Raw genomic sequence first — 72,089 nt, 5'->3', positions numbered from 1 at the left:
ACATCCCGAGACACTCCGGCGCTCCCAGCTCTATTGATAGCCGGTGACCCTTCGAATGACCTCACAGCGAGCGCAACTCTTCCGACAACAACGCACCCACGCCCCGCACGCACTAATGCGGTAATTACCCCTGACAATATACAGCTACGGTGGTTTCACAAGGCACCCGCAGCGCCGCTCGGACTTAGGTAACCTTTCCCCGGCAGGGAACAATTCTATCGGCCAGACACGCATCCTAGCTTCCCCAGGCGAACGGGGATAGGTGAAAAGCATTCTCGCGGCTGCGCTATTCACCCGTCGAACGCCGCGTAAGCTCAACCGGCATGAAAGCAAGCAGAAGCAGCGGCCCGCTGCTTGGTTAATCTTCTGCTATTGACCTTAGATGAAGTACGTTCCGCTGAAGGGCGGGTCAATTGGCGAGCTTATAGGAAGAGAAACACAGTAGCGACTAGTGGATTTTAGATGCAAAGCATTCCTTGCTCGGGGGGATGTCCCGCGTCCGTGCCCGTCCGCAGCGCCTCTGATGATGATTGTGGCAGGATGCCCCTAGGGATTGGCCAACCAAAGAATCCATCACGAGATAGCTTCGCGTTCAACCACCGTCGTCATCTTCCCGCAGGGGAACCGCTGAAGAAGTAGGAGGAGGAGAAGACAAAGCTGAGAAGAGGAGGGCGTGTACGTTGCTCTCGCCCCGTCCGCAGCGCCTCTGGTGATGATTGTGGCAGGATGCCCCTAGGGATTGGCCAACCAAAGAATCCATCACGAGATGGCTTGGCGGGCGTTCAACCACCGTCGTGGTTGAAGAAAACCGCTGAAGAAAAAGAAGAAGAAGAAGAAGAAGACAAAGCTGCGGAGAGGAGGGCGTGTACGTTGCTCTCAGCCGGTGCACCAACGTCAACAACCTTTACCTCACCAACGCTGACGGAGACTATCGATTCTACCACAGAGACGACATCGACAAGAACATTATGGACGAGTTTCGGCGCCTCGAGAACCACCGCCTACTCACCGTAACACAACATTACTTGCGTGCCTTTGCCACCGGCGTGGACGTGGGCACGGAATTCCCTCTGGCGCAACTGCACACCAGATCACTCAACATAACGGCAACACAATGGAACCGCACGGAACCCCCATGATGCTTCGCATCCTCATCGGGGTTCCCCACGGGAAGATGGTGTAATTTTTTTGTACTCGAGCCTTGGCATCGAAAACAGCCAAATCCTAGCGATGTAACGTTTGCTGAAGGAACGCCGCTCCTTCCGTTCCTTCATAAACCTAGCGAGTTCCCGTTAGAGTTCCACCGACTTTAATGGAACGATGGCGTTACTTCGTTCCTCCAAAAAGGAACTAGTTCCAGGAACGCCGTTCCTTGGAACGCCGTTCCGTACAAGTTGGACTTTCCCAAAATTTCACATACCTTTAGTTATTCGTGTACATTTTTTCGCTGCAACGGTTAAACCTATTCTGATATTTCCTCACGATGAATAAAACTTAGGAATTCAAGCAATGCCCAGAGGGCTCGGTTAATATCTTAAAGTTCGAACTTGGTTCGAACCCGTTCATTCGAGTCATACGGTCATACGGCAGCCTCTCCAAGGCTGCCGTATGACCGTATGACTCGAATGAACGGGTGATCAGACGACCCCGTATTTTTTCTTTGTATTTTTGCGTGCTCCTCACGTGAAACAAGCCCACGCGCAAGCCTGGACGACGTCGGGCGTTCCTCAACAGGCGCGCCCTCACGTTCGCTGGGAATGTTTTCTTGGTATTTTTTAAGAAGTCCACAAGACCAAGCTCAAGCTTAAATAGCTCTCTTGTTGATAAACTGAAGCTGAAACTAAGGTGACTTCATTTAGCATACGGGAGGAGGAGCGTGACGTGTCTATAAGGGGAAGGCCGATCACTGATTCCAAGGTATAAACTGTAATGCCCAAGCAGGAGGCAGTTCGCACAGCCATGCCAGGAGGGCTTTCCTGTCTGCAGCACTATGCAGTCGCTCGACGTGGTTGAGGACTCGCTGTAGAACATGGGGTGCCAGGGGCCAAGCCCCTCCTTCAGCTAGGGTTTTTGCGCATTGCGATGAGCCAAGCCAAAATAGCATTATGGCAAGGACTGCGAGGTCCGGAATTCTTGGTCTCCTGTTTCCTCTGCCGAGTTGGTTTGATGGTGACCAGGGGCTTAGCGTACATTCGCGACGCCGCAGGTTTGGCTGAAATGTCTTCGCCCATCCCATGCACGTCACTTGAGTTCATACTCGTGGCTGTACAAAGAGTGAAACCACAGACTTATAAAAGCATTTAACCACACCTTTTATTACTTCAAAGAGGTATTTTCGCTCGGGTTAAAACAATGCATGATTCATGAACGGTCATTGGTTGAGTTGTATTGGTGAAAGACATAAGTGGAAAACGTTTTTAATATAAATTAAAGGAAGCTCAAACCAGGTGTCAGACAATCTCATTTATCCTTCGTCTCTGCCGTCACCAAAGGAGGCGACGAGATCGGCGGCAGAGATAGAGAAGTGAGATGTCATGCGTTGGTATGAGCTTCATTTAATTTCGATATATCCTAACGCGTGCGCAAGGCACGCACACGGCTGCTACACGTACCATGGGAGGATTGCACAGCGGCGTGAGAGGTCGCGTGACGCTATCACGCGGCATTCAGCGGGACCGCAAGTGGTAAACACGCAGAAGTGCTAGGTGAGTGCACCGTCTGTCCCCCCGTCTCCGCGTAGGCTCGTACATCAATCGGTAACACAACGCGCTCTCCGTTTCTCTATTTGCTCCAGGTTTGATTCCTGGCTTTGCCGGTAACTTCCTTTGTTTTTTGCGGGAGTTTTCTGTTGACACCAACGGTCGCAACAGAACCCTTGGGGGAAGACATAAAAGTCTTCGCTCTAAAACAAGGTCTAACAATTGTAAAAGGTGGTGACGACTGCTCGAATGAACAAGTACAACAATGCTGATAGCTAAACAACAGATCTACGCCAGCCTGAAGGGAACAATCGCGGTGGTCATAAGAATTGCGCACGCAGTTTAGGCGCAAACCAAACCGCAAAGGGTGGAGGACATGAGTGGAGGAGGATGAAAAAAGGGTGTTGAGCTCAACACTCTTAAAAAAGGGTGTTGAGGATTCTCACCACCCTAAAAAAAGGGTGTTGAGCATCCTCACACCCGTTTTTGAGGTGATGGCATGCGCAGTGGCAATGTGAATCGGCGGAGCGCGCAGCATTTAACACAAACAGTCAACACGCACGAGTTACAGTTAGAACATCAATAAATTAAGCAAGAAAGGCAACGGGATGCAAGCGGTACAGGAAGTGCATACTTATTTTTTTTTCTTTATTGCCTGCTTGGCGACAACACAACACGCACTGTTCAGTACACACATTACTAGCTCCAGCCACCAATCGGCTGAAGGGAGTGGGTTAAAAACATCTTAAATTGCGCTAGAACATCCAGAATGGGTAACCACTCAGGCTCTTCCGGCATCACTCGATAAACTTCTCTTATATAAGCTACGCTTTCAAAGTAGTACTCTCGCACTGTGCGAGCATCCTCTTCGGCATTTTGAACCGCCATGCGAGTTTTCCACATAGAATGCAGACTAAGTGCCATGAACATATCATAGGGCACGCCTCCATCCTTGTTTACGGGCAAAAAGCGAATGCCATAAGGCGTTAATGGTAAGTCTTTTTTCAGGGTTCGTTGAAGGATGTCCCAGTGAAACACCGCATCCAAACAGTCCAGAAAGATGTGCTCAATTGTTTCCAGCTTTTGGCATAGTCTACAGTTAAGTGTCCATGGGTGTACATATAGTCCTTTTTCCTGCATCCAGGGTTTTACCGGAAGCGTGCCGCTATGAAGTTTAAAGAAGAAAGATTTAACAGATGAACGTACTGGCATTCGTTTCACTCTTTTTAGAACATCTTTTCCTGAACCCACTGCATATAACTGACGATAAACCGGAACAGGCAGACACACATCAATCATATCTTTGTACAAACGTTTCCGCGGCACATTACTCAAATACTCCGAGGAAAACCTAACCGTTAAAATCCTAAAAGCATCCACAACTTCGCGCAAGAACCCACGCACACGTACACATCGCATTTCAGTAGTTGAAACTACGTAGTCTGGAATGGCATCACGTAGTCGGACTTGTACCACAGTACGTAGAAAGCAATCTCTCTGATCTCTCAGAAACATAAACCTAGAAATTATTTGTCGGATAAACAAATGTGCCAGTCCCAATCCACCACTTTTCACCGAGCGAAACAAATTAGTTCGACTCATGCGCTCTTAACTTGAGCCCCACAAAAACACCGCAAACACTCTGTGCAGCTTTTGTATGTTCCTTCTTGACATACAAATCGCCTGTAGGACGTACCATACCTTGGCAACAGCAAACACATTACATACTGATGCACGGGCAAACATTGACAGATCCCTTCACCCCCATTGTGTTAATTTCTCTCTAACTCTATCAGTTTCTCCGTCCCAGTACTCTCTAGCATCCTGGTAGTTTTCAAGGGGGATGCCCAGATACCTGGCCGGAGTTGTCGTCCAAGGCATGTTCTCAAAAAATACTGGCTTACTTTGCCAGTCACCGTGCCAAAATCCTATGCACTTGTTCCAATTAACTGCACTGGCAGACAACTCGCAAAATCGCTTTAGATCGTTCACCACCTCCCTCACACTTTTCCTATCACTACAAAAAACAGCGATGTCATCGGCATATGACAAAATTTTAACTTCACTGCAGTGCAAACGGAATCCCTGTATATTTTCATTTTGAAGAATCTTTAAACAAAAGGGTTCAAGATAAATCGCAAACAACAAGGGACTCAAGGGGCACCCCTGCTTCACCGACGACAGTATATCAAAACTTCGTCCCACTTTTTTGTTTACAATAACACGAGCTGAGCACTGAGTGTACGACATCTTTACACCTTCGAGGATGACGGATCCTACGTTAACGTGTTCTAACACTGAGAAAAGAATGTTATGCGCAACACGGTCAAAGGCCTTCTGCAAATCAATTTGGATCATCGCCACGTGGCCCCCTAGAGCGTCGCAACACTCTAATACACTTCTTGCGACATGAATATTGGTAAAAATAGATCGTCCCTGAATTCCACATGTTTGATGGGTTCCAACAATTGTTTTTATTACTCCTTGCAATCTTCTAGCCAAAACCTTCATGAAAATTTTGTAATCAACATTCGTTAAGCTGATTGGCCGATACGACTCTACCGCCAACAGCTTTTCAGGATCATCAGTTTTAGAAATTAACACAATATGACTATTCCGGAACGAAGGCGGTGTTCTCTTGGATTCATACGCTTCCGTTATGACCCTGTACAAAATTACTGCTATATCTTCTTTGAAGAACTTGTAAAACTCGGTTCCCAATCCATCTGGCCCCGGTGACTTCCCTATGGATAATTCGTCGATGGCGTTATTTATCTCTTGCAAACTGATCGGCGCCTCCATGCTTGCTCTGTCATCATCCCTTAACTTTGGCATTGACGGCAAGAAAGTTAGCTCGTAATCTTTACTGCCTTGCTTTTCAGTTCCCAGCAGTTTCTTATAATGTTCAAAAAACGCGCGCTCCCCGACTTTAGGGTCCCTAGAAACCACATTATTGTATCGAATAGCTTTAATCTCATTCTTTTGCGCATAACCCTTTTCGTCACTAAGGGAACGTTTGGTCGGCGTTTCGCCCAACCAGAGTCGCTCTGCGCGCGCGCGCACTATGGCACCCCTGTACTTCTCGATGTCAGTGACCTCCAACTTATTTTTAACTTCTCTTATTTCTTTTGTAAAAGTTCCAGGCTGTTGAGCCTCAATGCCTAGCAAGAAGTGCAACTGGCTTTGTAGTTGTGTTTCCTTCTCCTTTTCTTTATGACGTATGACGGACGATCTTTCTATTGCACTTATCTTAACGTCACTTTTTAGCTGTTCCCAGACAGTGATAAGTGACCCACTTTCTGTTCCGATTGCCTGCTCTAATTTTTTCTTTACACCAGTTGTGAATGGTTCATCATTCAGTAGTTTTACATTGAATTTCCAGGTATCCCAGCTAAAACGAGTTTTTCTTTGCTTCTGACCTATTGTAAACGTCACCATGCTGTGGTCGCTGAAGGACAGCGGTTTCACGTTGTAGGCCTCGCACAGAGGCATAAGACCCAGTGATACGTAAACTCTGTCCAATCTTGCGTGACTTTCGCCTTGAAAATGTGTGTACTGTGGTGCATTCATGTTCGACAGAACACACGCGACGTCCTCCAGGCCAAACTCATGCACTGGGCTATTTAAAACCATCGCACTCAAATCATGTGTCAGCGGTTTTTTTGCTCTATCAGCGCTCGAACAGACGCAGTTGAAATCGTCAAGAAATATTACGTGCCTTTCGCAGTTTAAATACACTTTCAAACTTTCAAAAAAAGGCGGCGATCCACTTCCTTATTTGGCGCATATACACAAATCACTCTCTATGCCATTTCCGAGTACAAAAAATCTTACTTAGTAATACATGTGGTTTTCTTGCTTTTATATGCAGCAGAGGAAAGCTCCCTGATCGAGGCGGTGGGCTCTTCGCAAAAAACAGATATTTTAGCGCTAATTTTGGAAGTATGGATTTTACTACGAGAGTATAAAAATCGACACGTGGATTTGCAAAAACCTTTTAATCACGACGTAGTTGTTTGTGTTCCATAACTTATAGAATTTTTGTAAAATACCAAACAAACCTTGTCCGCCACCTCAACACCCTTTAAAAAGGGTATTCATTATTTCATCACCCTTTTTCCCAGAAGGGTGTCAAGCTAAAATTTAGGGTGTTCGAACCTAAGAAAAGGGGCGTAAAGAAAAAGAGCGTAAGAAAAGACTGCCCACTAAGAAAAAAAGGTGAAGAGACCTGCAACTTTGGAGGCATTTTGTACCTGGCTACACCGGTGGACTGAACCTTTTCTACAAGGGAGGTGTTTTGTACGTCACGATGTTTAAAGCAATATGAATGGGCATATCAAATATTTGAGTCTTCGAAACTTTGATGGCGCGAGTGGCCAATGATACAAATCTAAGTATATTATCACACGTTCAGATTCCAATGGCGGCCTGTCCAGCTTTAGGTATTTTTAGCACCCTCTGCTGCGTCACAGGTCTGACCGCCACCGTGGTCAATTGCTTCGCAGCCACTGTAGACTGAGGGCCATGGGTTAATTAGCGTATTCAGCAGCGGTGGCGTAGAGGTAGAGCATCCACCTCGCGTGCAGAAGGACCGTGGTTCCTATCCCTGTGCCGGACAATTCCCACCGGATTTTGTTAAAATCCGCGTATTGATGGAATTGCAGAATGGGGGTTGGGGTGCGGCCTGACCCCGGCGACCATTGCCGACAACGCACTCCCTCACCAGAGCAGTACTGGCCACCCTGGTGTAGTAACGGCCACAACCTCTCCTGGATACACCAATTAACAGTGGCTGCGAAGCAACTGACCACGGCGGCGGTCAGACCTGTGACGCAGCAGAGGGTGCTAAGAATACCTAGACCCGGACAGGCCGCCATTGTAATCTCAACCTGGCAACGTTTAACACGAGAACCTTATCTAGCGAAGCGAGTCTAGAGGTGTTGTTCTTCTAATTAAAGGACATTAAATGGGGTTTCATAGGGCAGAGTGAGGTTAGGAGTAGAGGTGAAGCCTTTATGGTGCTGAAAATTGGACACGTCCTGTGTTACCGTAGTCTACTGGACAGAATAGAACTGGGAGTGGGATTTCTAGTCAACAAAAGCATAGCTGGCAATATAGAAGAATACTATAGTATTAACGAAAGGGCAGCAGGTCTTGTAATTAGGCACAATAAGAGGTACAAGATCAAGGTGGTACAGGGCTACGCGCCCACATCCAGCCACGACGACCAGGCAGTGGAACGCTTCTTTGAAGATGTGGAATCGGCAATGGCTAAGGTAAAAACACTATACCGTAGTTACGGGAGACCTCAATTCTAAAGTAGGCAAGAATCAGGCTGGAGACATGGCAGTCGGGAACTATGGTCTAGGCTGTAGAAATAGCAGGGGGGGGGGGGGGGGGCTACTAGTTGAGTTCGCAGAACGGAATGACCTACGCCTAATGAATGCCTTCTTCTGCAAACGGGACAGCCGGAAGTGGACGTGGAGGAGTCCGAATGGGGAGCATAAGAATGAAATAGACCTTATATTATGCGATAACCCTGGCGTCGTGAAGGATGTGGAAGTGCTCGGAAGGGTAAGGTGTAGTGACCACCCTATGGTAAAATCTCGAATTAGGCTAGATTTGAGGAGGGACCCTAACAAGCTAGCACGAAAGAAGCCGATTAATGAGCTAACAGTAAGACGTAAAGTAGAATTCAGGATCGCGCTGCAGAACCGAACTCTTACCGAGGAAGCAGAGCTTACGACACAGGAAGCCAGCGATAACCTTACACGCATTATCACGGAGTGTGCAGTAGACGTCGGGGGCACGATGGCTAGACAGGATACTGGTAAACTTTCTAAGGAGACAAAAGATCTAATTAGGAAACGGCAAACCACGACAATCTTCACTCCAGCTGACAGAATAGAAGTAGCGGAGCTTTCGAATTTAATCAATAAGCGTAAGACAGCTGACATACGGAAGTATAATATTGAGAGGATCGAATACGCTGTAAAGAACGGAGGTAGCCTGAAAGCAGCAAAGAGGCGTCTTGGCGTGGAGAAAAATCAAATGTATGCGCTTAAAGACAAGCAAGACAATGTCATCCCAAATAGGGATAAATAGTCACAATAGCCGAGGAGTTCTATAGGGATCTGTACAGTAGCCGGGACATCCAGGGAAATACCGAACTAGCAAGTAGTTCAGAGGAGATAGACATCCCACCAGTAACGACCGAAGAAGAAAGGAAGACTTTGAAACAAATGAAAGGGGGCAAAGCACCTGGTGAGGGTCAGATAACAGCAGACCTCTTGAAGGATGGTGGAGAAATTGTACTTGAAAATTGGCAAACCTGTATACGCAATGCCTAATGACCGCAAGTGTACCAGGATCTTAGAAGAACGCGAACACCATCCTAACCCATTAGAAAGGTGACATGAAGGACTTGACAAGTTACAGGCCGATCAGCTTACTGTCAGTCGTCTACAAGGTTCTTACCAGGGTAATCGCTAACAGAATTTAAGCAACCTTAGATTTCAGTCAACCTAAAGAATAAGCAGTGTTCCGTAAAGGCTATTCAACAATGGACCATATCCACACGATCAATAAGGTGATAAAGAAGTGCGCTGAGTATCCTGAACCCCTATATATAGCCTTCATAGATTATGAGAAAGCATTTGACTCGGTCGAAACCTCAGCAGTCATTCAGGCATTACGAAACCAGGTGGTAGATGAGCAATATGTAAGAATACTAGAGGATATCTACAATGGGTCCACAGCTACCATCATCCTTCATAAGTACAGAAGTAAAACACCTATAAGGAAGGGTGTCAGACAAGGAGACACAATCTCTCCCATGTTATTCACAGCATGTTTACTAGAAGTATTCAGAACGTTGGATCGGAAACAGGTGGGAGTAAAGTTTAATGGAAAATACCTCAGTAACCTCAGATTTTCTGATGACGTTGACTTGCTAGTTAACTCGTGCGACGAACTGCAAAGCATGCTTTCCGCACTGAACAAACAGAGTAGAACCCAGGGCCTGAAAATTATTATGCAGAAAACCAAAGTAATGATCAATACCCTCGGGACAGCACAGCGGTTTGAGATAGGTGGCGAGGCAGTAGAAGTGGTAAGCGAATATATCCACTTAGGCCAAGTTGTGACCCCGGGCCCCAACCATGAGGCAGAGATAATTAGAAGGATAAGAATGTGTGGAGTGCATACGGCAGACATTCTCAGGTAATGAATAGCAGCCTACCATTGTCCCTGAAGAAGAAAGTGTATGACAGCTGCATTTTACCGGTACTCACCTACGGGGCAGAAACTTGGAGGCTCACTAAAAGAGTTCAACCTAAATTGAGAACGACTCAGCGGGCAATGGAGCGGAAGATGATAGGTGTAATATTAAGGGACAAGAAGAGAGCGGAGTGGGTGAGGGAACAAACGCGTGTTAAGGACATCTTAGTAGAAATTAAGAAGAAGAAATGGACGTGGACAGGGCATGTAATGCGAAGGCAAGATAACCGTTGGTCATTAAGGGTAACAGAGTGGATCCCTAGAGAAGGCAAGCGTTGCAGGGGGCGGCAGATGGGCAGATGAGATCAAGAAGTTTGCGGGGAATGATTGAACGCAGTTAGCACAGGACCGGGGTAGTTGGAGAATAATGGGAGAGGCATTTGCCCTGCAGTGGGCGTAGATAGGCTGTGATGATTATAATGATAAATTGGCATAATTTATTACCAGTGAAGCTCTTTAAGCCTGAGCTAGTTTCGGTGGCGTTAGCAAAAAAATACAAAGAAAAAGAACTGCAGCACCGGTAAAGGGTGCACAACCGCAGATAGGGTATTATAACAGTGAAGTCCGCTTTCGAGCTTGTTAGAGTGTCAGCACAAGGGGAGTATGCGTATGCGCACTACTTACTATACCATTTCAAAGGTACTAGTCTTTTTTGGATTCTAAAAGGCAAAAAAATTGGCGCAAATTGTAATAGTGATGCAAGGCTGAAGAAATAGCCTAGCTGGTGGCCGACCTAGCTTGTTTCCCCCTTAGATCCCCTGGCAGTAAGGGGGGCACACAATGCAACAGCCTTGTGAAATCCGGTTGAACTTGGCCTCTCCCCTCAGCGGTCATCCTAGCTTAGCAAGAACATTGCAAAGCTTCGCAAACATAACAAAACTTAGCAACACCGGAAGAAACTAGGTCGTCCCCCAGCTCCGCTGTTCTTTTTTTTGCAACTGAGTACCTCTTTCACACCGTTTCAACACCCTACAGAAAGCCAAGCGTGTTGCAGTCGCTAAACACCTTTTTCGTTACACGACTATAGTCTTTTTTTTTAATTTTGAAGGTACAATTTGGTGTTTCACGTGCCAAAGCTAAACTTGGGGCTTGAGGTGCACCGCATATGGAAACGAACGATCTTTGCATAGGAGCAATTATTTTTTTGCGTTTGAAAATTTTTTGCGAGAAGAGGAGTATATGAGGGGATGTCTTCTTCTTTACAATGCTATTATGCATTCAAGCATGGCCTAATTCAATGAACAGCTGAACACCTTTTCCACACTTTTCCAACAGCCTAAGGAAAACCAAGGGTGTTGAAGTTGATCAACACCCTTTTTTTATACAAAAAGGGTGTAGAGCTAGGAAAAGGGTGTTGAGATTCAAGGAAAAGGGCTTATGGGGCTCCTAAAACCCTTTTTTCACTTATGTTATACCCTTTTTGGATAAAAAGGTGTAAAAAAGTTTAGTGTGTTGTCAACCGCGCACATGGGGCCGTAACAGCTTAGTGACACCTCGGTCAGGGAGCCCTCCCACGGTCCGGCGACTATCAATAAGACAATACCTGTATAAGTCCGGCCCAAATAAAGTTTACTTATTCTCCTCCTTATCCGAAAAAGCAGTTTCTCCCATGAAGTACCCACACGACCCGGCTATGTTGCTTATGAGGTTCACTCAATTTCGTAAAGACGTGGCATATCGCTGGCACCCCTGCTGGCGCTAGTGAATGCTGCGAGTTCATTGACTCGTTACGTGTGCACAAAACAGCACATGTTGTCAAGGCTGGGTTCGCAGAGCTTTCATCGCCTCACAAGTGGTTCTGCCGGCTTTGCAGTAACTGTAAATAGGACACAGCAACTCACTATTCAAAACAAAACGTTTATACTGGGGTTCCGCATCAAACAGGAAAGAAGGACGCTTTATCTCGATTTCCTGGTTTGAGGCGGACCCAAACAAGTGCGTTCAATGACCCTGACTATGGATCCATTTGTATAAAAGCCGCTGGGAATGCCATTGCCGTCACCTAGCTTGGACAGTTGTCGATGCGCTTTTAGGTCTTCAGAAAACCTCCTGTACGTATTCTTTCCTTTTTAACTGAACATTTTAAAGGATTAAATTTGCAAGAAACCATTTACGCGCCTCTATTTTCGTCGCGTTTCATGCTATATATGCTTTAAAAAATTTGAATGAAGCCAAAAATGTTACTGAAATCAAACTTATGATGCAGGCATCCAGTGTAAATTCATTTAAACTATCTCAGTAGGCGTTGTCGCAAACTTCACAGAGCGCGGACAAAACATAGCCATTCAGCCCCAATCAAGCGCTCCGTTCGAGAAATATCCACACAGCAAAAGAGTGCTGGGATCTCCTTGGTTTGCAACGCAGAAAGGTATAAAATGAAATTAGTTCTTTGAAGAATTACCTTTAAACAACGTTTCCAGAGTCAGCTTAGCTCCGTAAGTACTCAGTGTTAATTATTTTAAGTTCCTTTTTTTTGATAGAGTTCTTACTGGGATTAGTATTGAGAATGTTTGCCAACGTTGATGTCAAACGTGTGATTCTTTACTACATGACAATGCTTCATTATCCTTCAAGCACTTCAGAGAAAGAAGTTTTAGCGGTCCACTGAAAAACTGCATTTAATCTTTGTCTAGGTACTTCCGTTGCACAGACCCCAGTCACTGACGGCAGGATGAAGCTTACCGTCACTCTCCTCCTGGCTGTCTTTAGCGTTGGATGTAAGTATTGCTAAGGCCTTACACCTGGTTGAAACGAATGACCAGAAGTGAGAGGGCTATATCTATCAATAGTTATTTTTATTGGCAGTACTCGTAAAGGTGCCATGAAGCTAAAACACAACTTTGTTTGATTTGAATGAACTCGCCTTTGGTAACTTATTCAACTCCCCTCCAACCCCGAAAGACGTTTTTTTTTTAACCAAAACACGCGAGAAATATTGAATCACTTTCAATTCTTGCAGTAGTGACGTATATGGACAGGAGTGACGTAATATGGACAAGCGCTAGAAACATAGTTATCGACGTTATTCGCTTCACACAGAACACAAATAAGCCGGAATGGGAGTAAATGGCTTGTGTCATAACTCAGTAGCAATTCGGAGTTTTCAAAATTCCTTCCAATGGGAGTTTCGCCTTACTCCCATTATTTCGGCAGTTTTTTCAGTAGCATATGGGAGTTTCATTTTACTGCCACTACAATGGGAGTTTACAGGGGTACCATTGGGAGTGTATTGTTTCCTCCAACTGGGAGTTTTCAGGGGGCGCATTCGAGGTTTTTTTTTGTGTGTGTTTTTGTGCGCTTCATATATATGCGCTGCAGTTGAATGTATTACTGCATTTGGGAGTTCTTAATAAGGGCACAGGCCGCATTTTTATTTTTCGTTGGGGATCACGTAATGTCTAGTCTTTTTCCGCTTCAAACGTTGAATGGCGGAACGTGAAAAGTTTGTTTTCTGCACAGTCAATTTATTGCATAAAAATTACATGAATACGATACACGTGTGAACACGTTAATAAGACAATAAAAACACTGAATCAACAGAACACCTACATAGAGAACACAAGGTATCTTGGTAAGAACTTTATCTACTACAACACTCCTCAACGAAAAAAATTTAAGCCATTTGCAAACAATGAGGTCAGCATGTCGTCGGTGCGCTGTTTGCTTGCACCTGCCTCCCAAACGCTGACGTTGCCGCACCCCCTGGCACGTTCTTCTGGAAGCCACAACAGCACATTGATTAGGGGGATAGCAAAACGCTTTAAATCTGCGGTAACAAATACATAAGCATATTGTGCATCTGACCTGAAAAAAAAAGAAAAAAAGAAACGGCACTGTAAAGACGCTGAACTTGTCACTCTTGTGTCCAACTTTCCGTAATGTCTGAATGTTTGTTTAAAGCTACGCAAAATTGCACTTCTGTCCGAGACACCTGCGCTCACTAGTTCGTCAAAACGAAGTGTTCTGCTGTTCAAAAAGGTGCGCGACCCTTGTGGTGACCAACTTCTCAAAATGCTTCCTTTCCCTCTTTTCCTTGCCTGTAGTGTTCTGGGAACGAGCTTCAGGTTTTACCCCCCGCACTGCCCCTCTCTCCCCTCACCGAAAGTTAGGGAAAAATTTCGGTCGGTGTGACACCTGCGCGTGCCCCCCTTCAAAAAAAAAAAAAATAAAATAAGCAGTCGTCTGTCGACTCTACAGAATGCTCCCTCGAATGGAGTTTGCAGGTTATAGTTACACGCGCCTAGCGTACGGAGAGCTCCCACGGGGCCCCGACCTTCTCCCTTTCCAGTGAAAGCAATTAATCGCCGGCGGCACGCGGCAGTCACCCTCCTCGTAGCAGGCGCGGCTGGCACCACACCTACTTCTCAATAAAAGCGGCCGCCCTGCGACGTTTGACCGGGCAACTTCACCCTCGCTTGCCAGTAAGCCACAGACACAGCCTAACAAAAACACCTAACAGCCGTCCACAGTTCGGACAGTTTTCATTCTGCTTGCGAGTGTGAATGAGTGAGTGTTCCGCTCGAGACCCGCGCAAATACGCATTGCTTTCACACCGTTCGGCCTCCCCAATGACGTTCCCGGCATGGTGCCGTCTTTCACGCACAACGCTCACCTCCAGTGGCGGAGAATCGCCCGTGCAGTGGCGCGGGAAACACGTTGAGTTTATTTGACGCTAGAAGGGGCACAAGTCTCCCAAAATGTTGCGTACAATAAAAAACGTGAAAATCTTACCTTCAACCACCTCGCAGAGGCACAACCGCGTTGTTTTTAACGAGCCACTCTCAGCGATCACTGCATTTAGGCCTCGCGTCGGCTCGCTGGCGTATTCCGTCGGCTCGAAAGTCGGTGACACGGAGGCGACGTTGCAGTCCGTCGCACGTCAGTCCAGGCTGGTTCCACAATGTTCGCAACGAGCTTCGGTTGTTGGGAAGCACTTCACATCCGTTCGTCCGGCCGCAAGTTCACACTGGCAAGAAATTTTCGGGGACGCTGGAGCTCACACGACACCAAGTGGCAGCCATTTTGTAAGGACGCGTAGAGGAGGAAGGGGTGAAGGAGGAGGAGAAGGAAATGGAGGCGGCGTGGGAGTTTTTAATACTCCCATTAGGACAAACGTAGTAATCACAGCCAGATACTGCGTTTTGTGAAGAGGTACAACCGTGGTAAATGCGCTTATTTACGACGGCTTGTGGCCCCCGGTGTAAACTGGCAGTTTTTCCACCATCATACTACCACACGTGGGAGCAGGCCGCCTGTCGTGAGGAGTTTAAAAGACGTATTCCAGCCAAGAAACTCCCATTCAGGCTAACTTGTGTTTTGTGTGTTGAAACGAACAAACGGAACTAGAGGCGCGGCTACAATCGCCCAGTCCTGTTGCTTGGTGCTGCCTTATGTCAGCGGCCGATAATCGCACAACTGACGTCATAGAGAAATGGCCGAGAGTTCCTAGGAAGAAGCCACTGCTTCGTCCGTTTTTCTCAGTATCGCAATTATTTGTTCGAAGTTCTCAATGAAATGTGTGTCATTGCAATCGGGGCAAAGCAATCTTCTTAACGAACCAAGTTTCTATTTTGTCTTTATGGCCCCAAGCTTCACCTATACAGCGTACAACGCAATAGCGCTATCATACTCGAGGATGAGGAAGTCCCTGCAGTGCGCCCGCCGCAAATATATGGACGCATTCATCCCACGTGTAGCAAAGAGAGTTCGCGCTATGGCACATGACACCGTAGCGCTGATTGATTGATTGATTGATTGATTGATTGATTGATTGATTGATTGATTGATTGATTGATTGATTGATTGATTGATTGATTGATTGATTGATTGATTGATAATGGGATTCACTTTGTAACAGGGTAACGACATGTCCATAGGAATGACCGCGAGTGGTGTGAAATGTCCTCTCCTGCTCGCATGCCATCCCTTCTCGCAGCGCTTTACGAACAATCCCGGGGGTTTCAGTGGTGGCCGCAAGGTAGCGCTGCGGTTATTTTGACTCACGGTCAAAGCCACCAACGACATCGGCATTTCGACCGCACGGGGCCCTAATAATACGCGTTAAAATTGCGAACACTTCCCAGATCATCATATTTGACACGTTGCCACTGACCACTTCATTTTTTTTATTTTTGAGCATTTCTGGTCAGGAACTCCGCTTCCCTAGTTTGATGTGTCCACCGTCATTGGCGAAGAGTGAGACCTACGTGATTCCGACGCGCTGAGAACATATTACTGCACTTATTGCGCTTGACCTAGTGGGTGAGTAAGTAGAACTAAGTACCTGTAAGGGTTTAGTGGGGAAGCTCCACTTGCTCCCCTCCTGTTTCGGTCCTCCAATGATAAACGCAGTCGAGGTTTGCTGAATTCAATTTATGTTTCCCGCGTTCCAACTGCTGGCCCGGCATCTGTTGGGACCTTTTGTAACTTAACTGACCTTGGATCTCGAGACGCGACCTAGAGGCTGAAGCGCGAGCGCTTATTTTATTTTGTTGTTAAAATATTGTTTTTCATTATTAAACGAGTTGCAATAAAAACGGCGATCATGCGGGGCTTCTTATATTAAATTGTTTCACCAGCCATCGGGGCCGGCAGTTAGGTGACAAGAGCTGCCCGTTTGTTTCGTAGACTCAATAAGCAAAACGGAAACAAACAAACGCGGGAAAAGTAAGCAGATGTGGTGGTGCCTTGGTGCTTGTTTTCTTCGTTTGCTTTTTTTTACTCGCCTTTTCACTTTTTACTCGCTTTTTTTTACTTTTTACTTGCCTTTTTTTATTTTTTACTCGCCTTTACTAAGCTATTTTACTCACCGATTACTCGCATTTGGCATTACTCGTAGCTGAGGTTACATTACCACTGTTCTATTCACTTGCGTACTTGCGAAAAGTTCGTAAACTCCCAGCATGTGTTACTGATCGCCATTACATGGCAGCTATGAGGGCTTATGCACTCACTGGCAGACCGAAATCATCAGAAATGTTACGTACATTTCCAATAGTGTCTATGAATTAAAACAGACTGAAAAAAAGACAGGCCATGGTCGGAACTTCCCAAATGTTCCAGTCTGTTATGTTACGAATGCATCAGTGCTCTTCAGACGCAACATGGGCAATATACGTCTGCTCTGGTTTCTTTCAGGCTATGGCTACATTTTGGGTAAGCAGATGAGAAGCATTTAGTGCACTTTATTTGCTGTGCTGGTTTTTCGCTAACCTGGTGCAGCGACATAATTCCTGGTGGAAGCAAAAATTTGCATACGAAGCAATGTTTAGTGCAAAAATGGCTAATCCCACACAGAGGTGGTAATCGACGTAACGCGAAGCTTTAATCGTACCATGCATGTGTTGAAATAAACTGACGTGTGGCCTTCTCTCTTGTGTTATCGCGCTTGGCGCAGTTTATCATTTTTCAGAGCGGTAAACTGTGGCGAGTGGGTCGAGAAATGCGAGGCGTTAGCAGAAACGTTCAAAGTTTCAATCTCCCTGGCGAAGGCGACACAATCTCCAAGAGTAGAGAACGTAATACACGCAGGAACCGAGGCTTCCCCAGGCGCCCCCTTCCGCAAGTAGCTTCCCCGGTGGACTCATTGGGCGGGCACCGATGAAGCGAGGGTTTTCTCGTCTAACTTCGCCACGCTACCCAGCTAAATGCTCCGCGGCGGACCTACCGGGTGCTGTCCGAGAAAGCGAGCGTTATCCCGTGTAACCTTCCCACGTCCCCCCGAAAGTCGCTTCACAGCGGACCCATCGGACGTGGTCCGAAAAGGTAAGTAAGCCTTATAGTGTAACTCCTCCAGACGCCCCACTGCAAGTCGCTTCCCCGGCAGACCTATCGGGCGCGGTCCAAGGAAACGATCGTTATCACGTGTAACTTTCACATTTCCCCATCAGAAAGTCGCTTCCCGGCGGACCCGTCGCGCGTGGTCCGAGGAAGCGAGGCTTATGTTTTGTAACTCCCCTACGCCCAGCCCCGAAGGCACTTACCCGGCGGACCCATCAGGCGTGGTCCGAGGAAGCGGCCACAATTTCATGTAACTCCGCCACGCCCCCCAGCAAGTCGCTTCCCTGACGGACCCATCGGGCGCCGTCCAAGAAAGCGAGCGTAATCTCGTGCCACTTTCGCATGCCCCCACTCACAAATCGCTTGCCGGCGGACCCGTCACGCGTGGTTCGAGGAAGCAAATGTTATCTCGTGTAACCCCTCACCCCCAAGTCGCTTCTCCAGCGGACCCATCGGGCGCCTTCCGAGAAAGCGAGCATTATCTCGTGCAACTTTCCCATGCCCCCACCTCGCAAGTCACTTCCCCGCAAACCCGTCATGCGTAGTTCGAGAAAGCGAGCGTTATCTCGTGCAACTTCCCCATTCCCCCACCTCACAAGTCGCTTCCCCCGCGGGCCCATTGGGCACCGTCCGAGAAAGCGAGCGTTATCTCGTGCAACTTTTTAAAGTGCGATGCACTTTATAAGCGATCCCGAACCTTCCGCCGTCCGCATTGCTCCTCCTCCTCTCCCCTAGCAATGGCGCGAGGAGCGGAGAGGAGCGTTCGTAGCAACGGCGCAGCGACGTCACGCCCCACGTGACCCGCGCGCGCTCCGCCTCCCGCGCCGTGGCTGCGCGCGCACGCGCCGGCTCCCGCACCGCTCCTCGCGCCGTGACGTCACACTCCTACGTGACCGCGCGCTGGCGCCTTTGCGTCTGCTCCCTCTCTCCTCGCGCCGTGACTTCACATGCTCTGCAGCTGGCGCGCCTCTCCCCCCGTTAGGTTTGCACTCACCCTCGGCGCGCGCCTCTCCCCTCGCCTGACAGCTCCCCCTCGCCGGTACTGCGCCTCTCAAGGCGATGGCAGAATTACTACGCCGTGTACTCTCGGCGCAAGAAATGCATTCGCACTTCCTCACGATTCCCTTCGGGGAGGTGGGGGCAATTTTTCATGCCCCCAACTCACAAGTCGATTCCCTAGCGGACCCATCAGGCGACGTCCGAGGAAGCGAACGTTATCTCCTGTAACTCCCCCACGCACCGAACCCATCAGGCACAGTCCGAGAAAGCGAGCGTTATCTCGTGCAACTTTCCTATGCCCCCCCCCCCCCAACAGGTCGCTTCCCAACGGACCCTTCACGCGTGGTTCGAGGAAGCGAGCGTCATCTCGTGTAACTCCCCCACGCACTCCCCCCTCGCAGGTCGCTTCACCTGCACACCCATCGGGTGCTGTCCGAGAAAGCGAGCGTTACCTCGTGCAACTTTCCTATGCCCCCACCTCACAAGTCGCTTCCCGGCGGACCCATCGGGCGCCATCCGAGAAAGTGAGCATTATCTCGTGCAACTTTCCCATGCCCCCACCTCACAAGTCGCTTCTCGGCGGCCCATCGGACGCCATCCGAGAAAGTGAGGATTATCTCGTGCAACTTTCCCATGTCCCCACCTCACAAGTCGCGTCTCGGCAGACCCATTGGGCGCCATCCGAGAAAGTGAGGATTATCTTATCTCGTGCAACTTTCCCATGCCCCCACCTCACAAGTCGCTTCTCGGCAGACCCATTGGGCGCCATCCGAGAAAGTGAGGATTATCTCGTGCAACTTTCCCATGCCCCCACCTCGCAAGACATTTCCTGTCGGACCCATCGGGCGCCATCCGAGAAAGTGAGGATTATCTCCTGAAACTTTCCCATGCCCCCACCTCGCAAGACATTTCCTGTCGGACCCACGGGGCGCCGTCCGAGAAATCGAGCGTTATCTCCTGCAACTTTCCCATGCCCCCACCTCGCAAGACATTTCATGTCGGACCCGTCACGCGTGGTTCGAGAAAGCGAGCGTTATTTCGTGAAACTATTTCACGCACTCCCCTCCGCTGCACGTCGCTTCCCCGGCGGACCCATCGGGCGTCATCCGAGAAAGCAAGCGTCATCTTGTGACACTTAAAGGAGCCATGAAGAGAAAACAAAAGTTTGTTTTATTCGAAAAATTAGGTGTTTCATAGTACCCCAAGCGCTTTCCCGAAAGCAAATGATGCTTTATTCACTGAGAAATAAGGCAATTTAAGCCAAAATTTTAAATCTCCCGCTAAAATTGCACATTCCGTGACATGAACAATGGCGTCATACGAGCCGGTCCATGAAACAGATACTTAGTATGTCGACTCCATATAGCACCCACACGCGGGAGTCGACCGAGACGGCGGCCATTTTAAAAATACTAGTAAAACCTAGTGCACCCGCAGCCCTAGTCATGGAATCGCCTGATCCGGAGAACAAAACTCTCGCCGAGGAGCTCGGGCTTGCATTTAACAACCTCACACCACTTGAACGCTCAATGCTTCTGAGTGCACGAGCGGCAAGAGTTGTGGGATACGCGGTGGACGGGAAAGCGACCATTCCGCAATAGCCACAACAGACGAACGCCCAGCCGTCGGCACCGCTGCCTCGTCAGCCCCGTCGCGACGGGCGAATACAGACTGGTACGTATGTGCCGCATTTTTATTACGGTTAATAATAGTTCAATTTCAGTAGCAGTATCACTTATGCCACTTGGCCGGTGTCGTGTATGGAAAGCCGTTCGCGCGAGCTCTCTGCTTCGACCAGAGAGATACGAGCGTCAATGCGCGGTGTTTACAGCATTTTTTCCCCTAGGTCAGAGTGGCGCCAGCATGTCCCAGGAGGGAGCTAACGTAAGGGTCCCTGCCGTAATCACTTCCTCGGAAATGAAGAGAGCACACTCGTACTTCCTTTAGCTCTCTTTCTCCTCCGTTTGCAAAGTTGACAAAACGTAGCCCCTTGCTTCGCCGAGGTTCGTCGTTGGGCAGCACATGAAAGGAGATCTGCTCACCGGCGGGGCTGTCGCACTCCCTCGACGATTTGCCCGTACTACATGGGCATTTCAAAACGCAGCAACGAAATTTCATAGTTAAGTACTCGAACAAACTGAAGTTTTCAGTGGTTGTAAACTGGAAACGAGCTCGTAACGACAGCAGCAAGCCAACACCATTCGAAACTTCTGCGACGACTGGCACTATCTCGTCGCTTCTTGCTATTCCTAACTCCCCTCGTTTCTATTTTTACCTTTGCTGGTTGGCGATATGACGGCCAACCTCCGCGACCAAGCAAGGTCGCGGCTGTACGTGCTGGAACGGTTCGTTGGCCCCTAAGAGCCTCGAACCCGAAAATTCGTCTGCGCGACGGTGGCGACGGCGAGATGTCGAGTTCGGCCGGCGGTAGTTTCGTACGCATTGGCGCACACGCTTGCGTGTTCGTTCGGAACTTCAACCGTTTACTCCACCGTTCTTTGTCATAAAAAGAATATGCAGTATGTTTCACGGGCATTTAGCTCGCCATGCAAACTGTAAGCCCTGCCTAACATGCGTTTGCTTTTGCCGGCCTCCGCCAATTGCAGAGCATTCTCGAGTGACATCATAGGTTCTGTTGTGGAAAATGAGCTGGTGGGTCGCATGGTCAATTCCCTTTTTCCTAATTATGTAGCTTATTTGACCGAAGTTTGCGTTATAAGTGGTGTCGTTATGGTTCTAACGAGGCCATCTTTCGAATGAACCAAACTTGTGTTTTCTCTTCATGGCTCCTTTAATCCCATTCCCCCACCCCGCAAGTCCCTTCCCGGCGGACCCGTCACGCGTGGTTCGAGGAAGCGAGCGTTATCTCGTAAGTACCCCCGCAAGTCGCTTCCCCGGCGGACCCATCGGGCGCCGTCAGAGAAACCGAGCGGTATCTCGTGCAACTTTCCTATGCCCCCACCTCGCAAGACCCTTCCCGGCGGACCCGTCACGCGTGGTTCGAGAAAGCGAGCGTTGTCGTGTAACTCCCCCATGCACTCCCTCCCCCGCAAGTCGCTTCCCTGGCGGACCCATCAGGTGCCGTCCGAGAAAGCGGGTGTTATCTCGTGCAACTTTCCCATTCCCCACTTCGCAATTCCCTTCCCGGCGGAACCGTCACGCGTGGTTCGAGAAAGCGAGCGTTATCTCGTGTAACTCCCCACGCACTCCTCCCTGCAAGTAGCTTCCCTGGTGAACCCATCGGGCGCGGACCTAGAAACAAGCGTTATTTCGTGCAATTTTCCTATGTCCCCACCTCCCAAGTCCCTTCCCGGCGGACCCGTCACGCGTGGTTCGAGGAAGCGAGTGTTATTTCGTGTAACTTCACCAGGCGCCCCCTCCCGCAAGCCGCTTCCCTGATGGACCCATTGGGAGGAGTCCGGAGAAGTGAGCATTATCTCGTATAAATACACCACGCACCCTTCAAGCAGAAGTGGCAACCCTTGAAGGTAAAGAAAACAAGTTCACAGAGATACGTACATTTAGAAATAGTTGGTACAAGCTTTCCTTCTGCATTAGAAAAACCAGCTTAGAACTGCTTTCAAGCCTCTGGTAAAGTATACAACAAAGATGCAGATACGCCTTGTTTCCTACCATATACGTTACTCAGACTGGACTAGGACGTCATTGTAGCCTGATGTTCCTTTTAGGAGGCCACCACCATGGCCACGGAGACCACCGTGGACAACGCCATCACTGGAGTGGAGAGCTCGGTGAGTCTTGTGCCACAGCACTGAACAGGTGCCCTTAATTTAAAGGGACCACGAAAACAAATTACAAAAGTTGATGCCTAGGCACTTCTCATTGCCGCTAATCATGCCTTGTTTGTTTTGTTGTCAGCGTCTGGTCGCTCCTGACTGCCTTATCTTTGTCCGAAACAAACCGCACAGGCTGGCACAGGACAGTGAGTGGATGCATAAATGAAACGATTTCAGAAGTATCTGGGGGGACGGGAGGGAGTAGCTCATGGAGGAATAGGGAGTCACAAGTGGAATCCTAGGTCCAGGGCTCCAGTAGCAATGGCCCCAGCCTTGGCACTCTGTTGCAGGACTATCTGCTCCTGCAGGTAGTTGGGTGCTATGCAGGGTCGCTCCCCATGACTCAGCCCTGGTAGGGTACGCTGATGATGATGAAAGGCCTCCCCTTTGTTCGCACATATCGCGCGCCACCTGTTGAATCAGCGGATCGCGGGATTCAGTGAACACCGCTTGATGGCGCTACAAACGACAAGCCAGCACATAACCGCGATCGCATCGTAAAGCCAATTGGATATTTACCCCGTACGTAGTTTGACATCAAAAGCCAACTTGCACTGGAAAACGGTAGCACAAAACGCTACTCTCTATAAAGCCAATAAACTCTATCGCCTATATTGTCGTAAGGCTGGCCAGACCTCTTTACGCTCTGTCCCTTTACTGTATTCATCTTTTTTCCCATTGTTCCCCTTCGCCACTTAAAGCATAGCGAACTAGGCCACAGCCTGGTTGACATCCCTGCCTTTCCTTTACCTTCATTCCTTCCTTCCTTACGAATTGCTACTTGTGTAATTACTTAGAATGCTCAAAGTACTCACGTCTCTAATACACGTTTCAAAGTCAAGGGCCACAGCCTATTCACAAGGACATAAAGCCGTATTGGGGTTTGGGATGCGTCGTGTTAGTATCACGTTTCCGAGGCCCTGGATTCAATCCCCATTGAGGGCCACATTTGCACAATTTTCTTTCAAACTCGATTTCTTTAATTAATTACTTTATTTTCTTAGCACAACCGGACATTTTGCCTGTTATCTCTCGGTTACAACTCCGTAAGTCAACTAATGGTTGCGCATTAAAAGTGTCCTTACACCCGTTTTTTACAGGACGCTACAAGAAACATGAGCCCGAAATGGGTGAGTCCTGGTGTATTTTGCTCCTTGTACAACCTACACTGGTGTAGGGTGCTCCATGTACGCGCTACACAAGTACACCGTAAACCGAGTTCAACAATGCTAGCACCTTTCTCTGGTGTGTGGACTTCTATGCGCGTTTTAAGAAATGTTGTGCACAAAACTTCACACTACTTTCGCTGCAGCACGAAAACCTGCAGCTAGCTTCTTGTCTGGTAAACGACGTGGAGCACGCTCGAACTCTGTCCTATCCTTTTGGCCATTAGCGAATAGTAATGATAGTAAATTAGGAACTAAAGCTTTGCTCCGCTTCCTATAAGAGTCTAAACTGGAAACATCTCTTTAGATCGTAGTCAGTGCTAGTGTCTCGATATGCAGTTGTGCTTATCTATTCCTTGCTTTCGGGTCGGTGTTCTTGCGATTCTTTGCACCGTGTACATTGTAATTTGATTCAGAGTTCACCTTAACGATTTCCTTCGAAGGGGCATGCTTTTGAATTTAATGCTTTCGAATTAATCTTTCTCAACTACGAAACAAATCTGAGCTAGTATTAGGTGAGCCCCGGTGTATTCTATTTCGTTCGACAATTATTGAGCAAAATATTTTTCTTAACTGTAAAATGAACTTGCACAACATGCCTCTCTATATCACTTGCATTGTAGGACGCGTCGCTCGTCTCGGCCCAGAGTTAGGTGAGTCCCAGGGTATACTACTTCGATCTGAGTTAGAATACGTGCTCGAAAGGATGTGCACGAGTCCTTGTAAGAACATATTTGCATGTAGTTAAACTCTATAGCGAAAATTCAAGAACTATTTTACCAATAACAAACAACGACCCTGAGCGTATTACACTGCGCCTATGCAAATGACCATCATCACCATCAGCCTACTCAGGTCCACTGCAGGATGAAGACCTCTACCATTGACCTCCGACCGCTTCTGTCCTGCACTGCTCGATTCCACAGTTTACCACCGAATTTCCTTATTTCATCCCTCCATCGGATTAATGGCTTTCCCCTTCTTCTAGACCCAACTTTTGGTATCCACTCTATTAACCTAAGTGTACAGCGGTTGTTGGTTTTTCTCACTTCAGGCCAGTCCCAGATTATTACTTTTTCTTTAAATACATTATGATATCTTCTACTCTAGTTCTCTCATCTCGGTAGCTCCATTCCCTGAGCGTTACTCCTTACATTATTCGTTCCATGACACGTTGAGCCCACCTCAGTTTGCTTTGTAGTTGTTTAGTACAATGCAAATTATATTGTGTTCTGATCCTTAATGTGTCCACAAGGTTGTTACACCAAATCAGTAGTCTTAATCCTCGGTGTTGATGGACGCAATTAAGTAACTTAGCGCTCACGTTAAGTGTAACGTTTTGATTTGGAGTATACAACATACACGCGTGTTACATTACAGTGGTGCGAGGAAAGCTCCCCCCGTGGAAATGAGAAGAGGATTTCTAGCAAGGAATCATAATTTACAGCTACATTTCTGACTAGAGTTATAGATTCTAACTGGAATCGACAGCTTCTAACTATAAAAATTCTTTATCTAGCTACAGACGATTATCTCCAGATTGAGTTTTTTTTCTTCCGGCTGGACAGACAAATGCTAGCTGGAAATAATACCTGCCCGCTGCGACAAAATCTAAATCCACCTAGAAATGACCTATAGACTGAATTTCTAGCTGGAAATTCTGCCTATTTTCACCTAGAACCATTTCTAGATCAAGAAATTTCTGGTCGAGTAATCCAGCTAGAAAAATATTTTCGCCTGTGTCTACACTGAATATACTGAAAATTTTATGTCAGAACTATATTCCTAGTGCGCAGTACCTTGGCGGTCGCTACTGTGGTTTTCCGGCTGCAATATACTTGGGCGAGTATGTATTACACATCGCAGCTAATGGAGGTTTAGGAGCCGTTCTGTGGCTACAGATGTGAGACGTCGGCTTTTTCGCTTGATGTATAATGCTTTCGAATTAATCTTTCTCAACTACGAAACAAATCTCAGCTAGTATTAGGTGAGCCCCGGTGTATTCTATTTCGTTCGACATTTATTGAGCAAAACATTTTTCTCAACTGCAAAATGAACTGGCACAACATGCCTCTCTATATCACTTGTATTGCAGGACGCGTCGCTCGTCTCGGCCCAGAGTTAGGTGAGTCCCAGGGTATACTACTTCGATCTGAGTTAGAATATGTGCTCGAAAGGATGTGCACGAGTCCTTGTAAGAACATATTTGTATGTGGTTAAACTCTATAGCGAAAATTCAAAAACTATTTTACCAATAACAATCAACTACCCTGAGCGCAATACACTGCGCCTATGCAAATGACCATCATCATCATCAGCCTTCTCAGGTCCACTGCAGGATGAAGACCTCTACCATTGACCTCCGACCGCTTCTGTCCTGCACTGCTCGAGTCCACAGTTTACCACCGAATTTCCTTATTTCATCCCTCCATCGGATTAATGGCTTTCCCCTTCTTCTAGACCCAACTTTTGGTATCCAATCTAATAAACCTAAGTGTACAGCGGTTGTTGGTTTGTCTCACTTCAGGCCAGTCCAAGTTTATTTCTTTTTCTTTAAATAAACTATGATACCTTCTACTCTAGTTCTCTGATCTCGGTAGCTCCATTCCCTGAGCGTTACTCCTTACATTATTCGTTCCATGACCCGTTGAGCCCACCTCAGTTTGCTTTGTACTTGTTTAGTACCATGCAAATTATATTGTGTTCTGATCCTTAATGTGTCCACAAGGTTGTTACACCAAATCAGTAGTCTTAATCCTCGGTGTTGATGGACGCAATTAAGTAACTTAGCGCTCACGTTAAGTGTAACGTTTTGATTTGGAGTATACAACATACACGCGTGTTACATTACAGTGTTGCGTAGAAAGCTCCCCCCGTGGAATAGAGAAGAGGATTTCTAGCAAGCAATCACAATTTACAGCTTCATTTCTGACTAGAGTTATAGATTCTAACTGGAATCGACAGCTTCTAACTATAAAAATTCTTTGTCTAGCTAGAGACGATTATCTCCAGCTTGAGTTTTTCTTCTTCCGGCTGGACTGACAAATGCTAGCTGGAAATAATACCTGCCCGCTGGGACAAAATCTAAATCCACCTAGATATGACCTATAGACTGAATTTCTAGCTGGAAATTCTGCCTATTTTCACCTAGAACCATTTCTAGCTCAAGAAATTTCTGGTCGAGTAATCCAGCTAGAAAAATATTTTCGCCTGTGTCTACACTGAATATACTGAAAATTTTATGTCAGAACTATATCCCTAGGTTACTTATGCGCAGTACCTTGGCGGTCGCTACTGTGGTTTTCCGGCGGCAGTATACTTGGGCGAGTATGTATTACACATCGCAGCCAATGGAGGTTTAGGAGCCGTTCTGTGGCTACAGATGTGAGACGTCGGCTTTTTCGCTTGATGTATAATGCTTTCGAATTAATCTTTCTCAACTACGAAACAAATCTCAGCTAGTATTAGGTGAGCCCCGGTGTATTCTATTTCGTTCGACATTTATTGCGCAAAATATTTTTCTCAACTGCAAAATGAACTTGCACAACATGCCTCTCTATATCACTTGCATTGCAGGACGCGTCGCTCGTCTCGGCCCAGAGTTAGGTGAGTCCCAGGGTATACTACTTCGACCTGAGTTAGAATATGTGCTCGAAAGGATGTGCACGAGTCCTTCTAAGAACATATTTGCATGTGGTTAAACTCTATAGCGAAAATTCAAAAAATATTTTACCAATAACAAACAACTACCCTGAGCGTATTACACTGCGCCTATGCAAATGACCATCATCATCATCAGCCTATTCAGGTCCACTGCAGGATGAAGACCTCTACCATTGACCTCCGACCGCTTCTGTCCTGCACTTCTCGAGTCCACAGTTTACCACCGAATTTCCTTATTTCATCCCTCCATCGGATTAATGGCTTTCCCCTTCTTCTAGACCCAACTTTTGGTATCCAATCTATTAACCTAAGTGTACAGCGGTTGTTGGTTTGTCTCACTTCAAGCCAGTCCAAGTTTATTTCTTTTTCTTTAAATAACCTATGATATCTTCTACTCTAGTTCTCTGATCTCGGTAGCTCCACTCCCTGAGCGTTACTCCTTACATTATTCGTTTCATGACCCGTTGAGCCCACCTCAGTTTGCTTTGTAGTTGTTTAGTACCATGCAAATTATATTGTGTTCTGATCCTTAATGTGTCCAGGAGGTTGTTACACCAAATCAGTAGTCTTAATCCTCGGTGTTGATGGACGCAATTAAGTAACTTAGCGCTCACGTTAAGTGTAACGTTTTGATTTGGAGTATACAACATACACGCGTGTTACATTACAGTGTTGCGAAGAAAGCTCCCCCCGTGGAAATGAGAAGAGGATTTCTAGCAAGCAATCATAATTTACAGCTTCATTTCTGACTAGAGTTATAGATTCTAACTGGAATCGACAGCTTCTAACAATAAAAATTCTTTGTCTAGCTAGAGACGATTATCTCCAGCTTGAGTTTTTCTTCGTCCGGCTGGACTGACAAATGCTAGCTGGAAATAATACCTGCCCGCTGGGACAAAATCTAAATCCACCTAGAAATGACCTACAGACTGAATTTCTAGCTGGAAATTCTGCCTATTTTCACCTAGAACCATTTCTAGCTCAAGAAATTTCTGGTCGAGTAATCCAGCTAGAAAAATATTTTCGCCTGTGTCTACACTAAATATACTGAAAATTTTATGTCAGAACTATATCCCTAGGTTACTTAGTGCGCAGTACCTTGGTGGTCGCTACTGTGGCTTTCCGGCAGCAATATACTTGGGCGAGTATGTATTACACATCGCAGCCAATGGAGGTTTAGGAGCCGTTCTGTGGCTACAGATGTGAGACGTCGGCTTTTTCGCTTGATGTATAATGCTTTCGAATTAATCTTTCTCAACTACGAAACAAATCTCAGCTAGTATTAGGTGAGCCCCGGTGTATTCTATTTCGTTCGACATTTATTGAGGAAAATATTTTTCTCAACTGCAAAATGAACTTGCACAACATGCCTCTCTATATCACTTGCATTGCAGGACGCGTCGCTCGTCTCGGCCCAGAGTTAGGTGAGTCCCAGGGTATACTACTTCGACCTGAGTTAGAATATGTGCTCGAAAGGATGTGCACGAGTCCTTCTAAGAACATATTTGCATGTGGTTAACCTCTATAGCGAAAATTCAAAAAATAGTTTACAAATAACAAACAACTACCCTGAGCGTATTACACTGCGCCTATGCAAATGACCATCATCATCATCAGCCTACTCAGGTCCACTGCAGGATGAAGACCTCTACCATTGACCTCCGACCGCTTCTGTCCTGCACTGCTCGAGTCCACAGTTTACCACCGAATTTCCTTATTTCATCCCTCCATCGGATTAATGGCTTTCCCCTTCTTCTAGACCCAACTTTTGGTATCCACTCTATTAACCTAAGTGTACAGCGGTTGTTGGTTTGTCTCACTTCAGGCCAGTCCAAGTTTATTTCTTTTTCTTTAAATAAACTATGATATCTTCTACTCTAGTTCTCTGATCTCGGTAGCAACACTCCCTGAGCGTTACTCCTTACATTATTCGTTCCATGACCCGTTGAGCCCACCTCAGTTTGCTTTGTAGTTGTTTAGTACCATGCAAATTATTTTGTGTTCTGATCCTTAATGTGTCCACAAGGTTGTTACACCAAATCAGTAGTCTTAATCCTCGGTGTTGATGGACGCAATTAAGTAACTTAGCGCTCACGTTAAGTGTAACGTTTTGATTTGGAGTATACAACATACACGCGTGTTACATTACAATGTTGCGAAGAAAGCTCCCCCCGTGGAAATGAGAAGAGGATTTCTAGCAAGAAATCATAATTTACAGCTTCATTTCTGACTAGAGTTATAGATTCTAACTGGAATCGACAGCTTCTAACTATAAAAATTCTTTGTCTAGCTAGAGACGATTATCTCCAGCTTGAGTTTTTCTTCTTCCGGCTGGGCTGACAAATGCTAGCTGGAAATAATACCTGCCCGCTGGGACAAAATCTAAATCCACCTAGAAATGACCTATAGACTGAATTTCTAGCTGGAAATTCTGCCTATTTTCACCTAGAACCATTTCTAGCTCAAGAAAATTGTGGTCGAGTAATCCAGCTAGAAAAATATTTTCGCCTGTGTCTACACTGAATATACTGAAAATTTTATGTCAGAACTATATCCCTAGGTTACTTAGTGCGCAGTACCTTGGCGGTCGCTACTGTGGTTTTCCGGCGGCAATATACTTGGGCGAGTATGTATTACACATCGCAGCCAATGGAGGTTTAGGAGCCGTTCTGTGGCTACAGATGTCAGACGTCGGCTTTTTCGCTTGATGTATAATGCTTTCGAATTATTCTTTCTCCACTACGAAACAAATCTCAGCTAGTATTAGGTGAGCCCCGGTGTATTCTATTTCGTTCGACATTTATTGCGCAAAATATTTTTCTCAACTGCAAAATGAACTTGCACAACATGCCTCTCTATATCACTTGCATTGCAGGACGCGTCGCTCGTCTCGGCCCAGAGTTAGGTGAGTCCCAGGGTATACTACTTCGACCTGAGTTAGAATATGTGCTCGAAAGGATGTGCACGAGTCCTTCTAAGAACATATTTGCATGTGGTTAAACTCTATAGCGAAAATTCAAAAAATATTTTACCAATAACAAACTACCCTGAGCGTATTACACTGCGCCTATGCAAATGACCATCATCATCATCAGCCTACTCAGGTCCACTGCAGGATGAAGACCTCTACCATTGACCTCCGACTGCTTCTGTCCTGCACTGCTCGAGTCCACAGTTTACCACCGAATTTCCTTATGTCATCCCTCCATCGGATTAATGGCTTTCCCCTTCTTCTAGACCCAACTTTTGGTATCCACTCCATTAACCTAAGTGTACAGCGGATTTTGGTTTGTCTCACTTCAGGCCAGTCCAAGTTTATTTCTTTATCTTTACATAAACTATGATATCTTCTACTCTAGTTCTCTGATCTCGGTAGCTCCATTCCCTGAGCGTTACTCCTTACATTATTCGTTCCATGACCCGTTGAGCCCACCTCAGTTTGCTTTGTAGTTGTTTAGTACCATGCAAATTATATTGTGTTCTGATCCTTAATGTGTCCACAAGGTTGTTACACCAAATCAGTAGTCTTAATCCTCGGTGTTGATGGACGCAATTAAGTAACTTAGCGCTCACGTTAAGTGTAACGTTTTGATTTGGAGTATACAACATACACGCGTGTTACGTTACAGTGTTGCGAGGAAAGCTCCCCCCGTGGAAATGAGAAGAGGATTTCTAGCAAGGAATCATAATTTACAGCTTCATTTCTGACTAGAGTTATAGATTCTAACTGGAATCGACAGCTTCTAACTATAAAAATTCTTTGTCTAGCTACAGACGATTATCTCCAGCTTGAGTTTTTCTTCTTCCGGCTGGACTGACAAATGCTAGCTGGAAATAATACCTGCCCGCTGGGACAAAATCTGAATCCACCTAGAAATGACCTATAGACTGAATTTCTAGCTGAAAATTCTGCCTATTTTCACCTAGAACCATTTCTAGCTGAAGAAATTTCTGGTCGAGTAATCCAGCTAGAAAAAATATTTTCGCCTGTGTCTACACTGAATATACTGAAAATTTTATGTCAACTATATCCCTAGGTTACTTAGTGCGCAGTACCTTGGCGGTCGCTACTGTGGTTTTCCGGCGGCAATATACTTGGGCGAGTATGTATTACACATCGCAGCCAATGGAGGTTTAGGAGCCGTTCTGTGGCTACAGATGTCAGACGTCGGCTTTTTCGCTTGATGTATAATGCTTTCGAATTAATCTTTCTCAACTACGAAACAAATCTCAGCTAGTATTAGGTGAGCCCCGGTGTAATTCTATTTCGTTCGACATTTATTGAGCAAAATATTTTTCTCAACTGCAAAATGAACTTGCACAACATGCCTCTCTATATCACTTGCATTGCAGGACGCGTCGCTCGTCTCGGCCCAGAGTTAGGTGAGTCCCAGGGTATACTACTTCGACCTGAGTTAGAATATGTGCTCGAAAGGATGTGCACGAGTCCTTCTAAGAACATATTTGCATGTGGTTAAACTCTATAGCGAAAATTCAAAAAATATTTTACCAATAACAAACAACTACCCTGAGCGTATTACACTGCGCCTATGCAAATGACCATCATCATCATCAGCCTACTCAGGTCCACTGCAGGATGAAGACCTCTACCATTGACCTCCGACTGCTTCTGTCCTGCACTGCTCGAGTCCACAGTTTACCACCGAATTTCCTTATGTCATCCCTCCATCGGATTAATGGCTTTCCCCTTCTTCTAGACCCAACTTTTGGTATCCACTCCATTAACCTAAGTGTACAGCGGATTTTGGTTTGTCTCACTTCAGGCCAGTCCAAGTTTATTTCTTTATCTTTACATAAACTATGATATCTTCTACTCTAGTTCTCTGATCTCGGTAGCTCCATTCCCTGAGCGTTACTCCTTACATTATTCGTTCCATGAACCGTTGAGCCCACCTCAGTTTGCTTTGTAGTTTAGTACCATGCAAATTATATTGTGTTCTGATCCTTAATGTGTCCACAAGGTTGTTACACCAAATCAGTAGTCTTACTCCTCGGTGTTCATGGACGCAATTAAGTAACTTAGCGCTCACGTTAAGTGTAAGGTTTTGATTTGGAGTATACAACATACACGCGTGTTACATTAGTGTTGTGAGGAAAGCTCCCCCTGTGGAAATGAGAAGAGGATTTCTAGCAAGGAATCATAATTTACAGCTTCATTTCTGACTAGAGTTATAGATTCTAACTGGAATCGACAGCTTCTAACTATAAAAATTCTTTGTCTAGCTAGAGACGATTATCTCCAGCTTGAGTTTTTCTTCTTCCGGCTGGGCTGGCAAATGCTAGCTGGAAATAATACCTGCCCGCTGGGACAAAATCTAAATCCACCTAGAAATGAACTATAGACTGAATTTCTAGCTGGAAATTCTGCCTATATTCACCTAGAACCATTTCTAGCTCAAGAAATTTCTGGTCGAGTAATCCAGCTAGAAAAATATTTTCGCCTGTGTCGACACTGAATATACTGAAAATTTTATGTCAGAACTATATCCCTAGGTTACTTAGTGCGCAGTACCTTGGCGGTCGCTACTGTGGTTTTCCGGCGGCAATATACTTGGGCGAGCATGTATAACACATCGCAGCCAATGGAGGTTTAGGAGCCGTTCTGTGGCTACAGATGTGAGACGTCGGCTTTTTCGCTTGATGTATAATGCTTTCGAATTAATCTTTCTCAACTACAAAACAAATCTCAGCTAGTATTAGGTGAGCCCCGGTGTATTCTATTTCGTTCGACATTTATTGAGCAAAAATTTTTCTCAACTGCAAAATGAACTTGCACAACATGCCTCTCTATATCACTTTCATTGCAGGACGCGTCGCTCGTCCCGGTCCAGAGTTAGGTGAGTCCCAGGGTATACTACTTCGACCTGAGTTAGAATATGCGCTCGAATGGATGTACACGAGTCCTTGTAAGAACATATTTGCATGTGGTTAAACTCTATAGCGAAAATTCAAAAACTATTTTACCAATAACAAACAACTACCCTGAGCGTATTACACTGCGCCCATGCAAATGACCATCATCACCATCAGCCTACTCAGGTCCACTGCAGGATGAAGACCTCTACCTTTGACCTCCGACCGCTTCTGTCCTGCACTGCTCGAGTCCACAGTTTACCACCGAATTTCCTTATTTCATCCCTCCATCGCATGAATGGCTTTCCCCTTCTTCCCAACTTTTGGTATCCACTCTATTAACCTAAGTTACAGCGGTTGTTGGTTTGTCTCACTTTAGGCCAGTCCAAGTTTATTTCTTTTTCTTTACATAAACTATAATATCTTCTACAGTTCTCTGATCTCGGTAGCTTTATTCCCTGAGCGTTACTCCTTACATTATTCGTTCCATGACCCGTTGAGCCCACCTCAGTTTGCTTTGTAGTTGTTTAGTACCATGCAAATTATATTGTGTTCTGATCCTTAATGTGTCCACAAGGTTGTTACACCAAATCAGTAGTCTTAATCCTCGGTGTTGATGGACGCAATTAAGTAACTTAGCGCTCACGTTAAGTGTAACGTTTTGATTTGGAGTATACAACATACACGCGTGTTACATTACAGTGTTGCGAGGAAAGCTCCCCCCGTGGAAATGAGAAGAGGATTTCTAGCAAGGAATCATAATTTACAGCTTCATTTCTGACTAGAGTTATAGATTCTAACTGGAATCGACAGCTTCTAACTATAAAAATTCTTTGTCTAGCTAGAGACGATTATCTCCAGCTTGAGTTTTTCTTCTTCCGGCTGGACTGACAAATACTAGCTGGAAATAATACCTGCCCGCTGGGACAAAATCTAAATCCACCTAGAAATGACCTATAGACTGAATTTCTAGCTGGAAATTCTGCCTATATTCACCTAGAACCATTTCTAGCTGAAGAAATTTCTGGTCGAGTAATCCAGCTAGAAAAAATATTTTCGCCTGTGTCTACACTGAATATACTGAAAATTTTATGTCTGAACTATATCCCTAGGTTACTTAGTGCGCAGTACCTTGGCGGTCGCAACTGTGGTTTTCCGGCGGCAATATACTTGGGCGAGTATGTATAACACATCGCAGCCAATGGAGGTTGAGGAGCCGTTCTGTGGCTACAGATGTGAGACGTCGGATTTTTCGCTGGATGTTCCATTTAATGCTTTCGAATTAATCTTTCTCAACTACGAAACAAATCTGAGCTAGTATTAGGTGAGCCCCGGTGTATTCTATTTCGTTCGACATTTATTGAGCAAAATATTTTTCTCAACTGCAAAATGAACTGGCACAACATGCCTCTCTATATCACTTGCATTGCAGGACTCGTCGCTCGTCTCGGCCCAGAGTTAGGTGAGTCACAGGGTATACTACTTCGATCTGAGTTAGAATATGTGCTCGAAAGGATGTGCACGAGTCCTTCTAAGAACATATTTGCATGTGGTTAAACTCTATAGCGAAAATTCAAAAACTATTTTACCAATAACAAACAACTACCCTGAGCGTATTACACTGCGCCCATGCAAATGACCATCATCACCATCAGCCTACTCAGGTCCACTGCAGGATGAAGACCTCTACCTTTGACCTCCGACCGCTTCTGTCCTGCACTGCTCGAGTCCACAGTTTACCACCGAATTTCCTTATTTCATCCCTCCATCGCATGAATGGCTTTCCCCTTCTTCCCAACTTTTGGTATCCACTCTATTAACCTAAGTTACAGCGGTTGTTGGTTTGTCTCACTTTAGGCCAGTCCAAGTTTATTTCTTTTTCTTTACATAAACTATAATATCTTCTACAGTTCTCTGATCTCGGTAGCTTTATTCCCTGAGCGTTACTCCTTACATTATTCGTTCCATGACCCGTTGAGCCCACCTCAGTTTGCTTTGTAGTTGTTTAGTACCATGCAAATTATATTGTGTTCTGATCCTTAATGTGTCCACAAGGTTGTTACACCAAATCAGTAGTCTTAATCCTCGTTGTTGATGGACGCAATTAAGTAACTTAGCGCTCACGTTAAGTGTAACGTTTTGATTTGGAGTATACAACATACACGCGTGTTACATTACAGTGTTGCGAGGAAAGCTCCCCCCGTGGAAATGAGAAGAGGATTTCTAGCAAGGAATCATAATTTACAGCTTCATTTCTGACTAGAGTTATAGATTCTAACTGGAATCGACAGCTTCTAACTATAAAAATTCTTTGTCTAGCTAGAGACGATTATCTCCAGCTTGAGTTTTTCTTCTTCCGGCTGGACTGACAAATGCTAGCTGGAAATAATACCTGCCCGCTGGGACAAAATCTAAATCCACCTAGAAATGACCTATAGACTGAATTTCTAGCTAGAAATTCTGCCTATTTTCACCTAGAACCATTGCTAGATGAAGAAATTTCTGGTCGAGTAATCCAGCTAGAAAAATATTTTCGCCTTTGTCTACACTGAATATACTGAAAATTTTATGTCAGAACTATATCCCTAGGTTACTTAGTGCGAAGTACCTTGGCGGTCGCTACTGTGGTTTTCCGGCGGCAATATACTTGGGCGAGTATGTATTACACATCGCAGCCAATGGAGGTTTAGGAGCCGTTCTGTGGCTACAGATGTGAGACGTCGGCTTTTTCGCTTGATGTATAATGCTTTCGAATTAATCTTTCTCAACTACGAAACAAATTTCAGCTAGTATTAGGTGAGCCCCGGTGTATTCTATTTCGTTTTACATTTATTGAGGAAAATATTTTTCTCAACTGCAAAATGAACTTGCACAACATGCCTCTCTATATCACTTGCATTGCAGGACGCGTCGCTCGTCTCGGCCCAGAGTTAGGTGAGTCCCAGGGTATACTACTTCGATCTGAGTTAGAATATGTGCTCGAAAGGATGTGCACGAGTCCTTCTAAGAACATATTTGCATGTGGTTAAACTCTATAGCGAAAATTCAAAAACTATTTTACCAATAACAAACAACTACCCTGAGCGTATTACACTGCGCCCATGCAAATGACCATCATCACCATCAGCCTACTCAGGTCCACTGCAGGATGAAGACCTCTACCTTTGACCTCCGACCGCTTCTGTCCTGCACTGCTCGAGTCCACAGTTTACCACCGAATTTCCTTATTTCATCCCTCCATCGCATGAATGGCTTTCCCCTTCTTCCCAACTTTTGGTATCCACTCTATTAACCTAAGTTACAGCGGTTGTTGGTTTGTCTCACTTGAGGCCAGTCCAAGTTTATTTCTTTTTCTTTACATAAACTATGATATCTTCTACAGTTCTCTGATCTCGGTAGCTTCATTCCCTGAGCGTTACTCCTTACATTATTCGTTCCATGACCCGTTGAGCCCACCTCAGTTTGCTTTGTAGTTGTTTAGTACCATGCAAATTATATTGTGTTCTGATCCTTAATGTGTCCACAAGGTTGTTACACCAAATCAGTATTCTTAATCCTCGGTGTTGATGGACGCAATTAAGTAACTTAGCGCTCACGTTAAGTGTAACGTTTTGATTTGGAGTATACAACATACACGCGTGTTACATTACAGTGTTGCGAGGAAAGCTCCCCCCGTGGAAATGAGAAGAGGATTTCTAGCAAGGAATCATATTTTCAGCTTCATTTCTGACTAGAGTTATAGATTCTAACTGGAATCGACAGCTTCTAACTATAAAAATTCTTTGTCTAGCTAGAGACGATTATCTCCAGCTTGAGTTTTTCTTCTTCCGGCCGGACTGACAAATGCTAGCTGGAAATAATACCTGCCCGCTGGGACAAAATCTAAATCCACCTAGAAATGACCTATAGACTGAATTTCTAGCTGGAAATTCTGCCTATTTTCACCTAGAACCATTGCTAGCTGAAGAAATTTCTGGTCGAGTAATCCAGCTAGAAAAATATTTTCGCCTGTGTCTACACTGAATATACTGAAAATTTTATGTCAGAACTATATCCCTAGGTTACTTAGTGCGCAGTACCTAGGCGGTCGCTACTGTGGTTTTCCGGCGGCAATATACTTGGGCAAGTATGTATTACACATCGCAGCCAATGGAGGTTTAGGAGCCGTTCTGTGGCTACAGATGTGAGACGTCGGCTTTTTCGCTTGATGTATAATGCTTTCGAATTAATCTTTCTCAACTACGAAACAAATTTCACCTAGTATTAGGTGAGCCCCGGTGTATTCTATTTCGTTCGACATTTATTGAGGAAAATATTTTTCTCAACTGCAAAATGAACTTGCACAACATGCCTCTCTATATCACTTGCATTGCAGGACGCGTCGCTCGTCTCGGCCCAGAGTTAGGTGAGTCCCAGGGTATACTACTTCGACCTGAGTTAGAATATGTGCTCGAAAGGATGTGCACGAGTCCTTCTAAGAACATATTTGCATGTGGTTAAACTCTATAGCGAAAATTCAAAAACTATTTTACCAATAACAAACAACTACCCTGAGCGTATTACACTGCGCCTATGCAAATGACCATCATCACCATCAGCCTACTCAGGTCCACTGCAGGATGAAGACCTCTACCTTTGACCTCCGACCGCTTCTGTCCTGCACTGCTCGAGTCCACAGTTTACCACCGAATTTTCTTATTTCATCCCTCCATCGGATTAATGGCTTTCCCCTTCTTCCCAACTTTTGGTATCCACTCTATTAACCTAAGTTACAGCGGTTGTTGGTTTGTCTCACTTGAGGCCAGTCCAAGTTTATTTCTTTTTCTTTACATAAACTATGATATCTTCTACAGTTCTCTGATCTCGGTAGCTCCATTCCCTGAGCGTTACTCCTTACATTATTCGTTCCATGACCCGTTGAGCCCTCCTCAGTTTGCTTTGTAGTTGTTTAGTACCATGCAAATTATATTGTGTTCTGATCCTTAATGTGTCCACAAGGTTGTTACACCAAATCAGTAGTCTTAATCCTCGGTGTTGATGGACGCAATTAAGTAACTTAGCCCTCACGTTAAGTGTAACGTTTTGATTTGGAGTATACAACATACACGCGTGTTACATTACAGTGTTGCGAGGAAAGCTCCCCCCGTGGAAATGAGAAGAGGATTTCTAGCAAGGAATCATAATTTACAGCTTAATTTCTGACTAGAGTTATAGATTCTAACTGGAATCGACAGCTTCTAACTATAAAAATTCTTTGTCTAGCTACAGACGATTATCTCCAGCTTGAGTTTTTCTTCTTCTGGCTGGACTGACAAATGCTAGCTGGAAATAATACCTGCCCGCTGGGACAAAATCTAAATCCACCTAGAAATGACCTATAGACTGAATTTCTAGCTGGAAATTCTGCCTATTTTCACCTAGAACCATTTCTAGCTCAAGAAAATTGTGGTCGAGTAATCCAGCTAGAAAAATATTTTCGCCTGTGTCTACACTGAATATACTGAAAATTTTATGTCAGAACTATATCCCTAGGTTACTTAGTGCGCAGTACCTTGGCGGTCGCTACTGTGGTTTTCCGGCGGCAATATACTTGGGCGAGTATGTATTACACATCGCAGCCAATGGAGGTTTAGGAGCCATTCTGTGGCTACAGATGTGAGACGTCGGCTTTTTCGCTTGATGTATAATGCTTTCGAATTAATCTTTCTCAACTACGAAACAAATCTCAGCTAGTATTAGGTGAGCCCCGGTGTATTCTATTTCGTTCGACATTTATTGAGCAAAATATTTTTCTCAACTGCAAAATGAACTTGCACAACATGCCTCTCTATATCACTTGCATTGCAGGACGCGTCGCTCGTCTCGGCCCAGAGTTAGGTGAGTCCCAGGGTATACTACTTCGACCTGAGTTAGAATATGTGCTCGAAAGGATGTGCACGAGTCCTTCTGAGAACATATTTGCATGTGGTTAAACTCTATAGCGAAAATTCAAAAAATATTTTACCAATAACAAACAACTACCCTGAGCGTATTACACTGCGCCTGTGCAAATGACCATCATCATCATCAGCCTACTCAGGTCCACTGCAGGATGAAGACCTCTACCATTGACCTCCGACCGCTTCTGTCCTGCACTGCTCGAGTCCACAGTTTACCACCGAATTTCCTTATGTCATCCCTCCATCGGATTAATGGCTTTCCCCTTCTTCTAGACCCAACTTTTGGTATCCACTCTATTAACCTAAGTGTACAGCGGATTTTGGTTTGTCTCACTTCAGGCCAGTCCAAGTTTATTTCTTTTTCTTTACATAAACTATGATATCTTCTACAGTTCTCTGATCTTGGTAGCTCCATTCCCTGAGCGTTACTCCTTACATTATTCGTTCCATGACCCGTTGAGCCCACCTCAGTTTGCTTTGTAGTTGTTTAGTACCATGCAAATTATATTGTGTTCTGATCCTTAATGTGTCCACAAGGTTGTTACACCAAATCAGTAGTCTTAATCCTCGGTGTTGATGGACGCAATTAAGTAACTTAGCGCTCACGTTAAGTGTAACGTTTTGATTTGGAGTATACAACATACACGCGTGTTACATTACAGTGTTGCGAGGAAAGCTCCCCTCGTGGAAATGAGAAGAGGATTTCTAGCAAGGAATCATAATTTACAGCTTCATTTCTGACTAGAGTTATAGATTCTAACTGGAATCGACAGCTTCTAACTATAAAAATTCTTTGTCTAGCTAGAGACGATTATCTCCAGCTTGAGGTTTTCTTCTTCCGGCTGGACTGACAAATGCTAGCTGGAAATAATACCTGCCCGCTGGGACAAAATCTAAATCCACCTAGACATGACCTATAGACTGAATTTCTAGCTGGAAATTCTGCCTATTTTCACCTAGAACCATTTCTAGCTCAAGAAATTTCTGGTCGAGTAATCCAGCTAGAAAAATATTTTCGCCTGTGTCTACACTGAATATACTGAAAATTTTATGTCAGAACTATATCCCTAGGTTACTTAGTGCGCAGTACCTTGGCGGTCGCTACTGTGGTTTTCCGGCGGCAATATACTTGGACGAGTATGTATTACACATCGCAGCCAATGGAGGTTTAGGAGCCGTTCTGTGGCTACAGATGTGAGACGTCGGCTTTTTCGCTTGATGTATAATGCTTTCGAATTAATCTTTCTCAACTACGAAACAAATCTCAGCTAGTATTAGGTGAGCCCCGGTGTATTCTATTTCGTTCGACATTTATTGAGGAAAATATTTTTCTCAACTGCAAAATGAACTTGCACAACATGCCTCTCTATATCACTTGCATTGCAGGACGCGTCGCTCGTCTCGGCCCAGAGTTAGGTGAGTCCCAGGGTATACTACTTCGACCTGAGTTAGAATATGTGCTCGAAAGGATGTGCACGTGTCCTTCTAAGAACATATTTGCATGTGGTTAAACTCTATAGCGAAAATTCACAAAATATTTTACCAATAACAAACAACTACCCTGAGCGTATTACACTGCGCCTATGCAAATGACCATCATCATCATCAGCCTACTCAGGTCCACTGCAGGATGAAGACCTCTACCATTGACCTCCGACCGCTTCTGTCCTGCACTGCTCGAGTCCACAGTTTACCACCGAATTTCCTTATTTCATTCCTCCATCGGATTAATGGCTTTCCCCTTCTTCTAGACCCAACTTTTGGTATCCACTCTATTAACCTAAGTGTACAGCGGTTGTTGGTTTGTCTCACTTCAGGCCAGTCCAAGTTTATTTCTTTATCTTTACATAAACTATGATATCTTCTACTCTAGTTCTCTGATCTCGGTAGCTCCATTCCCCGAGCGTTACTCCTTACATTATTCGTTCCATGAACCGTTGAGCCCACCTCAGTTTGCTTTGTAGTTGTTTAGTACCATGCAAATTATATTGTGTTCTGATCCTTAATGTGTCCACAAGGTTGTTACACCAAATCAGTAGTCTTAATCCTCGGTGTTCATGGACGCAATTAAGTAACTTAGCGCTCACGTTAAGTGTAAGGTTTTGATTTGGAGTATACAACATACACGCGTGTTACATTAGTGTTGTGAGGAAAGCTCCCCCTGTGGAAATGAGAAGAGGATTTCTAGCAAGGAATCATAATTTACAGCTTCATTTCAGACTAGAGTTATAGTTTCTAACTGGAATCGACAGCTTCTAACTATAAAAATTCTTTGTCTAGCTAGAGACGATTATCTCCAGCTTGAGTTTTTCTTCTTCCGGCTGGACTGACAAATGCTAGCTGGAAATAATACCTGCCCGCTGGGACAAAATCTAAATCCACCTAGAAATGACCTATAGACTGAATTTCTAGCTGGAAATTCTGCCTATTTTCACCTAGAACCATTTCTAGCTCAAGAAATTTCTGGTCGAGTAATCCAGCTAGAAAAATATTTTCGCCTGTGTCTACACTGAATATACTGAAAATTTTATGTCAGAACTATATCCCTAGGTTACTTAGTGCGCAGTACCTTGGCGGTCGCTACTGTGGTTTTCCGGCGGCAATATACTTGGGCGAGCATGTATTACACATCGCAGCCAATGGAGGTTTAGGAGCCGTTCTGTGGCTACAGATGTGAGACGTCGGCTTTTTCGCTTGATGTATAATGCTTTCAAATTAATCTTTCTCAACTACGAAACAAATCTCAGCTAGTATTAGGTGAGCCCCGGTGTATTCTATTTCGTTCGACATTTATTGAGCAAAAATTTTTCTCAACTGCAAAATGAACTTGCACAACATGCCTCTCTATATCACTTCCATTGCAGGACGCGTCGCTCGTCCCGGTCCAGAGTTAGGTGAGTCCCAGGGTATACTACTTCGACCTGAGTTAGAATATGCGCTCGAATGGATGTACACGAGTCCTTGTAACAACATATTTGCATGTGTTTAAACTCTATGGCGAAAATTCAAATACTATTTTACCAATAACAAACAACTACCCTGAGCGTATTACACTGCGCCTATGCAAATTATCATCATCATCATCAGCCTACTCAGGTCCACTGCAGGATGAAGACCTCTACCATTGACCTCCGACCGCTTCTGTCCTGCACTGCTCGAGTCCACAGTTTACCACCGAATTTCCATATTTCTTCCCTCCATCGGATTAATGGCTTTCCCCTTCTTCCCAACTTTTGGTATCCACTCTATTAACCTAAGTGTACAGCGGTTGTTGGTTTGTCTCACTTGAGGCTAGTCCAAGTTTATTTCTGTTTCTTTACATAAACTATGATATCTTCTACAGTTCTCTGATCTCGGTAGCTCCATTCCCTGAGCGTTACTCCTTACATTATTCGTTCCATGACCCGTTGAGCCCACCTCAGTTTGCTTTGTAGTTGTTTAGTACCATGCAAATTATATTGTGTTCTGATCCTTAATGTGTCCACAAGGTTGTTACACCAAATCAGTAGTCTTAATCCTCGGTGTTGATGGACGCAATTAAGTAACTTAGCCCTCACGTTAAGTGTAACGTTTTGATTTGGAGTATACAACATACACGCGTGTTACATTACAGTGTTGCGAGGAAAGCTCCCCCCGTGGAAATGAGAAGAGGATTTCTAGCAAGGAATCATAATTTACAGCTTCATTTCTGACTAGAGTTATAGATTCTAACTGGAATCGACAGCTTCTAACTATAAAAATTCTTTGTCTAGCTACAGACGATTATCTCCAGCTTGAGTTTTTCTTCTTCCGGCTGGACTGACAAATGCTAGCTGGAAATAATACCTGCCCGCTGGGACAAAATCTAAATCCACCTAGCAATGACCTATAGACTGAATTTCTAGCTGGAAATTCTGCCTATTTTCACCTAGAACCATTTCTAGCTCAAGAAATTTCTGGTCGAGTAATCCAGCTATAAAAAATATTTTCGCCTGTGTCTACTCTGAATATACTGAAAATTTTATGTCAGAACTATATCCCTAGGTTACTTAGTGCGCAGTACCTTGGCGGTCGCTACTGTGGTTTTCCGGCGGCAATATACTTGGGCGAGTATGTATTACACATCGCAGCCAATGTAGGTTTAGGAGCCGTTCTGTGGCTACAGATGTGAGACGTCGGCTTTTTCGCTGGAAGTTCCATTTAATGCTTTCGAATTAATCTTTCTCAACTACGAAACAAATCTGAGCTAGTATTAGGGGAGCCCCGGTGTATTCTATTTCGTTCGACATTTATTGAGCAAAATATTTTTCTCAACTGCAAAATGAACGGGCACAACATGCCTCTCTATATCACTTGCATTGCAGGACTCGTCGCTCGTCTCGGCCCAGAGTTAGGTGAGTCCCAGGGGATACTACTTCGATCTGAGTTAGAATATGTGCTCGAAAGGATGTGCACGAGTCCTTCTAAGAACATATTTGCATGTGGTTAAAGTCTATAGCGAAAATTCAAAAACTATTTTACCAATAACAAACAACTACCCTGAGCGTATTACACTGCGCCTATGCAAATGACCATCATCACCATCAGCCTACTCAGGTCCACTGCAGGATGAAGACCTCTACCTTTGACCTCCGACCGCTTCTGTCCTGCACTGCTCGAGTCCACAGTTTACCACCGAATTTCCTTATTTCATCCCTCCATCGGATTAATGGCTTTCCCCTTCTTCCCAACTTTTGGTATCCACTCTATTAACCTAAGTGTACAGCGGTTGTTGGTTTGTCTCACTTCAGGCCAGTCCAAGTTTATTTCTTTTTCTTTACATAAACTATGATATCTTCTACAGTTCTCTGATCTCGGTAGCTCCATTCCCTGAGCGTTACTCCTTACATTATTCGTTCCATGACCCGTTGAGCCCACCTCAGTTTGCTTTGTAGTTGTTTAGTACCATGCAAATTATATTGTGTTCTGATCCTTAATGTGTCCACAAGGTTGTTACACCAAATCAGTAGTCTTAATCCTCGGTGTTGATGGACGCCATTAAGTAACTTAGCGCTCACGTTAAGTGTAACGTTTTGATTTGGAGTATACAACATACACGCGTGTTACATTACAGTGTTGCGAGGAAAGCTCCCCCCGTGGAAATGAGAAGAGGATTTCTAGCAAGGAATCATAATTTACAGCTTCATTTCCGACTAGAGTTATAGATTCTAACTGGAATCGACAGCTTCTAACTATAAAAATTCTTTGTCTAGCTGGAGACGATTATCTCCAGCTTGAGTTTTTCTTCTTCCGGCTGGACTGACAAATGCTAGCTGGAAATAATACCTGCCCGCTGGGACAAAATCTAAATCCACCTAGCAATGACCTATAGACTGAATTTCTAGCTGGAAATTCTGCCTATTTTCACCTAGAACCATTTCTAGCTCAAGAAATTTCTGGTCGAGTAATCCAGCTAGAAAAATATTTTCGCCTGTGTCTACACTGAATATACTGAAAATTTTATGTCAGAACTATATCCCTAGGTTACTTAGTGCGCAGTACCTTGGCGGTCGGTACTGTGGTTTTCCGGCGGCAATATACTTGGGCGAGTATGTATTACACATCGCAGCCAATGGAGGTTTAGGAGCCGTTCTGTGGCTACAGATGTGAGACGTCGGCTTTTTCGCTTGATGTATAATGCTTTCGAATTAATCTTTCTCAACTACGAAACAAATCTCAGCTAGTATTAGGTGAGCCCCGGTGTATTCTATTTCGTTCGACATTTATTGAGGAAAATATTTTTCTCAACTGCAAAATGAACTTGCACAACATGCCTCTCTATATCACTTGCATTGCAGGACGCGTCGCTCGTCTCGGCCCAGAGTTAGGTGAGTCCCAGGGTATACTACTTCGACCTGAGTTAGAATATGTGCTCGAAAGGATGTGCACGAGTCCTTCTAAGAACATATTTGCATGTGGTTAAACTCTATAGCGAAAATTCAAAAAATATTTTACCAATAACAAACAACTACCCTGAGCGTATTACACTGCGCTTATGCAAATGACCATCATCATCATCAGCCTACTCAGGTCCACTGCAGGATGAAGACCTCTACCTTTGACCTCCGACCGCTTCTGTCCTGCACTGCTCGAGTCCACAGTTTACCACCGAATTTCCTTATTTCATCCCTCCATCGGATTAATGGCTTTCCCCTTCTTCTAGACCCAACTTTTGGTATCCACTCTATTAACCTAAGTGTACAGCGGTTGTTGGTTTGTCTCACTTCAGGCCAGACCAAGTTTATTTCTTTTTCTTTACATAAACTATGATATCTTCTACTCTAGTTCTCTGATCTCGGTAGCTCCATTCCCTGAGCGTTACTCCTTACATTATCCGTTCCATGAACCGTTGAGCCCACCTCAGTTTGCTTTGTAGTTGTTTAGTACCATGCAAATTATATTGTGTTCTGATCCTTAATGTGTCCACAAGGTTGTTACACCAAATCAGTAGTCTTAATCCTCGGTGTTGATGGACGCAATTAAGTAACTTAGCGCTCACGTTAAGTGTAACGTTTTGATTTGGAATATACAACATACACGCGTGTTACATTACAGTGTTGCGAGGAAAGCTCCCCCCGTGGAAATGAGAAGAGGATTTCTAGCAAGGAATCATAATTTACAGCTTCATTTCTGACTAGAGTTATAGATTCTAACTGGAATCGACAGCTTCTAACTATAAAAATTCTTTGTCTAGCTGGAGACGATTATCTCCAGCTTGAGTTTTTCTTCTTCCGGCTGGACTGACAAATGCTAGCTGGAAATAATACCTGCCCGCTGGGACAAAATCTAAATCCACCTAGCAATGACCTATAGACTGAATTTCTAGCTGGAAATTCTGCCTATTTTCACCTAGAACCATTTCTAGCTCAAGAAATTTCTGGTCGAGTAATCCAGCTAGAAAAATATTTTCGCCTGTGTCTACACTGAATATACTGAAAATTTTATGTCAGAACTATATCCCTAGGTTACTTAGTGCGCAGTACCTTGGCGGTCGCTACTGTGGTTTTCCGGCGGCAATATACTTGGGCGAGTATGTATTACACATCGCAGCCAATGGAGGTTTAGGAGCCGTTCTGTGGCTACAGATGTGAGACGTCGGCTTTTTCGCTTGATGTATAATGCTTTCGAATTAATCTTTCTCAACTACGAAACAAATCTCAGCTAGTATTAGGTGAGCCCCGGTGTATTCTATTTCGTTCGACATTTATTGAGGAAAATATTTTTCTCAACTGCAAAATGAACTTGCACAACATGCCTCTCTATATCACTTGCATTGCAGGACGCGTCGCTCGTCTCGGCCCAGAGTTAGGTGAGTCCCAGGGTATACTACTTCGACCTGAGTTAGAATATGTGCTCGAAAGGATGTGCACGAGTCCATCTAAGAACATATTTGCATGTGGTTAAACTCTATAGCGAAAATTCAAAAAATATTTTACCAATAACAAACAACTACCCTGAGCGTATTACACTGCGCCTATGCAAATGACCATCATCATCATCAGCCTACTCAGGTCCACTGCAGGATGAAGACCTCTACCTTTGACCTCCGACCGCTTCTGTCCTGCACTGCTCGAGTCCACAGTTTACCACCGAATTTCCTTATTTCATCCCTCCATCGGATTAATGGCTTTCCCCTTCTTCTAGACCCAACTTTTGGTATCCACACTCTATTAACCTAAGTGTACAGCGGTTGTTGGTTTGTCTCACTTCAGGCCAGACCAAGTTTATTTCTTTTTCTTTACATAAACTATGATATCTTCTACTCTAGTTCTCTGATCTCGGTAGCTCCATTCCCTGAGCGTTACTCCTTACATTATTCGTTCCATGACCCGTTGAGCCCACCTCAGTTTGCTTTGTAGTTGTTTAGTACCATGCAAATTATATTGTGTTCTGATCCTTAATGTGTCCACAAGGTTGTTACACCAAATCAGTAGTCTTAATCCTCGGTGTTGATGGACGCAATTAAGTAACTTAGCGCTCACGTTAAGTGTAACGTTTTGATTTGGAGTATACAACATACACGCGTGTTACATTACAGTGTTGCGAGGAAAGCTCCCCCCGTGGAAATGAGAAGAGGATTTCTAGCAAGGAATCATAATTTACAGCTTCATTTCTGACTAGAGTTATAGATTCTAACTGGAATCGACAGCTTCTAACTATAAAAATTCTTTGTCTAGCTGGAGACGATTATCTCCAGCTTGAGTTTTTCTTCTTCCGGCTGGACTGACAAATGCTAGCTGGAAATAATACCTGCCCGCTGGGACAAAATCTAAATCCACCTAGCAATGACCTATAGACTGAATTTCTAGCTGAAAATTCTGCCTATTTTCACCTAGAACCATTTCTAGCTGAAGAAATTTCTGGTCGAGTAATCCAGCTAGAAAAAATATTTTCGCCTGTGTCTACACTGAATATACTGAAAATTTTATGTCAACTATATCCCTAGGTTACTTAGTGCGCAGTACCTTGGCGGTCGCTACTGTGGTTTTCCGGCGGCAATATACTTGGACGAGTATGTATTACACATCGCAGCCAATGGAGGTTTAGGAGCCGTTCTGTGGCTACAGATGTGAGACGTCGGCTTTTTCGCTTGATGTATAATGCTTTCGAATTAATCTTTCTCAACTACGAAACAAATCTCAGCTAGTATTAGGTGAGCCCCGGTGTATTCTATTTCGTTCGACATTTATTGAGGAAAATATTTTTCTCAACTGCAAAATGAACTTGCACAACATGCCTCTCTATATCACTTGCATTGCAGGACGCGTCGCTCGTCTCGGCCCAGAGTTAGGTGAGTCCCAGGGTATACTACTTCGACCTGAGTTAGAATATGTGCTCGAAAGGATGTGCACGAGTCCTTCTAAGAACATATTTGCATGTGGTTAAACTCTATAGCGAAAATTCACAAAATATTTTACCAATAACAAACAACTACCCTGAGCGTATTACACTGCGCCTATGCAAATGACCATCATCATCATCAGCCTACTCAGGTCCACTGCAGGATGAAGACCTCTACCATTGACCTCCGACCGCTTCTGTCCTGCACTGCTCGAGTCCACAGTTTACCACCGAATTTCCTTATTTCATTCCTCCATCGGATTAATGGCTTTCCCCTTCTTCTAGACCCAACTTTTGGTATCCACTCTATTAACCTAAGTGTACAGCGGTTGTTGGTTTGTCTCACTTCAGGCCAGTCCAAGTTTATTTCTTTATCTTTACATAAACTATGATATCTTCTACTCTAGTTCTCTGATCTCGGTAGCTCCATTCCCCGAGCGTTACTCCTTACATTATTCGTTCCATGAACCGTTGAGCCCACCTCAGTTTGCTTTGTAGTTGTTTAGTACCATGCAAATTATATTGTGTTCTGATCCTTAATGTGTCCACAAGGTTGTTACACCAAATCAGTAGTCTTAATCCTCGGTGTTCATGGACGCAATTAAGTAACTTAGCGCTCACGTTAAGTGTAAGGTTTTGATTTGGAGTATACAACATACACGCGTGTTACATTAGTGTTGTGAGGAAAGCTCCCCCTGTGGAAATGAGAAGAGGATTTCTAGCAAGGAATCATAATTTACAGCTTCATTTCAGACTAGAGTTATAGTTTCTAACTGGAATCGACAGCTTCTAACTATAAAAATTCTTTGTCTAGCTAGAGACGATTATCTCCAGCTTGAGTTTTTCTTCTTCCGGCTGGACTGACAAATGCTAGCTGGAAATAATACCTGCCCGCTGGGACAAAATCTAAATCCACCTAGAAATGACCTATAGACTGAATTTCTAGCTGGAAATTCTGCCTATTTTCACCTAGAACCATTTCTAGCTCAAGAAATTTCTGGTCGAGTAATCCAGCTAGAAAAATATTTTCGCCTGTGTCTACACTGAATATACTGAAAATTTTATGTCAGAACTATATCCCTAGGTTACTTAGTGCGCAGTACCTTGGCGGTCGCTACTGTGGTTTTCCGGCGGCAATATACTTGGGCGAGCATGTATTACACATCGCAGCCAATGGAGGTTTAGGAGCCGTTCTGTGGCTACAGATGTGAGACGTCGGCTTTTTCGCTTGATGTATAATGCTTTCAAATTAATCTTTCTCAACTACGAAACAAATCTCAGCTAGTATTAGGTGAGCCCCGGTGTATTCTATTTCGTTCGACATTTATTGAGCAAAAATTTTTCTCAACTGCAAAATGAACTTGCACAACATGCCTCTCTATATCACTTCCATTGCAGGACGCGTCGCTCGTCCCGGTCCAGAGTTAGGTGAGTCCCAGGGTATACTACTTCGACCTGAGTTAGAATATGCGCTCGAATGGATGTACACGAGTCCTTGTAACAACATATTTGCATGTGTTTAAACTCTATGGCGAAAATTCAAATACTATTTTACCAATAACAAACAACTACCCTGAGCGTATTACACTGCGCCTATGCAAATTATCATCATCATCATCAGCCTACTCAGGTCCACTGCAGGATGAAGACCTCTACCATTGACCTCCGACCGCTTCTGTCCTGCACTGCTCGAGTCCACAGTTTACCACCGAATTTCCATATTTCTTCCCTCCATCGGATTAATGGCTTTCCCCTTCTTCCCAACTTTTGGTATCCACTCTATTAACCTAAGTGTACAGCGGTTGTTGGTTTGTCTCACTTGAGGCTAGTCCAAGTTTATTTCTGTTTCTTTACATAAACTATGATATCTTCTACAGTTCTCTGATCTCGGTAGCTCCATTCCCTGAGCGTTACTCCTTACATTATTCGTTCCATGACCCGTTGAGCCCACCTCAGTTTGCTTTGTAGTTGTTTAGTACCATGCAAATTATATTGTGTTCTGATCCTTAATGTGTCCACAAGGTTGTTACACCAAATCAGTAGTCTTAATCCTCGGTGTTGATGGACGCAATTAAGTAACTTAGCCCTCACGTTAAGTGTAACGTTTTGATTTGGAGTATACAACATACACGCGTGTTACATTACAGTGTTGCGAGGAAAGCTCCCCCCGTGGAAATGAGAAGAGGATTTCTAGCAAGGAATCATAATTTACAGCTTCATTTCTGACTAGAGTTATAGATTCTAACTGGAATCGACAGCTTCTAACTATAAAAATTCTTTGTCTAGCTACAGACGATTATCTCCAGCTTGAGTTTTTCTTCTTCCGGCTGGACTGACAAATGCTAGCTGGAAATAATACCTGCCCGCTGGGACAAAATCTAAATCCACCTAGCAATGACCTATAGACTGAATTTCTAGCTGGAAATTCTGCCTATTTTCACCTAGAACCATTTCTAGCTCAAGAAATTTCTGGTCGAGTAATCCAGCTATAAAAAATATTTTCGCCTGTGTCTACTCTGAATATACTGAAAATTTTATGTCAGAACTATATCCCTAGGTTACTTAGTGCGCAGTACCTTGGCGGTCGCTACTGTGGTTTTCCGGCGGCAATATACTTGGGCGAGTATGTATTACACATCGCAGCCAATGTAGGTTTAGGAGCCGTTCTGTGGCTACAGATGTGAGACGTCGGCTTTTTCGCTGGAAGTTCCATTTAATGCTTTCGAATTAATCTTTCTCAACTACGAAACAAATCTGAGCTAGTATTAGGGGAGCCCCGGTGTATTCTATTTCGTTCGACATTTATTGAGCAAAATATTTTTCTCAACTGCAAAATGAACGGGCACAACATGCCTCTCTATATCACTTGCATTGCAGGACTCGTCGCTCGTCTCGGCCCAGAGTTAGGTGAGTCCCAGGGGATACTACTTCGATCTGAGTTAGAATATGTGCTCGAAAGGATGTGCACGAGTCCTTCTAAGAACATATTTGCATGTGGTTAAAGTCTATAGCGAAAATTCAAAAACTATTTTACCAATAACAAACAACTACCCTGAGCGTATTACACTGCGCCTATGCAAATGACCATCATCACCATCAGCCTACTCAGGTCCACTGCAGGATGAAGACCTCTACCTTTGACCTCCGACCGCTTCTGTCCTGCACTGCTCGAGTCCACAGTTTACCACCGAATTTCCTTATTTCATCCCTCCATCGGATTAATGGCTTTCCCCTTCTTCCCAACTTTTGGTATCCACTCTATTAACCTAAGTGTACAGCGGTTGTTGGTTTGTCTCACTTCAGGCCAGTCCAAGTTTATTTCTTTTTCTTTACATAAACTATGATATCTTCTACAGTTCTCTGATCTCGGTAGCTCCATTCCCTGAGCGTTACTCCTTACATTATTCGTTCCATGACCCGTTGAGCCCACCTCAGTTTGCTTTGTAGTTGTTTAGTACCATGCAAATTATATTGTGTTCTGATCCTTAATGTGTCCACAAGGTTGTTACACCAAATCAGTAGTCTTAATCCTCGGTGTTGATGGACGCCATTAAGTAACTTAGCGCTCACGTTAAGTGTAACGTTTTGATTTGGAGTATACAACATACACGCGTGTTACATTACAGTGTTGCGAGGAAAGCTCCCCCCGTGGAAATGAGAAGAGGATTTCTAGCAAGGAATCATAATTTACAGCTTCATTTCCGACTAGAGTTATAGATTCTAACTGGAATCGACAGCTTCTAACTATAAAAATTCTTTGTCTAGCTGGAGACGATTATCTCCAGCTTGAGTTTTTCTTCTTCCGGCTGGACTGACAAATGCTAGCTGGAAATAATACCTGCCCGCTGGGACAAAATCTAAATCCACCTAGCAATGACCTATAGACTGAATTTCTAGCTGGAAATTCTGCCTATTTTCACCTAGAACCATTTCTAGCTCAAGAAATTTCTGGTCGAGTAATCCAGCTAGAAAAATATTTTCGCCTGTGTCTACACTGAATATACTGAAAATTTTATGTCAGAACTATATCCCTAGGTTACTTAGTGCGCAGTACCTTGGCGGTCGGTACTGTGGTTTTCCGGCGGCAATATACTTGGGCGAGTATGTATTACACATCGCAGCCAATGGAGGTTTAGGAGCCGTTCTGTGGCTACAGATGTGAGACGTCGGCTTTTTCGCTTGATGTATAATGCTTTCGAATTAATCTTTCTCAACTACGAAACAAATCTCAGCTAGTATTAGGTGAGCCCCGGTGTATTCTATTTCGTTCGACATTTATTGAGGAAAATATTTTTCTCAACTGCAAAATGAACTTGCACAACATGCCTCTCTATATCACTTGCATTGCAGGACGCGTCGCTCGTCTCGGCCCAGAGTTAGGTGAGTCCCAGGGTATACTACTTCGACCTGAGTTAGAATATGTGCTCGAAAGGATGTGCACGAGTCCTTCTAAGAACATATTTGCATGTGGTTAAACTCTATAGCGAAAATTCAAAAAATATTTTACCAATAACAAACAACTACCCTGAGCGTATTACACTGCGCTTATGCAAATGACCATCATCATCATCAGCCTACTCAGGTCCACTGCAGGATGAAGACCTCTACCTTTGACCTCCGACCGCTTCTGTCCTGCACTGCTCGAGTCCACAGTTTACCACCGAATTTCCTTATTTCATCCCTCCATCGGATTAATGGCTTTCCCCTTCTTCTAGACCCAACTTTTGGTATCCACTCTATTAACCTAAGTGTACAGCGGTTGTTGGTTTGTCTCACTTCAGGCCAGACCAAGTTTATTTCTTTTTCTTTACATAAACTATGATATCTTCTACTCTAGTTCTCTGATCTCGGTAGCTCCATTCCCTGAGCGTTACTCCTTACATTATCCGTTCCATGAACCGTTGAGCCCACCTCAGTTTGCTTTGTAGTTGTTTAGTACCATGCAAATTATATTGTGTTCTGATCCTTAATGTGTCCACAAGGTTGTTACACCAAATCAGTAGTCTTAATCCTCGGTGTTGATGGACGCAATTAAGTAACTTAGCGCTCACGTTAAGTGTAACGTTTTGATTTGGAATATACAACATACACGCGTGTTACATTACAGTGTTGCGAGGAAAGCTCCCCCCGTGGAAATGAGAAGAGGATTTCTAGCAAGGAATCATAATTTACAGCTTCATTTCTGACTAGAGTTATAGATTCTAACTGGAATCGACAGCTTCTAACTATAAAAATTCTTTGTCTAGCTGGAGACGATTATCTCCAGCTTGAGTTTTTCTTCTTCCGGCTGGACTGACAAATGCTAGCTGGAAATAATACCTGCCCGCTGGGACAAAATCTAAATCCACCTAGCAATGACCTATAGACTGAATTTCTAGCTGGAAATTCTGCCTATTTTCACCTAGAACCATTTCTAGCTCAAGAAATTTCTGGTCGAGTAATCCAGCTAGAAAAATATTTTCGCCTGTGTCTACACTGAATATACTGAAAATTTTATGTCAGAACTATATCCCTAGGTTACTTAGTGCGCAGTACCTTGGCGGTCGCTACTGTGGTTTTCCGGCGGCAATATACTTGGGCGAGTATGTATTACACATCGCAGCCAATGGAGGTTTAGGAGCCGTTCTGTGGCTACAGATGTGAGACGTCGGCTTTTTCGCTTGATGTATAATGCTTTCGAATTAATCTTTCTCAACTACGAAACAAATCTCAGCTAGTATTAGGTGAGCCCCGGTGTATTCTATTTCGTTCGACATTTATTGAGGAAAATATTTTTCTCAACTGCAAAATGAACTTGCACAACATGCCTCTCTATATCACTTGCATTGCAGGACGCGTCGCTCGTCTCGGCCCAGAGTTAGGTGAGTCCCAGGGTATACTACTTCGACCTGAGTTAGAATATGTGCTCGAAAGGATGTGCACGAGTCCATCTAAGAACATATTTGCATGTGGTTAAACTCTATAGCGAAAATTCAAAAAATATTTTACCAATAACAAACAACTACCCTGAGCGTATTACACTGCGCCTATGCAAATGACCATCATCATCATCAGCCTACTCAGGTCCACTGCAGGATGAAGACCTCTACCTTTGACCTCCGACCGCTTCTGTCCTGCACTGCTCGAGTCCACAGTTTACCACCGAATTTCCTTATTTCATCCCTCCATCGGATTAATGGCTTTCCCCTTCTTCTAGACCCAACTTTTGGTATCCACACTCTATTAACCTAAGTGTACAGCGGTTGTTGGTTTGTCTCACTTCAGGCCAGACCAAGTTTATTTCTTTTTCTTTACATAAACTATGATATCTTCTACTCTAGTTCTCTGATCTCGGTAGCTCCATTCCCTGAGCGTTACTCCTTACATTATTCGTTCCATGACCCGTTGAGCCCACCTCAGTTTGCTTTGTAGTTGTTTAGTACCATGCAAATTATATTGTGTTCTGATCCTTAATGTGTCCACAAGGTTGTTACACCAAATCAGTAGTCTTAATCCTCGGTGTTGATGGACGCAATTAAGTAACTTAGCGCTCACGTTAAGTGTAACGTTTTGATTTGGAGTATACAACATACACGCGTGTTACATTACAGTGTTGCGAGGAAAGCTCCCCCCGTGGAAATGAGAAGAGGATTTCTAGCAAGGAATCATAATTTACAGCTTCATTTCTGACTAGAGTTATAGATTCTAACTGGAATCGACAGCTTCTAACTATAAAAATTCTTTGTCTAGCTGGAGACGATTATCTCCAGCTTGAGTTTTTCTTCTTCCGGCTGGACTGACAAATGCTAGCTGGAAATAATACCTGCCCGCTGGGACAAAATCTAAATCCACCTAGCAATGACCTATAGACTGAATTTCTAGCTGAAAATTCTGCCTATTTTCACCTAGAACCATTTCTAGCTGAAGAAATTTCTGGTCGAGTAATCCAGCTAGAAAAAATATTTTCGCCTGTGTCTACACTGAATATACTGAAAATTTTATGTCAACTATATCCCTAGGTTACTTAGTGCGCAGTACCTTGGCGGTCGCTACTGTGGTTTTCCGGCGGCAATATACTTGGGCGAGTATGTATTACACATCGCAGCCAATGGAGGTTTAGGAGCCGTTCTGTGGCTACAGATGTCAGACGTCGGCTTTTTCGCTTGATGTATAATGCTTTCGAATTAATCTTTCTCAACTACGAAACAAATCTCAGCTAGTATTAGGTGAGCCCCGGTGTAATTCTATTTCGTTCGACATTTATTGAGGAAAATATTTTTCTCAACTGCAAAATGAACTTGCACAACATGCCTCTCTATATCACTTGCATTGCAGGACGCGTCGCTCGTCTCGGCCCAGAGTTAGGTGAGTCCCAGGGTATACTACTTCGACCTGAGTTAGAATATGTGCTCGAAAGGATGTGCACGAGTCCTTCTAAGAACATATTTGCATGTGGTTAAACTCTATAGCGAAAATTCAAAAAATATTTTACCAATAACAAACAACTACCCTGAGCGTATTACACTGCGCCTATGCAAATGACCATCATCATCATCAGCCTACTCAGGTCCACTGCAGGATGAAGACCTCTACCTTTGACCTCCGACCGCTTCTGTCCTGCACTGCTCGAGTCCACAGTTTACCACCGAATTTCCTTATTTCATCCCTCCATCGGATTAATGGCTTTCCCCTTCTTCTAGACCCAACTTTTGGTATCCACTCTATTAACCTAAGTGTACAGCGGTTGTTGGTTTGTCTCACTTCAGGCCAGACCAAGTTTATTTCTTTTTCTTTACATAAACTATGATATCTTCTACTCTAGTTCTCTGATCTCGGTAGCTCCATTCCCTGAGCGTTACTCCTTACATTATTCGTTCCATGACCCGTTGAGCCCACCTCAGTTTGCTTTGTAGTTGTTTAGTACCATGCAAATTATATTGTGTTCTGATCCTTAATGTGTCCACAAGGTTGTTACACCAAATCAGTAGTCTTAATCCTCGGTGTTGATGGACGCAATTAAGTAACTTAGCGCTCACGTTAAGTGTAACGTTTTGATTTGGAGTATACAACATACACGCGTGTTACATTACAGTGTTGCGAGGAAAGCTCCCCCCGTGGAAATGAGAAGAGGGTTTCTAGCAAGGAATCATAATTTACAGCTTCATTTCTGACTAGAGTTATAGATTCTAACTGGAATCGACAGCTTCTAACTATAAAAATTATTTGTCTAGCTAGAGACGATTATCTCCAGCTTGAGTTTTTCTTCTTCCGGCTGGACTGACAAATGCTAGCGGGAAATAATACCTGACCGCTGGGACAACATCTAAATCCACCTAGAAATTACCTATAGACTGAATTTCTAGCTGGAAATTCTGCCTATTTTCACCTAGAACCATTTCTAGCTGAAGAAATTTCTGGTCGAGTAATCCAGCTAGAAAAAATATTTTCGCCTGTGTCTACACTGAATACACTGAAAATTGTATGTCAGAACTATATCCCTAGGTTACTTAGTGCGCAGTACCTTGGCGGTCGCTACTGTGGTTTTCCGGTGGCAACGGCGTCGTAACCGAGCGAGCGACGACAGAAAGAACACGGCGGAGGAAAGTGCGGCGAAAGTCTGAGGAGGAGGGACATGCTACTCGTCGCGTGGCTCATCCGAACCACGTGACATTTGCGCGGGAGTTTGAAACACAATTTGCCGCAACATGCTCGGCGGCGGCGACGCGCTGCGAGATAAGGGCAGAGTAGCGCGCGCCGCCGTGCGTTTGCTGATCACGCGATCACTTCCCGAGAGGCAGCAGTTATGCGCCGTGGGCGAGAAGACTGCGCTGCGCGCAAATTTTGCGTTAGGGAGTATAGTAATCGTCAGCATTTTTTATTGATTGTGGAGTTTAAAGCGCCGATGCTACACCTGGGCATGAAGCGCGCCGTAGTGGAGGGCTCCAGAATAATTTCGATCAACTGGGGATCTTTAGCGGGCGCCGAAATATCGACACATGGCATGATTTTCTTTTTCAACAAACAACATGCTATGCTTTTAGTGATAGCACTCCTCTGTATCCTTTACACGTTTGGAGGAAAATTAATGAACCTACATTAAAGTGTTAGTCCATTAAATGTACAAAGATGAATGCAAACTTCAGGAATAGGTGATCCGTGTACATTTTCGGCAATTAAGTTGCGATACTAATCCCTACATGTTAACTATCAGCCAACAATGGTCGATATATGTACCTCATTATCAGCTACTATGTAATAATGTGACATGAATTTCGTCGTCTATCATGCAGGCCCCCGTGGTTCCGCCCTGTAATGGACGACCCTGTCACTTTCGGGCCCTTCCGGAAGGTAGGTATTGCAGTTTCAGTATGAATTCTGAACGGACGCGATGTGAACCCTGGGCGATGCTGTTTAGCACGCCGCCAACGGCGCAACGTTCCGCAGATGTTCAACGTGGTGGCGGCCATCTCTTTCCTGTGTGGCCGCGCCGTACATTCGGCACCTCCATTAGGTCGACAGATGAATGCGTTCTACACTATAACGCGTAGTAATAGTTCAACTGGCAGCTGAAAATCGCGGCTCCTATTTTTAAAAGGTGCCCTGAAGACAAAAATACAGCTTTTTTCCATTTAAAAGAACTAGACTTTCATCATTCACTCAGCTTCATTCCAGCCACGTAAGTCGTTTTTTTTGCCAAGAAACTAAAGAAATATTTAAAAAACTGGTTGATTCTTATGCCATAGGAATCGGCAAAACACGAAAGTGAAACCTGCAGCGAAATCTGCACCTGACATGACTTGCGGGTCGGCGGCTGTCTTGTGGGTGCGCTTGACGAGCGATGTCCTGCTGGCGGGTCACTTCGGCAAAGGTATCCTGGCGTCATTTCCGTGACGGATATGACGTCAGCGAAATCTAGGTGTATCCCGGCATAATACACTTCCATGTTAAAATACAAAACCAGAAAACGAACAACCCTATGTATAACGTACTCTTAAGTACTAAGGGTTGCTTCCCCACAAGAAGACCCTGTGTGCAGGGGTGCACCCTTTACAGGCCGCTCGCTTCGTTGTACTGCCGTCTTTTTCGTGACGGATATGACTTGATGGAAATTTTTGTGTATCCCGTAATAAAACGCTTTCGCGTTAAAACTCACATTTCGCACTGCAGTGACGCAATCTGAGCAGGAGGTGGCGCAATGTGGGCCAACCCTGATAGACACTCGTCATTGTATTAACTGCACGCTCCCATTCAAGTGGTACGATGAAACCTAACTGAGGTCCCAGGACAATCGCCCGGCCGTTTCTTTGCGGTGGCTTTGGTCGGCAGCTGTCAATCGCCCAGACAAGATTCTGTGACGTCCTAGAGATGTCGCCAGACAGTGGCTGAGGATTCGTCACTGCTTCACCTGTCTGCCTCAGTATCTCCATTATTTGTTCGAAGTTTGCGATAAAATTGAACCAAGCTTGTATTTTGTATTTATGGGACCTTTAAGCTTAATCGTACGAGGCTCGAACCTGCCGGATTTGCCTTGACGCCTTATTTGACGGGTGGACGTCCCGGAGCCTCTTTAGAGGGACGGCGCGCCTGCGCAGTGGGGAACTGTGACGTCACCGGCAGAGCGCGGGCGCGCAGGCCTCGGAGCTAGCAGGCGAACAACATGTGCAAAAGGATGACATAGCGTGGCATGGTGCGTTGGAGCTGTCGGCGCATTGGCCGAAAGGTTATAACACGTTGGTCGAAGCGGCATAAATTGAGCATGAACGCATTTTACGCACCCGCCACGTATCTGTAACGCATCGTCCCTTAATTTTTGCAAGGGATTTTTCCCGACATAAAAGGTAAATAGAATGTTTATGGAAATACAAATTCTAATGACACCAGCTTTCTTCAAGTTTCGCAGCATTGTTTGCCTTAACCGAGATCAACGAAAGTAGTCACAAAGACCCATAGAATTAACATGCTGCATAAACCCTTTAAAACAGGCCATTGTAATGTCACAAGTTAGGTGGCGTCATCGAAGCCATCGCGTTAGTTGCTTGGCAATTCAACGCAGTTCCCGAGTGCCACGCATTCGATAGACACAAGCAGTTTGTCATCATATCGAGAAAAGTGCAAGCGAATGAGACCTTAGGAGCAAATGAAGCCTTCATGAGAAGGGTAAAAGGTCTTCAAAGGTTGTGAAGGTTGTGGTTTGCGCAAGTGCATGAGCGCCCGATGGCTACGACAGGCGTCCTCACGAGAGGTTTAGCAAAAAAAGCTGAAGGTGGCACGTTTTAAAACACCCGGCCTTTTTTCTTGCAGCCCAGCGATCGCTAACGAAATCAGAACAGGATGCCGTTACAGCTCCGGTTACATGGCCAACAGTACGCCCACTGTATTAATTACCACGAATTTTCAAACACTCATGCAAACGAAAGTACTTGTTTTTGCCTTGTGTCTGATCCGAGTTCGTGTTTATTCTTCACCCTACAGGAAGTCCTGCTTCATAAAGCCAACGGGAACCTACGGGCCCAAGAAGCATTTCTGCATTCCAGTCAAGCCTTCGACTTCAGGGTCTTTGGAAGGAAATAAAAGTACAGCTTTATGTCTGACAAAATCATTTTAACACAAGACACAACACTCGAGCAGACATTACCTGTTGTAACGAACCCCAAAACTACAGGTGCCAGTAGTTGCTACAGAAGGAAAGGGCTCAGGCCCCTGTGTTAACCTCTTGCACAATCCCACGCCTACTCCGAACTAAAATGAAGCTACGTACAAACTCAAACCGCACGATGCGGGCTAACTAGCACTGTCAGCAATTCACCGCCCTGACAGCAAGAAAGCAATAAGGCAGCTCTTTGGCTTCAGTGCTGTGATCGGTTCTTGGGTGAGTTTCTTGTCAACGGCTGACCAGAGTGGAGGCCAAAAACCATTAACTTTATTGAACATGCTGGAAATACCAACGCACCAGACCAGTCCCCGACCGCTTTAGTGTGAGTGTTATAAATGGCCATCGAGAGGAAAAGCCGGAGTCGGTGTTCTCTGCAGCTTCGAAACCTTAACCCCAACGCGTGCTTCAGAAATAAGAGGAAAACCCCGCACAGGGCACGTTGAGAAATTGCGGTGACACTCAGTGGCGAAGTGTTTATGAATAAAGGGCGAACACAATAGTCTGTGGCTGTCAGAGCCAACTGGTAAAGTTCCGGCCGAAGGGCTGCTTGTTGGTTTATCAGGCAGCTGGCAAGCTCTGGCACCTTGCTGGGCCTTAAAACAAACTCAGTTGCACTTTGTATACCGTACCCTGCTTTATTATGTACCGTATGGTGTTATCAAACACCTTCCCCCGCTACAACTAAATGATAGGCCCTGAGGAGGGCTAGCACCGACCCGACTTTCAAGCCTCGGCCAAACATGACCCCCAACCTACCCCCCCATGCCCTTCCCCTCCCCTGAGCACTGGAAGAGAGCACTGTCCAGCTCAGACCCCGACAACCAGCTTTGGCTGGTGGAGAGAGCCCAAGAAGCTGAACAGTCTCACAGGGCCCTGGAATAAGGACTCTTCCCCAAGACTAACTGCTCCATAGGGACGTTTATTCCCCTCCTCCTCTTCTAATATAATGACACGTGCCTTTAGAAGTCGCTAACAAAGTTCGGTCGAATATCTTCTGAAGCACAGAAACATTGGCGGTCTTGACATCACAGTCACACCACTACGAACACTCAATTCAAGGTGTAATCTTCGAAACAGACCTCATCCATGAAGGCTAAACAGATCTAGAAGGAATGCACGACCAAGGGGTCACCACAGTCTGACACATTACCATCCGGTGAGGTGGAAAGGTATTCGACAATATACCTTATGTTGATATTTGACCGAACCCCCAACCAGAATTACTGCAACCTCCCTCTGCTGCCCAACACTCCCTTATATGCCTAACCCACGCCGCGGCATCAAATTTTAACGGTATAAATACGGCACTACCACCCGCCATCCCCCAACTGAAAACTGCCAATATAACCAGTTCACATGCCTTAACTGCAGCAAACTTCATCCAGTGTACTCACGATCATACAGCAAGTTCAAACAAGGAAACCAGAAAGTAACCAAGAACATCAGCCTTCCAGATGCGAAAAAAGTTCCCTACACTCTCAACTGGAAAGTACGCCGACCCAGCTCGCCAGGGGGTGGAGCGGTGTCTGGTGGCGGCAGGCACACAGTACAGCGAAGCTGACTTGGTCCCACCCCCTTCTCCCCATTGTCTGCGGAGCTACCTGAACCAGTGTCACACCTTCCAGTTGTTCTTAGCCAGCTCCATGACTCTTGAGGGTGGGGTAAGACTATGCTTTGAAGGATTCGTACCATTTCTACAATGCTGGTTTTAGCACCGGGAGACAAACCATACTTCCACATTAAAATCTCTTACCACTGAGGAAGACACCCTCCCCTGCATCAATGAAATGCTGCGATTACACACAGCCACAAAAATATTTCAGCCTGGGAATGTTGCGCTGCAAACCGGCCTGTGCCGGCCATCGATTTGGTTGTGCATTGCCGCCACACTGTGCAATAAACAAGAAGCAGTAAATAACCTGCGCCGGCAAGGAGCAAGCACTATCGACAGCGAGTTACGTAAACTGCACTAGCCACTCTAGCGTGCCTTTCACCACACATGCCAGTTATAACGCGAGACATTACACCCACAGCAACCTTATTATTTCGCTCCGAGTGCAACTGGCTGCGCTGTAAAAGCTGCCCCATCGACAGACTCCTTACACACAAAGCTTCAGATGTCAAGTACAACTTGTCGACCAGACAACAGTGGACCCCAAAATAAGCTCTGCAAAGCCTAGTGTGCGTACACTCGTCAGCCCTCCGTCTACTCATGGTACCACCTTTCCCCAAGGATTACATTTGAACCACCTAAAACCACTTCAGAGCCACGTCTGAACCAATCCTGCCATTAAGTACTACAAATTTGATCGTTAACTATACATCACTCTACAAAACCATTTAAACTCATAATATTTTTGCGGATGAAATAACCCCTCGGAGACTTACTTCCCAACAAAGAATATTTGGCTAAAACTTCCGCGAGAAAAAAACGTCTTTCGCATTCACAACTCAAGACAAATGATTGGTTGCCTCCTGAATACAGTACCATAATGAAGGATTCGCACCCTGCAGCAAAGATAGCAGCCGTCGTATGTTGTGCCGCAGTGGCGGCAGGGGAGGAGGCAGCGTCCAGCCCTGGGCGCAAGGTAGAACAAACCAAGTTTTATTTGTCTACTGTACACAAAAAGAAAAAAAAGAACGGTGCGCACTATGCTCCAACGACGGTTCAAACCGACGGGCTGCCCAGGGAGGCCCGTAGAAAAGCTTAGGAAACCTGCAAACACAGAAACAGAACGAGACGTTTGCAAAGAACGCAATGTGCAATATTAGTTGGGTTACGTGAAAAGATAATAGGGGCAGATGAAATAGGGTGTTCCACCTACTAATGGAATTGGATTGGCATTAACTACTTTACTGTCAACTGCCTTGCATGTTTTTAGTAGTAGTGCACAGGCAAAGAACTTTTAAAGATGATAGCCTTCCTTTGACAACTTGAACCTGAAAATTTTGGTCTGTCTGCGTCTGTCTCTCCTTCAATTTAGCCTTCGAGAAAATAGCTGAGGTTTATATAGGCAAAACTGCTCCAAGCCATTAAATCTAGGAACACACTTGATGCTTGTCGACCACGTACAACAAAAAGAAACCATTACACATATTTTAGGCGAAACCTGCATACACAAGTGGTATTCGCAATGTTCTTTGAATTAAAAATACATGACCACTAGACGTCTGAGATAGGAAATAACAAAGGCACATTGAAAACACCATTTCAACCAGAAAATGGGTAGCGGTGGAACCCGGACCTCACGACAATGTTCCAAATGCAGCAGTAACAAAAGGTTACAATACAAGGCCCACGAGCAGTGGAATGTGGGAAAATTGAATCGGCTTGAGCAAGCCTCCACCATGTTTATCGGGGTAGGAGCAACACAGGAGGAAAAGAGCATGGGTATTGGGCCCCCTGCCCCCAATCACCACCCCAGAGCAATGGGAGGTGGCCCTGGGCTGTTCTGGCCTGAAGTTGCAACAAATTCTTACAAACAGAGCTCCCCCGCCCCTTTCCCCAAGAGACTTGTGTGATTTGCCTGACCTCTGCATCATGCAATGTGCGCAACTCTGTTCTGTTCCCTTCGCAGCTTAAAACACCACACGCACTGAATTCGGGGCGCTTTCTTGCTTTGTTCGAAGGGGGCAGGGAAGCACAAAACAAACCCATCAAACATCGTGCAGAACTACTGAGAAGTTGTCGCGTGGTCTCACCTCTTGTGGTTTAGACCGCCCCCGCCGTCTATTTGTAGACGTCTTCTTTGTCCGCCACGTACTGTATGATGGCTGCCGGTTTCACCAGTTTCTCCGCGTCCGTGTCTGGAATCTCAAAACCTGTTTTGGATGCAAGAGGGGCGGATGAGATGTAATTAAGGAACACTCAACGCAGTCACTATTTTATAAAGGTTTTCTCCCAGTAAAAAAACACAGGCACTCATACATTCTACACTAGATAGTTCTTAGCTGGGTTTCAGTACAGTGTAACTTCACACGTTCTTGTTTGAAACGTGAAATGAAACGTTTCTTAGAGCAAATGAGCAAAGAAAATGTTAGGATGAACATGAAAATTTCATTGCTATACTAGGTGAATGAAACAGCAGCACAACGTGCAGTTTTGACCAGTAGGTAATCAACATTCAACGTCTTCATAAGCGCACCCAATGTACCATCAAACCCTGCTACAAGAAATACTGCTTTAGCAAAAATTTCACACCTTCCAACCATCACCCCAAAGAGTTCCTGCAGAAAAGCTCCCTCATCAATGAACAACTTTCCCTCCAGTCAGCAGAATTCTCATGGATGAGAAATAACTTTTGGCTTGTTTGGAAACTAAACTCGCAAAACTGTACGTTTGTAACAATGACAACATGTGCACGGAGTCATCGTAGCAGTATCGCCTCTGCTTTCTCGTGAAACAGCTCCTGATGCCGCAGCTCCACTCCTCACTGGCGCTGCTACGGAGGGTGCCATTGTCTGACAACAACGCAGCTAAGACAAACTTCTAATTGAGCCAAGCCAAGCCATACTATGTTTTCACAATTCTATACGCCACATCACTCTTGGTGTAGCGAATCTGACCATAAATGGGCAACACAAAAAGAGACCACAAAGTGCTGACTTTAATTCATGCGATAGACCACATCTCAGTCTTTCCCCCCCCCCCCCCCCCCTCTCTCTCTCTCTCTCTCTCTCTCTCTCTCTCTCTCTCACACACACACACACACACACATGCACAAAGTCTGTTTCATGAATATATTAAGTAAACATTGTGTTGTCTCTCTCCCTCTTTCATCCATGTACCACAATCTGGTCGTGTAGACACTGAACAAGGTCGCAGTGATAGCAGCGTCGACGGGCCCCTCGTTCTCTTTGTGTGTTTTGTCTTTCCGATTTCTGCGGTCTTTCTCCCCACCCCACCGTCAGAAAGACCGGAGAAATCGGACAGATCGAAGGGTGGGGGGCAGAGGTCACAGCCCTCAAATAGTTAGAACACTGCTTTGAGTGTAGACCATTTATAACGTAACCGCTTATAGTGCGGGACCGGATATAACGCGGGTCTTTGCGACCACCGGTTTGCCTCCCATAGAACTCAATGCATAAGCATACCGCTTAAGATGCGGTTGGCCGAAGCACAATACCGTTTATAGTGCGGTTTTTCGGCGGGTCTGCTGATCGACCGGCGCAGCTGAGGCATCGTTTTAGGGTAGCAAAATAATAAAGAAAGGATGAAATCGGCCATCTGACCCCTTGCGCTCCTCTAACGTAGACACCCAAAGAAAAAAAAAAAAAGGGCACTTTAAAAGGGCACTTTTTAGTTCGTGCGTACCTCATAACCCCAACTGACCTTGCTTAATGCACCTCGGAAGATAGCGACATACTTCCCATCCGCGCGCGGCAAGTTGATTTTATTAATCGTGAACCGCTTGGCTCGTTTTCGCGCACGAATCGTGCACATCGGCGTTGCGTGATTTTTTTTTTTTTTTTTGTGCTCGTATCGACAATTCCGCGCTCGCGGTGGCTTCTTCGCGTGGCAGTGGGAGGAGCCTGACGACTTGCATCAATGGGGAGACGCGTACCTAATGGCGGGAGATTCGAAGCGCTCCGAGCCAGCTAGCAGCGCCAGAGATGTTTAGGCTTACCACCGCGGTATTTTTTGATGGGCGCTTTCACAAGCAGCGTGGATGGCAGTTGATAATATATATTCCAATTTTCGCCCACATTAGTAGCTCTTTTCTTGCATGCGCATCGTCGCTTGCGCCCCGTGCGGCATTTCAGCGAGCGGTTAGAAGCGGTCGCTGGAACTTACTGGAACTGCCTGCACCGCTTCACGGCCAGTGCCGACGCCATGTTGCCGCCTCTTACCGCGCCGCCCACACCACGCCAGTTGTATCCGCGCTGGCGTGCACTGCACGTTTTCGCGATACCAAATCTACCACGCGGTTCACGCTTTAGAACGTTGTTGCAGATAAGCCACCGCTCTTTCCCTTTCCGAACATTCGAGCCGCGCGAAGCCGAAGATTTCCACCACCAGTACGTTGCGCTGATAAGCAGCCGCCTTCGGCATCGTGAACACAAGGTGGGGTAAAAAAAAAAAAAAAAAATCCCGCTGGCGTTCTTATCACGTCTTGCGGCATCTGTTCATAGACGTTAAAAACGCAGCCATGGTCTTTCGAAACAAACACAACGGAAGTTAAAGCCGCGCTCGCCGTTGTGAGACTGCGCTTTTGCCCTGCAGCAGCGGCTGATGTTAAAAATAATACGACATATAGACGGTGCCTTCGTTTTTAAGTGCTATGCGTTTGAGTGATGATAAATATAGGTTGACTTGAGATATAGGTGGCGATGTGGTTGAATTCGCGCGTCTTTTGGTTATAGTGCGGTACCGCTTATAGTGCGGATTTTTGCGGCTCCCGCGACATACGTTATAAGCGGTCTACACTGTACCACAATCTGGTCGTGTAGACACTGAACAAGGTCGCAGTGATAGCAGCGTCGACGGGCCCCTCGTTCTCTTTGTGTGTTTTGTCTTTCCGATTTCTGCGGTCTTTCTCCCCACCCCACCGTCAGAAAGACCGGAGAAATCGGAAAGATCGAAGGGGGGGGGGCAGAGGTCACAGCCCTCAAATAGTTAGAACACTGCTTTGGGGTAGGGACTGGCCGAAGAAGATAGCTAGGCGACGGAATGCACGCAAACTTCAACCCCTTGATCCGGAGCTGCGGCCGTGGTGTATTCTGGGCGCCAGGTCCCCACGATTTGTACCTCGCCAACCATGTGGCAATTCGGCATCTTTTTGGCCTGTGAGCCCACCCCAGTCAGAGATCATGCCGCAATACCCTCGTGCACTGAGGCACACTGGAATCGTAACACAGTTATCCTTTTGCTTTGTGTCATCATAGTCAGTACCTTCAACGTCTTCAATGTAAATACTTGTAAATAGACTAGTTCTTCATCATTTACCTCCCTGCATCTCGTCATCGGGTACCTCCCACCTATCCACAGCGACACCACCTAACAACCAAGTCACATAAAACGTTGCAACAAGTTTGCAGGCCAAAGAAAAACAAGGTGTTTTGGCTGCACTCACACTAACACCAAAGCTCAAAGTGCTCACCAAACTCGTCTTCAATGGCCATGATGACTTCCACACAGTCCAGGCTGTCTAGGCCCAGGTCGTAGATGAAATGCGACTCAAGCGTGAGCTGCACGAAAGAACAAGCCCAAGCGGGTGAGCACAGCTACACGCCTTCACAATGCCAAAGCTGCAAATGACTATGCAGTATCCAATACTGCACGCCAAGCACGTTTTTATTTTTTTGTTGCAGCTGTTCCAGAACTCCGCCTCATAACATATCACAACACTGCCAATGACACCACAGAATCCAATAAATAGTTAGCAATTCCAAAGGGCAGCTCTCAAAGTAATGCAACCTCTGGTGTACCGCAAGGATCAGCTTTAGCACCGCTGCTTTTTTTCTTTTTCTAATGAATGGTAGGTGCCAGCTTTTTTGTTGTGGTCATATGGTAACGACTGAATGCTTAGCAGCACCACTCAGAAGCCCGACAACCTCAGTTAGCGCTGTTTATATGACAAATCAAATCGCCACATACGGTTATAATTCGCAGTTACACCAGTGTCCTAAAGCTGTATACTCCCAACTGCCACTGCTCTTCGAAATACGGAGTTGCAAAACTCCCCGAAAAGGATCGTGTACCCAAAAGGGACTCCTTGTTTACCCCCCGTGAATTCGGTAATTATGTACGGCGCTGCCATCTGTTGGCAGGAAGCTGAGCCAGCAGACAATGCATCGCGATATTTAGTGTGTTGAATGAATAGCCTAAAATTATTCAAATAACTGAAATTGACCACTTTTTATTGCCAAGATTTATTATAAGAGAAAAAGGCTGAAGAATTTTTATTAAGCTGTTTGGCATTTTCTTCCTGTCCTGTCAGACAACAAGCATATATGCTTTCACAAACTGTTGCCAAAAAAGGGGTGTACAAGAGCGGCTCTGTCACCGGCAGAGTTTTGCAACTGGAATGTACCACCGCACCCTGGCCTACCCCTTCAATGCCTTGCAAAGTAAAAGGTTTCGGGTACAGCTGTCAGATCAGGTTGTTACCACGGTGGCAGTACTACTAGTGAAATCAGTGACTGAACTGACTGGACCACTGCTTTTCTTATGCACACAACAGCAGGTACTAATTTTACATTTGAAACCACAAAAGGACAAGCAAAAGAGGCAAGCAGCCCCTTTTCCTGCCCCTAGTTTAATTTTGATTTCTTCATTAAACACTAGCACTCGTACACAGCATTCCAGCCATCACACCTGCCTTCACCTTTATTCATGTTTCAGTCACGCATTCTTTAACCTTTTGAGGGTTTTTGCTGTATATGTATATGGCAGCGGTTTTCCGTCCTGCAAGGTCTGTGCCGTATGGGTATGGTTCCGACCCCTTGTTTGAAATTTCGCGCCATAATCACAATGCATGCTTACTGGGAGGTGCTGCCACCTCCTAGGACTTACAAGAAGCGTTTGAAATTTGCTTGTGCTACCTTCTAGCAGAGGTAAACAGAACTAGCTAGCTTCAGCGCGTCACGCGGTCTGTGTCAGTGCGCTTTCGTGGTTTCAGTTTCGCCACGTGATCGCAACAGAGGCGCGAAACTTGATTTTTATCCTTATTGGCACTCCCTTGCAGGGGCGGTAGAAGTTGATTTCTATCTATAATGGCGCTGATCTTAGCTTGCTTATCACCGTAATTTATCACTGTAAAGTAATTCGACCCCCTGGAGAAGTTTTTTTCATAAAAAGTACACCCTCAAAGGGTTGACATTGACAAACTTCGCTCGGCACAGCTGCCACATCCCATCAAAGGAAACACCTCAGTACCACCCCTGATCGTAAGAAATCTTCCTTCACACTGTTCCCGTCAGCTGCAAAATGACCACAGACTTCATCACTACCACCATCCCTAGCGCCAACAAACGCAAAGACCCGTGTGTCAGTACCTTCTCGGGGTCGATCTTGTCGTAGAGCTTGAGCACCAGCATGGTCCTGTCGCGAATGGAGTCCATGGTTAGAGGTGCCTTTTCGCTGTACGACCTCGAGGGGAGAAACTGTGTGGCCACCGGCAACTGCAACGACATTCCAGAATCCAGTGAATACTCAGCAGATTCCAAAGGGATCAATGATGCAGCGGTGTATTGCAAGGATCAGTGCTGATACCTCTGCTTTTTGCTTTATTGACCCTCTAATGCCAAACGTATTATATATGATACCCCATCTCTCAGACTTTTTTTTACTCGCACCTGGGCCATTCGACCGCCAAGGAATGTCTACTGTATCATCTTTGATACCTCTTTAGCATTTCTAAAAAAACTATAGCTCGATACCTGGCGCATTGAGTGCCAAATACCTTTTTAAAAATGGATTTCTCCATCGCAAGTGTGCCCGGCGGGTCTACACCTACTTTCAATGGTTGTACGATACACTTTTTTACCGGGTCAATAATTTATTATACACATACTTTATATGTATGTATGCATATATCTACATGTAAATGGGTGTATGCTACATCATATGCCTACGTTATATATGTGGGTGTATATATTCTTAATTTTTAATGCATTTATGATACATTATGTAATTTTAAAACCCCAGGAGAAATTTTTTTTTCACATTATTTTATTGTTTCAGTCACTAACTATAATTTAATAAAGCAGTAGAATTTATATCTATTGTTTTCATTCTTTGGGCATAACAGGGTTAATGGGATGCAAGTTCATTTCGTGACAACCGCAGACTTAACCGCCCCGCTGAAAATCCTGACAGGGGTAACCAATGCGACTTACGAACCAAATCTAACTAATCCCTGCTATGCGCAATGCATGAGGTTCATGCAAAATGTTCATGGACAATTGAACAGGAAGGGACATTTTGAAGTAATTGAACAGTGAAACAGCTAGGGAATGTAGCTACCCTATCAAACATGTTCAACATCATATATACAAGTACACTCCCCTGAAAACAGGCAGGCTAACTTGGGTGCTCTGCTGGCTCTGATGTGCCCTGCACACCAGAGCCTTCTAAGGTGTTAATAGATCATAAAATGAACATGTTCGTGGAGCCCAACACTGGTTCATTTGAAAGCAACATAATTAGTTTGCCAATCTGACTCTCAGAAAACGTGGTGCTCTCAGGTGGTGCTGCAAATCACAAATAAAACAATATGTCCGCAACACAGCTGCATAATGTGCTCTACATATTAAAGCAATATGACGATGACTCAGGCACAACGAAGAGCGCTTTACTATGTATTTGTCGCATGTTTCCCTGCAGCAAACATAACACCTAACATAATGACATTTTTGACTGATAAATCTAAAGTCATTTTCAACAAAAATGAGCGAACAGTGCTCGCTTAGTCTCCATGCTAATGCTAGCTATTGGTATACTTGACTATTAAACGGTGCAAATACCCCCCAAAAGTCCGGCAAAAGTTGAGCTGTGGGCCATACAACTGTGCTTTAATCCGTTTCCGTGTGCGTCAAGCACAAACGTACACCCATTCACCCAGTATAAAAGAATGCTAAAATCTAGGTCATAAGCATAAATTAGAACATAGCATCACCACCGTATGTTGCATGGCACGGGGTATCGACATGTATTTGTACCGTGCATTCAGGTGTACAAATTAGTAACGCAAAAGTGCGAAAAGTAACAGGCCCAACTGAACTGAATGGTAGCCTTATTTGGGCCATGGCACCATACAACACTGTGAACTGAATGGTAGCCTTATTTGGGCCATGGCATGGAATGACGGTATGAACGTAAAAAACGTAAACTTTATTGTTTCTCAGCTGGGAACTACGCAAGGAATTGCCGTTTCTGCAGGACCCATCAGCGGCGCCACTCGCAAAAAAAAGTCGTGCAACCGTGACTTTACAAACTCAACTTCTCGGAAAGGTTCGAGCTATTGTTACTCGAACACATGCACACACAGAGGTGTGCCATAGGCTAATTCTTTTTAAATGTCGCGCCGAATTCCCCGGCATGATATCCAGTTAAAAAATAATGCCTCCAACGTCCCGTAATTCACAAGCAAAAACGACCGCCCCCAGGTACGGAGTAGGAGGAGGGGCGGGGGGGTTATACACAGAAGATTCAAAACGGGCAAGCCTCCGGCTACAAGCACAAGCTTCACGACGTGAGCGGCCTCAAAGAGGGAACGCCAGCGACGGCTCTTCAAATTGCGCAACACGATAAACGCCACGATTTCAGCTTCACTTTACTGGCTTCGGAGATATCCTCCACTGGACTCGTTTGCACACAATGCCAGCTGCTACGGCGCGAAAAAAAACCTATCGCAGGACGATCAAAGTGGGCCTGTCTTTTTGCAACTTCCCGACAGTGTCGCATACTGGGAAACTTTTTCATTGGCGAAGCAGTGCCCGGCTGATATCGCAGTGCATCGACCCCGGTCCATTCAGAAAGCATGGCCGCACGAACAGGCGAAGCAGGCTGCACGGATGTGAGCTGGTAGCATCCAGTTTTTGTAGCACGAAGCGAGGAGGTTTATATATCGACACATTCCCAGCAAGGCTTTAAAAATGTTGCACTGGTTCACGCCACCTATGATAATCGCAAACACGCCGGACAACCTGCGATTGCCGTGGTCACGTCCCTAAGACAAGGTCACACAGCCGCTAGCGGAGAGCGAAACACGTTTCAAAGCTTGGAACCGAGTCCGGTACGGCGGAAAACTGCCGGCGAAGTAATAGCGCTCCAGATTTGACGCTCCCGTCAACGTTCGGCCACTTTTCCGACACGCCGTGCCCGGCTGTCCTTTCAGGAGACAGATATATTTTTTTTTTCTTCGACTCGAGCACGGGGCCGCTCTGACTCCTTAGGCCTCTGTGACGCCGGGCTTTTTACCTGAAAGTTGTGGGCGAGCAGCGCGGGCCGTGGTGCCGTCGACAGGTGTTGACACGGAGCATGGTGCTTGGCCGCCAACGATAAGTAGCGGGCACGGGCAGGCCCCGAGCTGAGAAATTTCTCGAGTTTCAGGGGGAACCTGCCTAGCCGTGTGATCGCCGCCATGTTGAACGAGCACGGAGACGCGCCAAAGGCACCGCTAGGTGGATGCAGCTAAAGTAGAGTGTACTAGAAGTTTTAGAGTGGCCCGAGCGGCGGCCTCTCCCATTGCTCCGCCGGGTCGACTTTCGCGCAGAAAATAAAACGGCATAGCGGCGGCGCTGCTGTCCTCAACCACTGAACAGCCGCCGCTTCCCGGCCCCAGCTGCGTGCGGCAAGATTTGCGCTGCTCGCTGCGGTGTTTGGCGCCTGGGCAGCTGATTTATTGATCGATTATGAAGTTTAACGCGCCGACGCTACACAGGCGATGAGGGGCGTCGTT

At 45.2% G+C, this 72,089-nt stretch overlaps 2 protein-coding genes across 2 annotated transcripts in view; both read right to left on the bottom strand.

Annotated features, from left to right (window-relative positions):
• The window catches only part of LOC144139619 (uncharacterized), a 39,872-nt gene extending 21,813 nt beyond the window's left edge, over positions 1 to 18,059 (bottom strand). The window contains exon 1 of the mRNA XM_077671915.1: positions 17,960 to 18,059. Coding sequence (XP_077528041.1) covers positions 17,960 to 17,972 — 13 coding nt within the window. The 5' untranslated portion in view covers positions 17,973 to 18,059. The remainder of the gene's footprint in view (positions 1 to 17,959) is intronic.
• Positions 18,060 to 62,269: 44,210 nt separating this feature from the next.
• Nd-acp (NADH dehydrogenase (ubiquinone) acyl carrier protein) lies at positions 62,270 to 71,815 on the bottom strand. Its single transcript, XM_077670028.1, has 5 exons — positions 71,609 to 71,815; positions 68,683 to 68,808; positions 66,786 to 66,873; positions 63,388 to 63,507; positions 62,270 to 62,401 (listed from the first exon to the last, which is right to left on the bottom strand). The coding sequence occupies exons 1-4, from the start codon at positions 71,771 to 71,773 to the stop codon at positions 63,416 to 63,418; spliced, it is 471 nt and encodes a 156-aa protein (XP_077526154.1). The 5' UTR covers positions 71,774 to 71,815; the 3' UTR covers positions 62,270 to 62,401; positions 63,388 to 63,415.
• Between the last annotated feature and the right edge of the window lie 274 nt (positions 71,816 to 72,089).

This window comes from Haemaphysalis longicornis, unplaced genomic scaffold (genome assembly GCF_048455015.1).
Source record: "Haemaphysalis longicornis isolate Haplotype H1 unplaced genomic scaffold, Haemaphysalis longicornis Haplotype H1 scaffold_5, whole genome shotgun sequence".
NCBI lineage: Eukaryota > Metazoa > Arthropoda > Arachnida > Ixodida > Ixodidae > Haemaphysalis > Haemaphysalis longicornis.
Note: the sequence above shows the minus strand (reverse complement) of the source record. Positions and strands in the feature narration are given on the sequence as shown.

Excerpts from the sequence above, each read along its gene's own strand:
- Nd-acp (XM_077670028.1), bottom strand. The coding sequence starts at position 71,773 with ATGGCGGCGATCACACGGCTAGGCAGGTTCCCCCTGAAACTCGAGAAA. Across the intron at positions 68,809-71,608 it reads TGCTCGCCCACAACTTTCAG|TTGCCGGTGGCCACACAGTT; the intron begins GTAAAAAGCCCG and ends ATGTCGTTGCAG. Across the intron at positions 66,874-68,682 it reads ACAAGATCGACCCCGAGAAG|CTCACGCTTGAGTCGCATTT; the intron begins GTACTGACACAC and ends TCTTTCGTGCAG.